At 44.3% G+C, this 71,788-nt stretch overlaps 2 protein-coding genes across 4 annotated transcripts; one reads left to right on the top strand and one right to left on the bottom strand.

Annotated features, from left to right (window-relative positions):
- Positions 1-14,897: 14,897 nt before the first annotated feature.
- UBE2D2 (ubiquitin conjugating enzyme E2 D2) lies at positions 14,898-40,438 on the bottom strand. 2 transcript variants are annotated; one of them, XM_082234710.1, is made up of 7 exons: positions 40,177-40,438; positions 23,494-23,557; positions 22,506-22,537; positions 22,348-22,425; positions 22,153-22,258; positions 17,582-17,633; positions 14,898-16,257 (listed from the first exon to the last, which is right to left on the bottom strand). In XM_082234710.1, the coding sequence occupies exons 1-7, from the start codon at positions 40,198-40,200 to the stop codon at positions 16,212-16,214; spliced, it is 402 nt and encodes a 133-aa protein (XP_082090836.1). In that variant the 5' UTR covers positions 40,201-40,438; the 3' UTR covers positions 14,898-16,211. The 2 variants fall into 2 exon arrangements, with proteins under 2 accessions (XP_082090836.1, XP_082090835.1); XM_082234709.1 differs by having other exon boundaries at positions 17,582-17,675; positions 40,177-40,431.
- Positions 40,439-47,622: 7,184 nt separating this feature from the next.
- On the top strand, positions 47,623-71,197 carry STING1 (stimulator of interferon response cGAMP interactor 1). 2 transcript variants are annotated; one of them, XM_082234586.1, is made up of 8 exons: positions 50,193-51,039; positions 51,822-53,213; positions 55,656-55,905; positions 65,073-65,256; positions 65,729-65,837; positions 67,002-67,240; positions 68,157-68,343; positions 70,774-71,197. In XM_082234586.1, exons 3-8 carry the CDS (start codon positions 55,661-55,663, stop codon positions 70,959-70,961), a joined length of 1,152 nt encoding a protein of 383 aa, XP_082090712.1. In that variant the 5' UTR covers positions 50,193-51,039; positions 51,822-53,213; positions 55,656-55,660; the 3' UTR covers positions 70,962-71,197. The 2 variants fall into 2 exon arrangements, with proteins under 2 accessions (XP_082090711.1, XP_082090712.1); XM_082234585.1 differs by lacking the exons at positions 50,193-51,039; positions 51,822-53,213 and adding an exon at positions 47,623-47,844.
- The last annotated feature ends 591 nt before the right edge of the window (positions 71,198-71,788 follow it).

Here is a 71,788-nt window from a genome sequence, read left to right as displayed (position 1 = left end):
TGTAGCCAATATTTCAGGTATCCAAGTCCTATATTGTATAAGGCTTTGGGGCCGGCCCACCCATGAGGCAAGGTGAGGCAACTGCCTCAAGTGGCAGGATCCGCAGGGGCAGCAGTTCTGGTCTCCAATGAATGAAGCACCCACTGCTGCTGCTACCACAGTGGCAGCAACAGCAGTGGCACGTTCCTTGGAGGCCGGATCCGGACACCTCCTTGACAGACCCCGGATGATGCCGCCTCTACATTCTCCCCTGTGTTTAGCTGGATTCTTCACTTGACTTCCAGCCATTTCACTCACCGCTTCATTGCTCCTAAGGGGATGAACAGTCTCTGCTCCGAGGGAGAGGACATTTAGAAGTGATTATGTCAGCTGCCTGAGTCATGCCTGCGTCCCGCAGTGTGACTGGGGCTCTGTCAGAAATGCTCACCATGCCAACAGGAAGCTGTTTGAGAGCGCAGAAATCGCTTAGATCCCACCAGTCTCTGGGGTGGACCATTCAAATACATCCCCCCACCCTGGTGGAGGGAAGGAGCCAGTGCATTAAGTGGGGTTAATGTGACCCAAAATGGCCCCCACCCCCATTTTGTACAATCAATTGGAACAAGATGGTGATCTGGGTGGTTTTTGGTGGTGGCGTGGCAATACAGTGGTGAAAAGGGGAACTTTTCAGTGGTGTTCTACCTGGGAACCAACATGAGTTCCCCTCCCCACTTCAAAAAAACAATGTTATTTTGAGGGGCATTCAAGTGGGGAGGGGTGAGATCAGCCGGCCACTGCAGTGGCAAGGGCCACTGCCACAAAACAGGGGGTGGCACTAAAAAAAAAATCAAACAGTTTTGATCCCCAAAATATTGAACCAAAGTTTTCCTTGGAAAAACTTTTGGCTCAGAACACATTATTTCCATCAGCACCTGCAGGCTGTCAGGAGAGGAGAGGACTTCTTACAAGCAGGCAGGCACAAGGAGACCCTTAAGTAAGGAGTGCCATTCCCAGTTTTGCAAATTTCGGACTCTTCAGGGCAACACCCTTGTTTGACACATTGCCCTGCTTCGCATCCAGACAGTCTCTTTTCGAAGGCATCGTGGCTGCACCAGATTGCTATCGTTGCTTTAGATTCTCTCAGTCTTAGAGAATTTAAGGTGAGAGATAAAAACCCTTCTGGGGTTTGCGCCAGACCCCACCCCCACGTGCTTGCAAAACTAACAATGCCTTGCAGAGGCGAAACCTCGTTGCTGCAGCCTGCGAAGGCCAAGGCTTGCATGCAGCAACAGCGCCACCTGGTGATTCTGTTTGGATCACAACAACACGCGGAGCGAGATGATGGTGATGATCATTACATAACACGGTGTGTATTTTTGTGTTCTTCTATTGGGAACCGCCCTGATGAAGGGCAGTGTAGAAATTTAATAAATATATACATTTTTTATTATTTATCCAAAGATTGTTCACAACATAAAAACACAAAATTAGAACACAAAATACATAATAGAACAAGGAACAAACCAATAGCCCCCCCGCCCAGAAACACATTTAAAAGGCTATGTGTTCAATCGGCCAAAGGCTTGGTTGTAGAAAAACGTTTTTACCTGGTATCTAAAGACATGGAATTAAGGCGCCAGATGAAGAATAAGAATAAGAATAAGAATATCTTTATTGTCATTGCCCCATTCGGGGACAATGAAATTACTTGACTGCTCCATAAAAACACTAATTAAACAATACAATATAATACAGCAAGGGAGATTAGATGACTTTCAAAGTCCAGGCTTCCCATTCAGGGCCGAGATCGCTCTGGAGAAGAAGCTGTTCTTAAGACGGCTCGTTCTTGTCTTCATCGACCTGTATCTCCGTCCCGACGGAGACAGTGACCAGGATGCGATGGATCTTTTACTATGTCCAGTGCCTTCCTATGGCACCTTGTGGCATAAATCTGCTCTAAGGTGGAGAGTGGGCAGCCAACAATGCTCTCTGCTGCCTTAACAACCCTGCACAACCCCATCCTGTCCTGGGCAGTACAGCTTCCGTACCACACACATAAGCCATAAGTGAGCACGCTCTCAATGGCACAGTGATAGAAGGCAAGCAGCAGTTTCTGCGGAAGATGGTTTTTCCTTAGTATTCTCAAAAAGTACAGTCTCTGCTGCGCCTTCTTCACAAGCCCCCTTGTGTTGACACTCCAGGACAGATCCTCTTGTAATTCAATGCCCAGAAATCTGAACGTTGTTACCTGAGGAGAGCCTTCCACAGATGGGGAACCACTGCATCCAAGATCCATTCTTGTGTTAACATCCTCTGGACCTCTCATGGAGGCGGCACATGAAGGCGGCTTCAGATGATGAATGCAAGGTCTGGGTCAGTTCTTATGAGGAGAGGCAGTCCTTGAGGTATTGCGGTCCTGAGCTGCTTAAGGCTTTATAGGTCAAAACCAGCACTCTGAATTGGGCCCAGAAGCTAATTGGCAGCCAGTGCAGTCCGGCCAGGATCAGTATATGCTCAAACTGTCTTGCCCCGGTGAGCAACCTGACCACTGAAATCTGCACCAGCGGAGGTTTCTGAGCCGTCTTTGAGGCAGCCCCATGTATAGCATGTTGCAGTAATCTAACCTAGGGGACAGATGACAGAAGTGAGGTTATCCCTGTCTAGGCAGGGGCACAGCAGGGCCACCATAAGACTGTCACCAGCACCATGGAACCTCTGCTTAGGGCCTTAGTCCTTCTGCCAGCCCCACACCCTAACTGCATTTCTGATATTTTTACATGGATGTCCAGTTGAGGTCTCAAATTTAGCGTGACCAAGAAAGAACAGCTCTTTTTTCTTTTCAGAGCCTTATCTCCTTGACTGTTCCCCCTGTCTATTGACTATGTCACCATCTGCTATATTGACCAGGCATCAAAACCAGCTGCTCCTTTGCTTTCCCCATTCAAACTCTGCGAAAAGAATATATGTCTATTTCTCTGCATCCACTTGGCTAAGACTCTGGCTCATGCTCTGATCACCTCTTGTCTCGGCTGCAACGCCCTTTCTCCCTTGGCCTTCCATTGTCGTTGCCTACTCTCTTCACCTTCCAGAATTATTCACCACTTCCCTTGTTTGTACCTGCCGTGAGATCCTTCTTTGGCCTGGTGGGCCAGATCTCTATCTTCCCCACCAACTGTGGGCCAACTTGGGCAGGTGGGTGGGACTGGGTGACTGACACCTGTCAAAGTTCAAAAGAGATCACTAGAGCAACTGCTTCAAAGATACACCAAAGAGGCTCCCTTTAACCAAATATCAGCTGCTGGTCAGTTAGAAAGAGCCCCTTTGAAGTCTCTGGAGAGAGTAAAATGTTTGTGAAACTAGAAGTAAAAAGTCTGCATTCAAAGCACCTCCCCCAACACTTTGAATACAAATTGCTTCTTTTAGGAAGAAAAAGAAAAGTCCTTTTAAGTTCAGAGCATTTTTCCCCCACCAAAGGAATCTGCAAATAAACCTTTGGAAGTGCCTGGTACTTGGCATTTGGGAAGCTCTGAACACAGTGCTCTCCAAATGCCCATTGATCAGCTGGTACTTAGGGGCTTGGGAAGTAGGGGCAAAGTCCCCTTCAGCCAAGCTCTGCCCTTACCTGCCCCACACCTGGATTAGAATGGCTCTTTGAGACCAGGCTGTCCTATTAATTTATTGATTTAAACAATTTGCATAACGCTTAATCACAGTCTTCTCTAAGCTGTGTTCAAGAGAGCCAGTACAAGAAGACTACAAAAATGAGTTTAAACTATAAAATCAGAATTCAGTTGAAAAGCCTCCTTCAATAAGAAAGTCTTCAGTAAGAGATGGAAGTTCAACGGGGGGGGGGGCTGTCTTGACCTCAGCTGGAAGGAGATCCTCAAAATCGGGCCCACAATAGGGAACACACAATGCTTTCTGGATACAAGCCGTGGCGCTCCCCTGAAGATCTCAGTGATTGAGCATGAATACCATCATTGGGGCAGGGCTCATGAACTGTAAAAAGTGTTTTCTTAGCCCAAAATAGGAGCATCTCTGGGCAAAGTGTATTTTGATAAATTCATTTTATAAATACACCATGTTGAGCTATAAAAAATATCATCAATGTCATTTATTACTGATACAGTTGCAACATTGCACATATAAAAGATGTATTACTACAAAATAAAAGCCTTGTGCTCGTTTTTGAAAAACCCAAAACTAAGGGATTAAAAGACTTATCTGCCAGCCAAAAAATCTAGAAAAGATCACCTTCACACCTAACCATTTATCCCCAATCAATCAATCAATCAATCAGTCAATCTGTTTCATTTATACCCCACCAGTCCTCCAAGGAGCTCCAGGCTCTCTCCCCCCCCCCCCATATTTTATCTTCACCACAACTCTGTGATGCAGGTTAATGAAGAAAGGCCATGACTGGGCCCAAGGTGAGCTCCGTGGCGGAGTGGGGATTTGAACCCTGGTCCATTGCACCACACTGGCTCTCCTACAGCACACCGGCTCCAATTTGCCAGCTTCCTTACCCCAAAGATGGGGTGTGTTTTTGCCAGCTCAGTCACCAAGCCTGCCCCGTGTCTCCCTCTCGCCGCACGCACACATGCTCCTCCTGAATGTCAGCATGAATGCTGCATAGCAGCGCTGCTTGACTGCACTCGGCTGAACTCCCCGTCCTGGAGGGCAGACTGAGCTATTATTAGCCATGGCTTACAAGACCCTGTTAATGCAACTGCAGAGGTGAGGCTTGGCAGCAGGCAGCTCCAACCGTCTAGGGTCAAATCCTGCTGTGTGCTCTTCTGCAGAGGAAGGGAGTTGTCAGTCCTGCCCACAGGGACACCGCAGCTGTCCACACCGATCAATAGTCAAGAGAAGCGAGAACATACTCAGCCAGATTTTTTACAAAAATGGGGATCCTCACAGGCGGACCAGCAACTTTTCTGAGATGTCTGTACATTGCTGTCTGCCTGGCATGAAAGACAAACATACCTGAAAGCAAAAAATGAAGACTTAACATGAAGAATCTTTTCTACACAGGCACTTTTGTGCAATGAGTGTGCACTTCTTTCACACCTGTTACCAAGGATCCAAATACATTTCCTTGTGGTTACACTTCTATTAAGGGGGTCTTGCGTTGTCTTAATACTAACAGAACAGTTCACCGGTGCTGCGATAATGAAAGTTCTCCCTCTAGATCAGTGGTTCCCAATTAGGGGTCCAGGGGACACCTGGGGTCTACAGAACACACCCAGGAGGTTCGCGGCCCCATCCCTTGCCTCCTCCCCAAATAATTTTTTGTCATTTTTGCATGGTAATAGCACAAATTTATGATCTGTTCTAGCGCTGTGTGGTTTTTCCATGTATTGGCCCAAACCGGTTTTGAAATCACACCGCAATAACAATTTTGACCTGGCGATACACAGCAATATATCGCTCCTCACGTGAGGGAGAGCAGAGCAGCCAGTTTCAAGGTGTCGTCAATATCGCATGATGATCACAGCCGATAACACTGCTGATCTGAACTGCCTTCCCTCACGCGGATGGAGAACAGGGCAGCTGATCACCCTCACTTCAAGGAACTGTGGCACTACCATCCCCTGGCACTGAGGCAGAGCGGCTTTTCTCAGTCAGCAGGGCATCTTCCCTGGCTGCCCCGCTGATCATGACTTGATGCACCCTCCATCCCTATCTTCTCCCACTCAAACCATGCAGTGGAAGTGACTCCCCTTCCTCGCCTCCAACCCCCATCTGATCTCCATGGCTGCTCCTTCCCTCATCCCCACGCTTGATCTACAATTTCAGACATTGTGATATATTGGAATATTGTAATGTTTAGCTGCTGATGTATCACAATGTTGAAAATGAAGGCTGCTAAGAGGGAGATGCTGTGGCTTGGCTTTTGAAAAATAGGGGGTCCTCAGTAATTAGCTAATTGGGAACCACTTCTCTAGATAACAAAAATCAGCCCATATACATGCGTATGTTGATGTATGGCATTTAGGTGTACGGTTTTCCTGTGTATTTCACAGGCATATTTATATGTGCAGTAACTACTGATTATTTTATTAGCATGAATATAAGTATTATATGCCCCAGTAACGCTGAGCATAGTGATTACAGTGTCAGACTAGGACCTGGGAGACCCGAGTTCGAATCCCCACTAGGCCATGAAGCTCACTGGGTAATCCTGGGCCCCTCGCTGCCTTTCAGCCTTGTTGTGGGGCATTAAATGGGGAAGGGGAGGACCATGTATGCCACTTTGAACTCATTGAAGCAAAAGGTGGGATACAAATGCAAAATAAAATAATAATAATACATTGTTCTAAAACATTGCCCTGCTTTTAGCCACTGCAGTTATCCAATATTACGGTACTTCATTGATTTTTCAATGAATATGCTGCCATGTGCCTTTAAAATATCAGTGCAAGGAACAAGAATGGAACAGTCTAAGGGCTTTTAAACTGGTGGGGGGTAACTCTTTTTGTTTGTTAGTATGGCATGTATTTTTGTGCTTCTATATTACAAACCGCCCTGTGATCCTTGCATGAAGGATATAGAAATTTTATTATTTTTAATAATAATAATAATAGTAATAATAATATCTACAAGATCCATTTTTCTTTTCTGTTGAGAATTTTAAAGGCATATGTTTTTCTGTGCCTTTCCTGTTGTGATCACTTTAGCATCGTCTTTCTACCAACTTTGAAAAATTTAGCCATGTTAATGTGTTGTAACAAAAGCAATAGTCTTGTGAAGCCTTAAGGACATTTTGCGGCATGAGCTTACATGCAGCAGCCCACATGTCCTTGGAGGAGTGACACATACCCTAAACTGGCAGATATACTGTAATACTCTCTGTGACCAAATGTAGCAGTAGCTAATGTAGGTGCCTTTCCCTCCATTGCTTGGGTAGGTGATGGGGATGGGGGACGGACGGACGGACAGACATGCCTGCAACATATTTTTACCTTGCCTCTCATTCTGCTATTTTAGATGTGGCAGCCATTTTGTGTTATGTCACACATGCTCCATGGCAGCCATTTTGTGACTGGCACTCATGGTACTTCCTCAAAATGCCAGATGTGCAACCACTGCAGCACAGCTGAGGTCAACCTTTCACTACCCCAATGACTGGGGTCCTGAGCTTCAGTGTTGCACTGAGCCACCGCATAAGAGGATTGGGGATGAAAGGCAAAGCTCATGGAAGCCAAAGGCTACAGAACTCACAAAATACCGTTTGTGGCATTTCTATGCAAGCCAAAATCTACATAAAATGAAGTATATTGATCATACACAGCAGCAGTAATCAGCAACTTTTCTGTATTTTCTGTGATGTTGAGCCCCAGCAACGGAAGATTGCTGTACTTTGTTCCTATTGCAGCCATTCTTCAGCCTGCCCAGCCTTCAAAGAGCGCTGGAAACACCCCTGCAAGGTTTATTGATTTATTTAGAAAGCCCTGAACAACCTGAGTCCAGGATACTTCAGGTCACAGGCATCGGGTTCTGCCCAACTTTAGGGGTGCACGGCACACACACGTGTGACATCATGCGGCATGTCGCGGGGGAGCAACGGACCCCATCGCAGGGAGACCTAACCTGAGCCCCAACCGAGACCTTAACCCCAACACTAAACCAAATCCTAACCTTCACCCTAACCCTGACCCTAATATTCCAACTCAACCGCTGAGATCAACTGCACGAACATTTATGGTCATTCCCCAAGTTGGTTTGACAATGACATTGTTGATATTGTTTTGACAACAATGAGAAATTGAGCTTTCAGTGTCATTGGCCCAGTCTTGTGGAACACCCTGCCAACAGTGGGCACCTTCTGTGCCAATTTTTAAATGCCTACTGAAGTTTTCTATTGAGCCAGGCCTATGTAGGCAATTAGGAGTACACCCCCCACAATGGAATACTGGTGCTTTTATCTTGTTTTTAACATTTTATGATTTTATTGCCTGGTTTTATGCGCGGGTGGCACTGTGGGTAAAACCTCAGTGCCTAGGACTTGCCGATCGTATGGTCGGCGGTTCGAATCCCCGTGGCGGGGTGAGCTCCCGTCATTCGGTCCCAGCTCCTGCCCACCTAGCAGTTCGAAAGCACTCTTAAGTGCAAGTAGATAAATAGGTACCGCTTTATAGCGGGAAGGTAAACGGCGTTTCCGTGTGCTGCGCTGGTACTGGCTCGCCAGCTGCAGCTTCGTCACGCTGGCCACGTGACCCGGAAGTGTCTTCGGACAGCGCTGGCCCCCGGCCTCTAGAACGAGATGAGCATGCAACCCTAGAGTCGGACATGACTGGCCTGTACGGGCAGGGGTACCTTTACCTTTATGTTTTTATATTGTTGTAAACCGCTGTGATGCATTTTTATGATAAAGGTAAAGGGACCCCTGACATAAGGTCGAGTCATGGACGACTCTGGGGTTGCGGCGCTCATCTCACTTTACAGGCCGAGGGAGCTGACATTTGTTCACAGACAGCTTCCAAGTCATGTGGCCAGCATGACTAAGCTGCTTCTGTTGAACCACAGCAGTGCACAGAATCACCATTTACCTTCCCACCTATTTATCTATTTGCACTTTGATGTGCTTTTGAACTGCTAGGTTGGCAGGAGCTGGGACCGAGCAACGGGAGCTCACTCCACCACGGGGATTCGAACCACCAACATTCTGATCGCCAAGCCCTAGGCTCTGTGGTTTAGACCACAGCGCCACCCATGTCCCTTCCATTTTTATGATTCAGCAGTATATATTTTCATAAATAAAATAAATACACCAGTGATGAACCTAGTAACTGGACTGCCAGGCAAAGGTAACTCAGATACTGAGGATATACACAGAGGTTGCACGGTTTGGACTTTCTGTGGCAACCAGTGAAGCAGAGAAGGGCAGGACAACTCAGGGCATGATGATGCCACATCATAGGTTTTCCTTGGCCAAGGAAAGGAACCGAGGACACAGGACTCCTGTTGAACATTCAGTTCCAGCCCTGCTTGTTTTTCAAATATACTCACCTAAAACACGAGGGGATTTAGGAAGCAGCATGTATTGCAGGGGTGGACTAGATGACCCTTGGGGTCCCTTCCAACTCTGCACTTCTATTATTCTATGCTTCTATACTGTGAATAGCACTTTGATGCCCTGGAAACATCTAAGATCCATGGAGTTGCTATAGCCCTTGCTACACATTTGCCAGGGAGCGACGGGAGAAATGGAAGCGAAATTGTCTTCTTTTGAAAAAGTGATACAATGTTCCAAATTAAAATAGATGGAGAATGTTGAGGATATTTTCCATTGATTTAATCTTTTAGAGAAGGTGGTTTAAACAAGACTTGGGGCCATTGAATAGCCCAGGAGCATCTTACACTGCCGGATTCCTCAAACTAAATGAGTGTGGACCTGAACCAGAAGATACATATTTTAAAATATGACACCTGCATTTTTTGATACTGTTAAATATGCCCAACCTAATAAGAAACAGACATTGAAAAACTGCTTAACTGGAGTTTTTCTTGGGAATTGAAATGGAAGGGAGGCAGGAGGAAGGGCTGAGACTCCTTGCCCTGGGCAGAAATGGGGTGGGGGGTGAGACTTGAAAGTAATTTTTAAAAAATCACAACCATTATAATTTTTTTAAAGATTTAACTTATATTTGAATGTAATCACACAAACAGCTGCATCTATATTGCTTCGTTTCTTGAACTTGTCCAAGACATATTCAAAACTGTTTTGATTAGACAATGGAAAGCATCAACACAGAGAGGGCCGGCAACAGTGGCGTAGCGTGGGGGTGCAGGGGGGGCCGGCCGCACCGGGCGCAACATCTGGGGGTTAGGCTTAGGGGGCGCAAATCCACTGGTTAGGGGGCGCAAATCCACGGGTTAGGGGGCACAAATTACTTGCCTTGCCCAAAGCAGGCTGAACGCTATTCCCAGACTAGCTGCTTTCTTAACAAGGAGCACCCTTTGTCTTGCCTGGATTAAGCTTCACATTTTTTAACCCTCATCTTGCCCATTGTCACCTCCAAGCCCTGATTCAGAACTCCGGCAACTTTATTAGAATCAGACAGAAAGGAGAAAGAGCAATGTGTCAGCCACATATTGATAACAATAGACTCCAAATCCCCATGACTAAAAAGCAAGGGGCACAAGATGGAACCTTAAGGGCACCATATACAGCGGTACCTCTGGTTACATACTTAATTCGTTCCAGAAATCGTGCTCCGGCAGCAGCAGGAGGCCCCATTAGCTAAAGTGGTACTTCAGGTTAAGAACAGTTTCAGGTTAAGAATGGACCCCTGGAACTAATTAAGTATGGAACCTGAGGTACCACTGTAAGTCAAAAAAAAAAAAAAGATTCTGTCACCTCCTTTGGGAAGGAACCCACCAAGAAGTACTAGAACTGTTGCAAAAGAGTGCCTCCAAAACCCACTCTGGACAGGTGATCGACAAGGGTGACAAAGTCAAGCCACAAAGAGAGCCAGAAGAGTAACAGTGACGCAGTTCTCAGTGTAGACCATCAAACAAAGTTGTCCGTCTCAAAATGAGGCCTGAAATAGGTCCAAGAAAAATTGCTTCATCTAAGAACCCCTGAAGCTGTGTCATCACCTTGGAGGAAAGGAACTAAATGGAAGCTGCTCACAGCCCAGCTGATTGGAGAGGGCCTTGCTGTCTCAACCTCTTCCTCCGATGCAGCCAGGTGAAATGTTGCAGATGGAGGCAGCTCTGGAAGCAGACAGTCCTTCAGTTGATATTAGTTCATCATGATCAGACGGAAGGCACAAAGTTCTGCTTTTTTCCATGAAAGATGCCACATTTTTGTTTGTTTGGCAATGTGCCCTTTCACTTCAAACCCCACCCCCAGCCAAAACTCATTCCATCTAGGAGGGTCCACCAACCCTCAGGAGAAGTTGGGGGGTTGCTGGGCAGGAAAGTCACTTGTGACCAACCCCCTTCTGCTAGTACTCAGGATCTAAACCATGTTCTTCTCAATTAAGGTTTCAACATGGATGTTTTCATTTGTCAATTTCTAGACTGAAGTTCCTGCTTCTTCTATTACATTTTCAATTGATATCGTTCCAATTGATCCAAGTGTAGCGTCTATGGCTAGACAAAGATTGACTATTGTAAGAGATGGCTGAATGGCATTTTATTACTCAAGTGGCTTCCATAGTAGGCTTAAAAGGTAAAGGGACCCTTGACCGTTAGGTATAGTCGCAGACGACTGTGGGGTTGCAGCACTCATCTCGCTTTATTGGCCAAGGGAGCCAGCGTACAGCTTCCGGCTCATGTGGCCAGCAGGACTAAGCCACTTCTGGCAAACCAGAGCAGTGCATGGAAACGCCGTTTACCTTCCCGCCAGAGTGGTACCTATTTATCTACTTGCACTTTGATGTGCTTTCGAACTGCTACATGGGCAGGAGCTGGGACCGAGCAATGGGAGCTCACCCCGTTGCGGGGATTTTAACCGCCGACCTTCTGATTGGCAAGCCCTAGGCTCTGTGGTTTAGACCACAGCGCCACCTGCGTCTCCATAGTAGGCTTACAAGAGAAAAAAGACAATTATTCTCTGAATATTGTAATAGAAGTAATACACCAGCCTGATCTGGGTAGCTACTTTTCCAAGCCAGTAAAAACAACTTTGCACTGCTTATGAGAAAGCTAGGTTACAGATATTTTAAACTTCAGGGCACTATGTTGTTTTAGACTCTCACTAGAAAAAATAAAGAATTAATTTTAAAATGTCTTTTGACAATGGGAGGGGGGGATCTGTTGTGAATACTTCCCTTTCAATAAGCAACCAGTTCACAAAGCTTGGTGATTTGTCTCTTGGGGAAGGCACTTCAGTAAAATTGTGGCTCTTCAAATGCTCAGGAATATAAAAGGAAATAAAGGAATTTAGCCTGGCTGCCCCAAGTGATGGGCTAGGGTTGAAAGGTATGACTCCAAGCCCCTAACAGCATGATCCAACAGACAACCACCCCTCTTCTCTTGATATGTAGAAAAGGACGGTGCAGCGTAGCAAAGACACATTGGATGGGGACTGTGTAGTTTTATGGATATCTTGAACCAAAGCCAATGCAAGTTCTTTCTTGAGGCAGTCTGAATTATGTTTCTCCTTTCTGAAAGCAGAAATGGCCGCTACGCTGGACCTATGTCCTAATGTCACAATTAAAACACATATTGCATCCTCTTAATTAAGAGTTGGGACCAGGGCCAGCCCAAGACATTTTGGCACCGGAACTGAGCCACAAAATGGTGCCCACCCTCCCTGCCAGGGAAGGCGGCCTGAGGCAGTCGCCTCACTTTGCCACATGGGTGGGCTGGCCCTGGTTGGGACCTGATTCCAAAACTAGGCTGACCTGTAGCTGCATTTCAGGACTAATAAGGGTGGACCAGAGAACAAGACCTGCCTAATCTGTCTGCATCCCTATCAGATTAGCGTTAGAGAAGGGAGAGGGGGAGATAAAAGGCGGGGAAGAGGATACACTGGCTACAGCCAGGTGGCCGAGCTCATTGCAACAGAGTCTGATGAAGGGAGCAAGGCGAGGGAAGCCCTGCCTGCAGGCACCCCATTCCCTCAAGAAGAGCAGCAAAAAAGGCTGGTGGTGGTGGCAGGGCTGCCACATCGCAACTCTGCAACGCAACAAAACACAATGCCTGCTTTGGCATGTGCACTGGATAAATTCAGGCTTCAGAACTTTTCAGAGTATTGCTTTCTTCCCAGGAGTGTTTTATAAGGTTAGCTGCTTAACTGTTCGTGAAATGGAGCAGAAAAATACATGGGAGTTCAAATAATTTATTCCTTTAAAAACATTTCGGAGTGTGAAATAGTCTAAGGCGCAACTATCAAATACTTGGTAGTATATAAACATGTTCTGTTTCCTAGAAGTGCTGAACTTTAGTTTACCTTTGTTTTTAAATACTTTACACCACAAACCTGATCAGAAGGTTGCATTTGTGTCAAATTCTGAAACACAGAAAATGTGCAGTTTGGTTTCTTTAGCATGTGGCATTTGGTTGTCTTTTGCACAACTCTAAAGCTTTTGTGACTGCAAAAACATGCTTGAAAATGTGTGTGCAGGAATCTCAGAAACCAGAGTGATCATAGGAAAAGTCAAAATAAGGTTTAGTGTATGTTTACCATCCAGGAAATAAGTAAGATGAAGAGATTCAAAAGGTTCACACATAAGGCAGTATTTCTCCCCCACTTCATATACCCATTTTTCCTCATTCCTAAATGCTAGATCTGCAAGCTGAGCCAACAGCCTAGTTCATATTTCCTCTTCCTCCACCTTTTCCATATCCAAGTTTACTTGCATAAAGTGCCATTAATAATAATGTTGCTAGTGGCACTTTATGGGCAAGAATGGCATACTGCTGCAAAAGCAAGCAGGCTCTTGCAATCCACAGGGCCACTTACCAGCGTTCTACGATTTGCAGCCCCTACTCACCACTGTTGACTGGCACAAGTCGGAAACTTGGTAACAGGAAAATATTAGCATTGCTAATTAGCACTGTCCATATACCCTATGCAACTATACCTAAGTGAGCAACTCAAATACAGTTGTACCTTGGAAGCTCCTGCAGCCAATCAGAAGCTGTGGAAGCCCCGTCGAGCGTTTGGCTTCCAAAAATAGTTTGCAAACCAGAACAGTCACTTCCGGGTTTGTGGCGTTCGGGAGCCAAAATGGACGAGTTCCAGGGCATTCGACAACCAAGGTATGCATGTAATTGTTTCCCCACTATTTCAGTCTTTCTTCTGCAGTTAGGTCCCTTTGGTCTGTTTTAGATTTTTAAGGGGCCCAGCTACTCCTTGTTTCAAAAGTGCCATGTACATAGATTGGTTGTTTCTATGTAAAATATTTAATCCTGTTTAGACCAATTCTCCTGAGTAGCCAAGCCTTCCACCACTCCTCCCTTTCTCTCCCCTTGTTCCCCTGTCACTCTGAACTGCAGTCTGAAGGGCTTTGTCCTTGCACTGTCTTTGCCTCTCAACCATAGCACTTTTTCTTTTTACCACATTCAGCCTTCCATTCATTCTACTTTTCAAGCTAAGTATTTGTAAGTTGTTTCCTGTTCTCACTGAAGCTGAAGAGCAGCTTGGATAAAAATTCAACCATAATAATGTAGGCTGAATAAACACACAACCTAATCTCCAATAGGCCAGAAAAACAAACAAATTAGTTCTGCCCATATAGCACATAAGTAGTCATGTGGAGAAATGTTTAGGCACTGTTCTGTCTTACTCATAGACGAGGTTATACTACTATCCAAATCTACAGCTACTCATTATGACCAGAAACCTGTACACAGAAGGATTCAGTAGGCCATTAGTTGTATTGTGACTGAAGAGAATTAGTTGCAAGTCCAGAGCTCTTATTTGAGTCTCAGTCCAACCATCAGCTCATTGGGTGTCCCTCATCAAGCAACCTTCTTCAACAGCAATTTGATATAATGCTGGATTCTCTAGCTGGGCTGCTGAGAGGATTGAGATAATTTTATGAAACTCCAAGCATTTTAAATGTAAACTTTAAATATTTGCTATACAAGTATAAAGAATCCCTGGTGGGTCTGAAAGGCAAGATATAAAAATTGTAATATTATCACAAAGTTGTAGACTGCCTGACTTGTTCTTGGAAATTGAAAATTTAACGACACACATTTTTTCCCAAAGAACGGGTAGGAACCTCTTAACAGAATGTCAGATCCACAAACAAGGAACATTAAGAGAGAACCCATGGAAAAAATATATAACAAGTAGTGGACATTTATTCCTTAACTGTGCAAGGGTATTTGAAAATAGACAAGGAAGAGCACTGTGGCTGAATGAGATAGAGCCCAGCACCTTTCCACTGCAGATTATACTTATTCACATTTAAGGTTGGGGTGGGGGGAGAGAGAGACACTCGTTTAACAAGTAAACTTTAAACTACATTTTTACTATTTTTCAAATGAATGCCATCCAAAGATATTTCATGTACAGTGAACATTTCCAAGTGATTTAGTGCAACAGTCTTTAAAAGCTATAGTTTGTGTTAGTCTGTGCTGATGCCTCTGTAAAAAAAATCCCACCTTGCCCTTTTACACCCATTCTTAAAAATTACACAAGGAATCCCTTCGCTACAGCACACAGGCCCAGGTTTAGTCCCATGCTAAACAGAACTTTGTGAAATGTTGTTCAATCAGCAAGTTGCTTATCTGGCTTAACAGTCAAGCTCTGACATACAGGCATTCAGGTTTCCAGATTCCAGTTTATCATGGACATTGGTGTTTTCACACCCTACTTGAAGTTTGTCTCACTGACTTGCTTAGTCTATGATGAAGCTTAAAGACTGATTATTCTCAAATGCAACTTCCTAAAAAACAAGAACTATAGACTTTAAATCTTAGCCCATAAAAAAATTAAGCCTATTCACACAGTTATATGTAATGACTGTAGTAATCAGTTTATTACACAGATTAATCATTCTTGAACGTACAAGCTCCAAAGGAGCATTTGGGTCTTTAAATATACACAAGTCTGTCAAATGAATTTTTACCCTTACATCCAGAAAGACCTAAGCAGTTAAAAACTTAAGAAAATAAGAGCTATTAGCTATGTTAACTGAGAAAACACATACAAACCAAAATTATGAAGGGAAGGGGGGAGGGGGAGAGGAGCTGAAACAAAATCAACGTCACTTGATGCACTAATAGCTCCAATGCATTTAAATGCTGACCAGTTAAACTTAGACCTTTAAACACAGGATGTGGGTACAGTTTGATCTTGTTGGTCATACATTTACCTAAGTAGGTCCTTCAGAATAAAAATACAGAAACAGCTTCAAGTTCTTCACATACGTTTTTCATAACTGTTATGAGTTTAAAAGGATTCCACTTAAACAAAATTCTCCTTTTCAATCACTGAAAGCCTTTTACTCTATGCCCCCTCCCCCTACCTTTGGTTTATGCCCAATTTAAATATTTTAGGAATGCTTTTATGCTCACAACTAGACTTTGAAGAACTGGCTTTTCACACACATTTCTTTGCTAGGAGTCAATGTTGGTATGGAATACAGTATTTCATTGTTCCAAGTATGTACAACACGCAGCACTGCTGTATCAGGTAAACATGTGCACAGGGGAAGATGAGGCGTGGGCTCATAGAAAGCAGTCAAATGGAAATCAAAAGGACTTTCTCTTTCAGAGTTCCCCTATCTTTATTTGTAGAGGTTATCCAATAATTTCTTTAATTACATCGCATACTTCTGAGTCCATTCTCGAGCTATTCTGTTGTACCTGCATGTATAAAAAGAGGATGGTTACTGAAGTGCAAACTGCACCAAGCAGAAGCCCTTTGCTAAGATCATATTAACCATAATTTATTTCTAGCACCCAATCAAGCTGAAGCACTAGGCAAAGTAACTTTAAAAGTCTCCATAACATTGCAATCAGAGTACTGTTAATAATACAGTTAGCAATAATAATAATAATAATAATAATAATAATAATAATAATAATAATTCTATACTGCCCTTTATCTGAGGATCAAAGGATAGTTTACAATGTAAAGAGACATACCATACATAGTAACAAACAAAAACAGTAGCCGCATACACATACCACACAGAGTTTAAAAGGCATTTGAAATGTTTGAGTTCTTAAGCGGTACAAAATATTCAAGAAAAACTTCAGAAAGCCTTGCAGTTCATTAATGAAAACCATTAAAACAAGAACATAGGCAACAGTCTTGCAATATCTTCTAAATTTTGAATGTTTGTTTCCACTTGCTCTTGCCATCTGAACAAATCAGTAGATTTTCAGTTTAATATCAGCAACTATAACTGGAAAAATTTAAGAAACATTTTACGCAGCAATCACCTGTTATTCAAGTTTGCACTTTTAGATGCTCAAATGTTAAGAACCAATTCCAGGTTCTTGTTTTTAGTTCTGACTTGTCACTTTTACAATTATCGTGATGTCGGGTGTTGAAAGATGCTGCATTTCAGAGTGTGCACTTTCATTGTGCTCAAGCTTCACTAAATGCTTTTTACACTGTTAAAGGAAGTTTTAGTTCAATGTTGTAATAGAATTGCCTCAAGCTGAACTATTCATAGTAGTAATTGACTGGAAAAATATAGAATGAAAACGAATCAATTGAACCTCAAGAATTTTTCACTACAATTAGCAATATCTGTCCATTATTATCCCTGCAGCTACTCATGAAGCCACTCATCTATTTCTTTTTCACCTACCACCACCAGAATCAGGTTGTCTTGTGGCAGAAGTTTAAGTTGTTTCCTCCTCTGTAGCCTAAAAGCAGAAACTGTAAGGACGAAGAGAGGCAACTGCAAAACAGTCATGTATAAAGGTTGCAGAGGACACTAACTGAAATTTTATTGGATTAAGCAGCCCAATTGAAAAAAATAACCCTAATTACTGACTGAGATCAAATACTTTAAAGCTGGAAATAAAAATACAAGGCAGCTGACAGAAGCAAATGACACCCTGTAAAAAGAAATAATAGTGCCAATGGCACAGAGTTAGTCAAAGAGTTAGTTGACAAAGTCTTCAAACTGTCCATTCTCAGGTTTTCAGCTATAAAAAAACCTTCCATACTCACTTTTCTCTATCTGTTTTGTAGATCCGTGCAATCTCAGGCACTAAGGGATCATCTGGATTGGGATCACACAACAGAGAACAGATGGACAAAAGTACTGGAGGGAAGAACACACTACATTAGAATTTTTCAGTACAGCTGAATACAGGTAAGAAGCAAGTTCATTCTATTCTTCATTTAGCCTCCATCCCTCTTTCTGTAATTTTATAATCTAGCACTGAGGTTGAAACTGCTCTCCTTCCACATGGCTTAAAAACACGGGTTCAAGCACCTTCCCATCTGACACATCTTCCCTACTCTACACATTGGGGCTGGTCGCAGAATTAGAAACTATGCCTTTCCTCACTAATGTAGGGAAACAGCAGCCACATTGCCAGAGTTTAAATACTGGAGCCTGGGAAGCATGAGAACAGAATTGGCACAAGAGTCCAATTTAAGGCACGGGGGATGTATGTTCCTTCCTACATCACCTGCAATCCTAAAGGACTTTTTTTATTTTTAAGGAAAACAAAGACTCCTTTATACTAAAAATACAAAAAGAATAACAAAAACTAGAAACATGATGGTCCCTGCTGGTTTAGATGTTCCATAGTTTGTGTATAAAGCTAAAAATCCCAGATTTCCTGGGATTTTCTTTCAAATACATTGATACTTCCTCTACGAGGTTGACATTTACTTGACACTTCTGGTACTATTTATGGCTGATAAAACAAGGTCCATCATGGAACAGCACTCACTTGTACAGAATTCATATACATTGAAAGCTACTTACTGCAATGGGAAAAACTATAGCCAAGGAATAACACTCAACATCTTATGTGGCAATGAAACCAAAAAGGCTTCAAACACAACAATTTGCTGTAATACTGGATAATTGTATTAACTGCAACAAGCCTTTCCAGCTGTTCCCATCAGCTCCAGCTATGCTGCCTGGGGCACAGTTGAAAACTACCAGGTGGAGAAGGCTGCCCTGAACTGATCATAATTTGAAGTCCCTCCCCCCCAGCAATCAGAAATATTTGATTTGAACAGAGGGTTTGTTTAAAAAAACAAGAAGGGGCAAGGGGGGGTAAAAACAGCTTTGCTCAGTTGGGTTGTGATATGATAGCCATGTTCAAATATATAAAAGGATGTCACATAGAGGAGGGAGAAAGGTTGTTTTCTGCTGCTCCAGAGAAGCGGACACGGAGCAATGGATCCAAACTACAAGAAAGAAGATTCCACCTAAACATTAGGAAGAACTTCCTGACAGTAAGGGCTGTTCGACAGTGGAATTTGCTGCCAAGGAGTGTGGTGGAGTCTACTACTTTGGAGGTCTTTAAGCAGAGGCTTGACAACCATATGTCAGGAGTGCTCTGATGGTGTTTCCTGCTTGGCAGGGGGTTGGACTCGATGGCCCTTGTGGTCTCTTCCAACTCTATGATTCTATGATTCTATGGTTGGTGTTGGTTCTTTTTTTTTTTTAATGGAACAATATTTTTGGGGAAGTGGAAAGCTTCTTCTATGGATAGTTTCCCCATCTCACATCACTAGCTTGGTAAGTTTCAGCTCAAAGATGTGGAAAAAGTGCTTGGATCAGTCAGGCTGACTGCTCACAGTTTGGACCCTTGCCCCTCTTAGCTGATAAAAACTAGAAGGGAGAGGAAGGAAGGCTGGCTGGACCAGGGGTGTGATTAATGCCTCCCTGCAAGATCAGGGTGCTCCCTGCCTGCTTGAAAGAGGCAGTGGAAAAATCACTCCTCAAGAAGTGGAATGCAGAATGAGACACTCTTAGTGGTTGGGGTTCTGTAGACCAGATGGATGGGAGGTTGCCTGCTCTTGATGGGGCTACACGCCATCTGAAGAAGCAGGTACACAGCTTGGGGGAACTTCTAGATCCTTGGCTGATGCTTCAGACTCAGGTGGCCTCGGAGGTGCTATGTGCCTTCCATCAGCTTTGGCTGGTGGCCCAGCTATCTCGACAGGGAAAGCCACACTTCTGTCACCTATGCTTCAGCAACCTCTAGGTTAGATTACTGCAATGTGGGGCTGCCTCTGAAGACAGTTTGGAAACTTCAGCTTGTGCAGGAATTCGGCAGCCAGGCTGCTCACTGGGGCAAGATGCTTTGAACATATTACACTGATCCTGGCTTGATCGCACGGGCTGACAATTAGTTTCCTGGCCCAATTCAAAGTGCTGGCTTTGACCTATAAAGCCATAAACAGCTCAGGACAGCACCTCTCCCCATACAAACTAACCCATACCCTGTGATCATCCTCTGAGGCCCTTCTTCATGTGTCTCCTCCACAGGAGGTCTAGAAGATGGCAACACAAGAACAGGCCTTTTCTGCAGAGGCTCCCCATTTGGGGAACACTCTCCCTAGACACCCACACTGCATATCTTTAGGTCCCAAGCAAAACATTCTTCTTCTTCCAAGCCTTTAGCTAATTAAACAATCTTTGACCTATTAAACTTTGTGTGTGGCCAGTGTGTGTGTGGTTTGGCAGATCCCTCTTAAAACAACACTCTGCCTGTACAGAACAGTTACTGGGGATGGAGTGACAGCACACATGTACCACTAGTTAAAATGAAATAATTATTCACAAAGGGACTTAAAATTGTGACTGACAGGGCTATCTTCCTTGCCACCACTATGCAACATACCTGCTGTTGCCTCACCCCCTTCCAAATACTTTTTAACTAGCATCTTCCAAAGATCTAGATACTTAACATCAGGTGTTAGGTGCCGAACAGAACACATCATGTGTCACCTATTCAATTAGTTTACATGTAAAATGAGACTGACAAAACAGGGTCAAAATGAGGTCAGGGGCTGCTTACATGAAGTGGAAACCAGATTCTCAAACAGAATCACAGATCAGAATCGGGAGGGACCCATAGGATCATCATCTAGGCTTCCTCAACCTCAGCCCTCCAGATGTTTTTGGCCTACAACTCCCATGATCCCTAGCTAGCAGGACCAGTGGTCAGGGATGCTGGGAATTGTAATCTCAAAACAACTGGAAGGCTGAGGTGGAGGAAGCCTGATCTAGTCCATTCTCCTGCAATGCAGGAATATGCAGCTGTCCCTTCTGGGGATCAAATGTACAACCTTGGTGTTATCAGCACCATGTTCTAAGGGGAGGCTAGCAGAGCAGATAGCCTTTGGGGAGGGGGGAAACTAGTTTGGATGAAATCTGAATAGAATGTCAAATTTAACTCCATCTAATTTAAACTGATTTCAATGGCAGATTTAAAGACATACTTGTATCTCACCACTCAGCTGAAGTGTTCCAAGCCTAGCATATGCCTACAAAGGCTGCAAACACACTCAGTGGAATATACGGTAAGACCAGGCAGCAGGAGATTGGCAGTGGTGTTTGGGTGTGTGATTGGTTGCTGCGGCAAGGCCTGCTGACGACTGGCTGCGGCAATTTGGTGGGCTATTTACAGCAGTGGTGTATCCACAAGATAATTGGGAGTTTGTGTGCACAGGCTCATCAAGCAAGAAAAACAGAAAAGGGGTGGGGGGGGGGGGCAAAGGCTCCAGGTATCAGATGCATGTAGCAGCCATGGTAAAAGGGGAAAGCTGCCTGGGCATGCTCAATGTCCCTCTCATTACTCAATGCATTACTCAATGTACCTAAAAGCATATTCTGACTATGCAGCTAGTTTCATGTTTTCAATAATAGCCCTCAAGTTGTAGAATACTCTCCCCAAGGAGGCTCACATAACAATTATCTGTTCTACCTCAGCTTATGTGAAACAGTGCTAAACCACAAAAACCGTATTGAGTTTCTGTATGCTGCTTATAGATGTTTATTTCATTTCAACAATTTATATACTACTTAATTACAAACAAACAAACAAACAAACAAACACACAAACCAAAATGGAGACAAGTTTTGGTAACTAGCTAGTAAGGAAGCTACACTATGAATTCGCATAATAACCTCTTTTAGAACCATTTAGGCTAATGACCACCACACAATACCTATTTTCACACGTGTGTGTGTGTGTGTGTGTTGTGCTTACTAAATACAAATCAAACAAGCCGAATCAGATCCCAATCTACCTGGAGCATCAGAAAATTTTCAGCTTCAAAATTTTCCAGAAACCGTCACCTCTGGTTGTCATATCTTTTGCTTGACTGCTAGTTTCCAGACGCTGTTTTGTCCCTTATTTTATATATCCCTTCAGTACTCCACACTGACCTTTGTTATGCTTAGAAAACAGCAAGTATCTCCTTCATCTGTGATACAGGCAGCTTCTGGCGAATGTTGCACACATGTCAAGATGCTACTTCGCCCTCTCAACCATAGTACATGCTTGAAACAGGTTCTTCCTAACTGTTAAGTATTGGCAGACTAGCCAGCTCAAATTCAGTAACCTAGCTGGGCAAAGGAAGCTTTTGTAAAATGCACCATGCATAGCCTTAAATACTTAATTAGGTATAATCAAGAAACTGGGCAGTAAGGGTGTGTGCCATTTAAAGAGATGCATCATAAATCACCTTGGGAAATATGCAATACATTTTACATTAACATTAGAAATCACTTACCATTCATTTAGGCTCAGAGCCACAATGCTTACCTTTTGAAATAGTTAATGCGGGAGACCACTGTGACCGTAGAATATCAAGACAAATACTGCCATTACTGTTGATATTTGGATGGTAAATTCTTGTTGTAAATGCAACCTGTAAGATAAGGACATTCTTTCATATAGCTTTTATTTGCTAAAACAGATACTACACCAGCACTGTTAGGATGTAAACAAGAAACCCACCTTAGGTGGTTTGAAGGGATAATCTGTTGGGAAGTGAATCGTCAAGAAGAACACCCCACCCTGATAAGGACTGTCATTCTGAAAAGAAAAGAAAAACTATTAGAAGAAAGTTTAAAGTTAAGTTTATAAATGCTATTTCAGGTTTGAAAGATACTTACTGGTCCCATTATTGTCGCTTGCCAATGGAACACTGGAAGAGGAAGGAAAACGAGATATGACCTTACTTGCAGCGATCAGTGCAAATAGAATGCCTTGAATATGGTGCAGCAAAAGTAGATCCCTGTCACCCATATTTCACTCTTAGCTCAGCTAGGGAGTCAGTATTTCAAGCTTACTGTCTGGCTTACACGCTCAACTTCGCCAAATGTCGTGACATAAGCAGGGTATGGGCAACATGCAGGAAACCCAACAAAACATGCCATGTACAGAATGACTCCTGCAACAACAGTCAAGGCCTCAAATGAAGTTAATTGTTCAGGGGAAGTAGATGTGTGTTCTATTCACCCCTTCATGTTTCACACCAATCTATTTGGAAGAAAGGCATTTTTCGTATTGAGTATTTTAATACAGATAACTACTTAGAAAGGTGCAAGAGTTGCCTCTTTACCACAACACACAACTTACTTCTTGTAACAGACCTATCAAAGTTTGTTCAAATTAGTCACTAAATGCTTCATTTAACACATATCTTTTTTCCATTAAGTAATTTACTGGAGAGACAGCCTTACAAGTAAATTTAAAAGCTTAGTTTATTGAATGCATAAATAATTCAACAAAAAGTTATAAAGAAATTAACAACAAAAATTTGTTCAAGAAAAACATTAAAGATTCTATCATATGGTCAAGTAAACAAAAGCTACTTTTAAAAAGAGTGAGACCATCACCAATTTATTTTAAGTTGAAATAAAGGGCATGTTGCCTTTGGAGAAGTTTGGGCAGGTAGTCTCCAGTGTGAAATTTGTTTAACCAATTTAGTCACTGTTTAATTATATACCCTAAAAGAAGATTAAGATTATGTAATTCTCATTCTAAATTGCCTATGCCTGTTTAAAGATTTTAAAAACATAACCTCAATTGTATATGTGCAGGTCAGTTTTCTTCTCTGCCTGAGGAAGTGAAGGCTTTTTCTCAATTATAGGTACTTACTATCATCTCCAACAGGCCCTGCTGAACACTGTGCCGGAGGATCACGTGCCAGATCATTCAATTCCTAAAAACAAACACACAATTGACTCAAAATACAGTAATTTTATTTCCACACAACAGTCATAGCAAACAGCACACTACTATAGCTTTTTATTATTATTAAATGCTCATTAAAAACTTACAGAAAAACTGAGAAAATATCAACATTAATACCTGTATTTAAGTTCTGTTATAAAACAAAATGCTAATATATGAAGCAACCTGATTTTGGGGAAGCACAGCAACTTTCTTTCAGTGCTTCAAATGAACGTTGTTAACATTAAGGAGGCATAGTTCTATAACTTGCTAGATCATTTGCTTCTAATTTAGTTTTATCTTGTTTCCAGCATTAGATATATGTTTCACACAATCATGTATGGCAGAGGTTTTCAACCTTTTTGGGTCCACGGCTCCCTTGACCAACTACATTCTCTCTGTGGCACCCAGTGGGGCTCAAGGCCCAGTTAGGTCAGCCCTTGCCTGCAGAGCCAGCAGAAATGCAAGAGGACATCAGAGGGAGGGAGGGAGGGAAGGAAGGAAAGAGGGACAGAGGCCAGTGCTGCTCACGGCACCCCTGGCCATCATTCAAGGCACCCCAGGGTGCCATGGCCACTGATGTATGGAATTAACACCTTATGCTGAATTCTAGCTTCAGGCAAGAAAAATAGAAGAATATTAGTTGGATTCCCTATCCCATATTTTCTCCAAGACCCATTTGCTAACTCCATCATAAATGAAGTTAAGTGTACCAATGTGCAATGTACACTTCCAACATAATGGATGGCTATTTCACTTACTTTTCTTTAGATTATTAAGAGTCACACACACAATTCATGTGATTTTCCTTTCAAATATATTTCCAATGATCTTTTACATTTGTGATAATGAAAAAGATATTTAATTTAATCTGATATTATCAATACTCATAACATACATTGTGGAAAACCTTTGGGTCATTCCATATAAATTGGTCCAATTTTTAATGAATCTTTTACCTCATGTCGTCCAATTTTCTTAAAATTTTGTACACTTGTTGAATGATCAGAACTAAGCTTAAATCTAAAAAAAATATTCTTATCTCATCCTGTTTCTGAGTTATGAGGGTTTGAAATTTCAAAAAATTGACAACCTTAAAACCTCAGCCCAGAATCGAGATATTTCAAAACTAAAAAAAAAAACCAATCCCTTCAGAACTTCATGGGCTTTAATATGATATGGTACATGATGTACTTATTTTAAATTTTAAAGTTAAGTTACATAATTTATTTTTTTAAGCAATTAAACAATGATTTAAAAATTCACCCCAAATTGTATTAATTATTTCATATTTCTAAGAGCTTCCAGCAAAATTTCATCCTAGTACCTCAATGGGATCACATTAAAAAACATATTTTGTGCATACATGTTGGGCTTATTGGGTTCTATTTAGGATAAATGAGACTTATTGGAGTAAAGTATAACAGAATAAACAAGACTTCAAAGAATAATATCAGTTACTTCAGGCATTTCTTCAAAAAGTTATTCAATTAAACAGTATCTGAAAAGCTAGTCAGGCTTTCCTTTTAATAAGTGTTCCAAAGCAGAGTGGTAACTTGCTGTTGCAAGACAGAATTAATGCTTTGAAAGAATTCTTGTTAGCGGTGGATGAAGAATGGAAAAAAATTAAAGAGTATCTACAGAAATACTGTAAAATTAATGAATGTTAAAGGGATGTTGGATTGAAAACAAGCAGTGTTGGTTAAAAGATTAACAAGAATATGTAAATATGGATTGACAATGGTGGAAAATATATATTTATTATAGGTTAAGATGTTGAGTAAGGATAAATGATAGAGGGTAAGGATTTGCTGAACTAAATATCTGAACTGGAATACAAAAAGGGAGGTGTGAGGAGGTCAAGAAACTAGTGAATGAAGTATAAGATATGAAAATACTAATCTTTTTTCTGTTTTGTTTTTTGGTGTTTTTCCTTTTTTTCTCTATTCTGTTAACTGTTCTCTATTGTGTACCTCTATGTGTTTTGTTTTGTATTTTCTCATTTTTGTAGTTTTTTTGGTTTTTGTATTCTATGTTTAAACTTTGAAGTTTTTGATTGTTTATGAAATGTTAATAAATATTAATTTTAAAAAAAGAAAGAATTCTTGTTAGTACTTCATTTCATGATTATTACAACAAAATCTGTATCAAACAAAATTCTGAAAAAAATAAACTTACACATTAAACAAGCCTGAAAACACTGTTGCACATGACGTTTCATTTTTGTGAACCGCCCTAAAAATATAATATTTGCCGATATGCAAGTTTGGCCAGTTGCAGGCCTTGGTTCAGTCCTTGTTAGAACTAGTGCTCACCCTACCTTACGTATATCCCAACTAGATGGGTCAAGAAATGATGATGCTAGTGACCAATTTTACTAAAAAGATTACAGCAATATAGCACATTTTACATGCCCTTTTTTTCCTTTTCAGTCGTAAGTGGAAATATATTTGTACATGTCAGATTCACCAAAAAATTAGTAAAATAGTTAACTTGTGTATTCTCATCAATATGACAATAAAATAACTGGAGAAGCGTTCGAAACTCCCATTGTTCTAGGCTCATTTTGCAACAGGGAATTTCATTAGCACAAGCAGTTTCTGAGCACCTAAGATTTCAGATTAAAATTGCAGAGTGGAAGGAAAGAAGGACCTTTTTCTGCCTCCCTACTTCCAGCTACTTTCTGAAGACTGGAGAAGAGACCCTTTTAAGAACATTAGGGGGGCAGGGGAAGGACTAGACCATGTGAAAATTGAACGTAATATTTTAGCTGCGGTTCATTCATTTTCAGCTTTGTATTCTTGTTATTAAAAAAGCATGCCTAGACATTCCGTTGTTGCACCCATAACCTAGGTTTAAGGTGCCATCTAGCTCCCAACCTTCATATCTCAGTTTCTAACACTAAACTGGAGCACAACAATACAAACTGATCAACACAAGAGCGTAGGTAAGGCTGAGTCTCAACTCACCACTGAACCCTGTACAACAAGCCACAGCTTGTCCATACAAAGCAAAGCCAGTCAATGCTGGTTCAGACAAGCTGAAACCACTTGGTTTGAAGTCTTGTTTATTCTGTTATATTTTACTCCAGGAAGATGCATTTATACATGTACGTAGGGCTGGGTGATATCTGGTTTTCAATATCGCAATATATCACCAGCTAAACATAATGATATTTCAATATGTCATAATGTCTGAGAGCATCCTTCCCTGTGGCTGCAGAAGGCCCCCTTTCGTCTCCCCAGGGCAGTGGAGGGCCACATTGGGTTTACCCATGGTGGCAGAAGCCCTCCCTGGGCCCCGCAACCTCCTCCCAACAAGCGTGTTGCGTGTGTGATGTCATGCACATGCGATGAGCCACCCCAATGCTGTGCGGAACTCAGCGCCTCTGCTTCAACTAAACCATTAAAGATTTCTGGGGAATATATTACTCTTCTATGGAGTTTTGTGGGCATATTTAAAATTTAAGGAAGTAGTAGATTTGCAGTCTGATTATAAAAGCTACATTGAACAGAAACCTAGATCTACACCCTATATGTCAAGGGTCTACAAATTATGGCTGGGCCTGGTAACTAAGCAGAAGCTTTTAGTAAGCAGCTATGAAGTCCAGTTCCACAACAATACCATACGAATTCATCAACACTGATGCTGAATTTGGGTTTTATGTACGTTTGTTTAATTCTTCCATTTTATTCTTCCAATAAATTTTATTACGAGAACACAGAAGAGATAATGAAAACCAGATTTTAGGCATTAAGCTCCTTCATTTAAGACCCTCACAATTATGGATTGCTTAACCATTTCCATAACAAATGATCTGAGCCAATCACAATCATATGCCACTAAGGAAATGTCACCTAGAGAGAAAATCCAAAACCTGAGAAGATTTAGCACTTAACAAACGAACAATGCATGTAAATTCAACCTAATAATACTATAACAAGTTATTTCAACAATACGTTAGAGGGTAAAAGGCAGATGGATAGAAGAGTTCTTTTGTATTCTAATTATGAAACACGCCATATCAACTGCCCCATCACATACCGATTCCTAAGCACACTTAACTGGAAGCACGCAGCCAAGCATTCACTGGTACTTTCGAGTAAACCTGTAAAGATTCAACTTGTAAAGCACACTGAGCATTTGTTTAACGGTTCTTTCTCTGCCAGTTTAAATGCGACCTTTAGCTTTTAATTAGAAAGGCAAACAATCTCACAAAGAAGTGTTCCTACATCAAGCGTCTAAATAGGAAGGCCAAAGAAAACAACAGAAGTATCCACCTGGATTCTTCTCTCAAAGATTTTACTTTTATTTTTTGAGATTTAAAAAGATTCAGGTTCTGAAGAGTCCAGTGGTGTCAGAGAACGCTCTCTAGGAGCTCCCAACCTTCTTTCCTTCCTGTAGTCTCCCATGGGTGTAGCCAAGGGGGGCGGGGGACAGATGCCAACAATAAGTGCCGTATTTTCCCATAAGATCTCAAAATTTAGAAAATAGGGGGATTAAACTTTTGGGGAGGATTATTGGGGGAGGGGAATGCCGAAAATCACTCACCCACCAGAACGCAGCACACAACCGCTCCCGCCCCTGACAATCTTGGGCTCAAGTGAGCAATTTTCGGCATTCCTCCCCCCATCAAGCGGCCATTTGCCACTTAAAAACTCAGGCCCGCGCTTCATTCTGGTGGATAAGCGATTTTTGGCATTGGCAGATCAATTTTTTGGGGCGGTGGGGGGCAATCCTGAAAATCACTCACCCAACAGAACATATCACACATCCGCTCGCGCTGCAGCTGCCTGATCGCCGCCATGAATCACGCTGGCGGAGATCAGGCGGGGATATGATAGGTGGTTTCTACGACATGGGGAAACAAAAGGTTGTGTTGGGGAGAGATTCATTGACTGGTTCTCTGCGTCCACCGACAGAGACCCTCGGCGATTTGCAAGTGCTCCCTGCAGAGGCAGAAGTTTGGAAGGAAGGCACAAGCCTGAACGGTACAGCGGCTGTAAGCAGGCTCCTTTGCCCTGCCCAGGACAGGCGGGGCACTGTCCCTTTAAGGAGGAATCATAGAATTGGAAGAGACCACAAGGGCCATCGAGTCCAACCCCCTGCCAAGCAGGAAACACCATCAGAGCACTCCTGACATATGGTTGTCAAGCCTCTGCTTAAAGACCTCCAAAGTAGGAGACTCTACCACACTCCTTGGCAGCAAATTCCACTGTCGAACAGCTCTTACTGTCAGGAAGTTCTTCCTAATGTTTAGGTGGAATCTTCTTTCTTGTAGTTTGGATCCATTGCTCCGTGTCCGCTTCTCTGGAGCAGCAGAAAACAACCTTTCTCCCTCCTCTATGTGACATCCTTTTATATATTTGAACATGGCTGTCATATCACCCCTTAACCTCCTCTTCTCCAGGCTAAACATGCCCAGCTCCCTTAGCCGTTCCTCATAAGGCATCGTTTCCAGGCCTTTGACCATTTTGGTTGCCCTCCTCTGGACACGTTCCAGTTTGTCAGTGTCCTTCTTGAATTGTGGTGCCCAGAACTGGACACAGTACTCCAGGTGAGGTCTGACCAGAGCAGAATACAGTGGCACTATTACTATTCCCAGGCACTATTCCCAGAGTGCCTGGGAAGGTGGTGTCTGGCTGCTTTGCGCTCTCTCTCCGGGCCTGACTCCCTTCGCTTGGATCCGTCGGCCGGCTGTGGGAAGCCGGTGCAGCCCCTCTGTGGCTATGCTCCAGCTAGAGTGGTCACGCGCTCTGCCCCGACGGTCTGCTGCAGGTCTCCAGCAGTTGTGCCATCTCCAGGGAAGCGGCTACCTGCAGCAGCCCGTTGGGGCAGAGCGCGTGGCCACTCTAGCCGGAGCACAGCCCCCAATAGCACTACCTGTGTATAAGACGAGCCTCAATTTTGAACCTCATTTTGGGGTCAATAAAGCTTGTTTTATACACAGAAAAATACGGTAATAATCAATACAAACCTGAGGTTCTGCCCCCCTCCTAACAAAAGCCTGCCCCCCCTAACAAAAGTCCTGGCTACACCCATCCCCCCATCCTACTGGTAGAACGGTAGCTATTTAAATGTTTTATTTGTATATAGAACATGCTTCTTTATAATTTTTATAATTTATACAATATATAATTACATAAAATGATAGGAACATGATGAAATATTGTTGAAGCAGAAAAAACATGAAATCATGGAGCTGGAAGAGACCCCAAGGGTTCTTTCTAGTGCACCCCCCTGCAATGAAACTCAGCTAAAGCAGCCATGCCAGGTGGCCATCCCACCTTTGCTTAGAAACCTCAAAGGAAGGAGAGTCCAGAACCTCCCGAGGGAGATCCACCTCCCATGTGTTACAAAAAGTAAGCAACACTTATTTGACCCAAGTTAATTGACACAGAGAGGGAAACCTACAGATACAGTCCAAAAGGCGCACAGAGGGTTCTGGTATATATGGGAGAATTTTAAAAAGCAAGTGGTCCTCACTGACCTGGTACAAAAAGATTTTGTTATCTGGAGGAGCCCTGTCTACAAAGCACTATAGCCATGCATACCTGGGAGTAAGGCCCACTGAAGCTAGTGCAGCTTTCTTCTGAGTAGACACTCAGTTATTTACTAGATGCAAGTCAGCAACACCAGACGACCCCTCAGCAACATCCAAAGGGCCTGATCTGCTAGGTGCTGGGGTGGATTGCATCCTGTGCCTTGCCCAGCAGCCCTACCCACTGCTACCCCACCACCGCACTTACCTGACCTGGGGGTCTGGATCGCAGGCTCTACTGGTCAAAATCGGAGCCTCAACAATCACCCTCTCCTGCCAGAAACAAGGAAACACTCCAAGGAAACACACATGGGAAAAAGGAGCACCCCCTTACCCACTTGTGATTGGCCAAGCAGTTAGCCAGCCAATCAGGATTTTTTAAATTTTTAAAAATTATCTCTTCTCTTCACCTCTTACTTCCTCTGTGGCCCCCTAGCCTTGTGCTATGGCCCATTTACACATTTTTCACCTGTGGTCCTCTTGGAATATCTGAGGGGGGGGATATGACCCCCGGTTGGGAAATACTGATCCAGGGAGCTACTCACTATCATTGTCTCTGTCTTATACTGACTGAGCTTCAGTTTATTGGCTCTCATCCAGCTCATTACCAAGCCAAGACACTGGTCCAGCACATCCACTGCCACACCTGCAGAGTTTAGTAAAGGCGAAAACAGAGCTTTGTGTCTTCAGCATACAGTGGTACCTCGGGTTAAAAACGCTTCAGGTTACAAACGCTTCAAGTTACAGATTCCGCTAACCCGGAAGTAGTACCTCAGGTTAAGAACTTTGCTTCAGGATGAGAACATAAATTGTGCGACGGTGGTGTGGCGGCAGCAGGAGACCCCATTAGCTAAAGTGGTACCTCAGGTTAAGAACAGTTTCAGGTTAAGAACAGACCTCCGGAACGAATTAAGTTCTTAACCAGAGGTACCACTGTACCGCTGCCAATGCATGCCAAAATTCTGGATGGGTCCACTCAGAGGCTTCATATAGATATTAAACAACATGGGGTATATAATTGAGCCCTGAGGGACACCATATTGAAGGCTTCATGATGCTGAAAAACAGTCCCCAAGCATCAACAACGGAAAAGGACCATCCAAGCAGGACAGGAACCACTGCAGAGCAGTGCCACCCACCCTCAACTTAGATAGCTTCCAGGAGGATACAGTGGTCAGTGATATCAAAACACAGATTATCATATAAGGCAACCAAGGTAGTTTCTGTGCCAAGGCCAGGCTGAAACCACAATTGAAATGGATCTAGAAAACCAGACTCCTCCAAGAGCATCTGGATCTGGTCAGTGACCACCTGCTCAAGAACCTAGCTCAAGAAAGGAAAGGTTGGCAAATGGCTGGTAAATACTGAGGTTCTCAGGATCTAGGAATGGCTTCTTATGAAGCAGTCTTATCTCTGCCTCCTTCAAACAAGCAGGAACCACCCCCTTTCGTAAAGAGGCACTGGCCACCTCTCTAGCCCATGCAGCTAGTCGCATCCCTGCTGGATTTTATCAGCCAAGAGGGGCAAGGGTCCAGAGTGCAGGTAGTCACTCACACCGATCCATGCACCTTGTCAAAATCCTCAAGCCGAAACATCTGAAATTCATTTAACAAAACAGGATTAGACAGTGCTCTGGACATCTCTCAATGTTTAACCGCTATAACACTAGAGTCAAGGTCCCGATGGATACAAGTGATTTTATCCTCAAAATGCTTAGCAAAAAAGTCACAGCGAGCTACCATTGGTTCTGCAAGGCTCCACACTACCCGGAAAAGCTCTGCCGGACGGCACAGTAAGGATGCAATGGAGGCTGCAAAGTACAGGAGTTTAATTTTACACCAATCACAATGAACAATAAATAAATTATCAATAAACAAACCAGTAAAATAATAAACCCATGTAAACTAACCAATAAAACAACAATGGAGTTGTAATGGAGGATCAGGGGGCATCCTCTAAACTCATTTGTATAGCCCAAATTATGGATTAGCACAATATCTGATCAGTCTTTATCGACCCACAGAGCTGTACAAGTACTCGCACTAGGACTCTGAATGGACAAGCCTCAAGACAGAAGCCCATTAAATACACAATTGCACTGAATGAGCAAACCTTTTGTATTACTCTCACAGGGAGCAAAAAACCTGTTAACTAATACGATTGTATTTGTGTCTAACAGTTTTAGCCAACTGTGCATGCAGAACAACTTCCTCAAGAGCAACATAATATTCTCTCTCTCCTCCTACTCCCAAACCTGATAGGGGAACAAAGGAGGAGGAAGACAAGTTAAGTTGCTTTCATCAGCACTGCAATGCATTTTTCCAATATTATTTTATAGGGGAAGTATTTTTCTTTAAATGCAATTTTGACTAATAATAAACCAATTGATTAATTTCAGTTAAGGCTTGAGTCTGTGGTCTTTGCCACTGGTTATTTTACCAGCTGATCCACTGGGTTCTAATGAGAAAATCTGAATACAGAGCATGCTGCTGGGTGTCCTTTTCAGCAGTGGGAAGACACAGGCACTGCCTTAGGCAATGGATTTCTGACACCTACACTTATGCAAACAGGCAGGACATCTTATGAGAAGCATTCCTTGTTATTTAAATTTTTCTCTCTTACAGTTTGAGACAACTTTTTCCAAGGCTTGTTTTGTCAATTAGCAGTAATGACAAGGAAACAATTCAGATGGACAGCTAGCTTACAAACTATCTTCTGTACTGCTCATTCCTGAGAAGAAGAGGAGTCTGGATTTGATATCCCGCTTTATCACTACCTGAAGGAGTCTCAAAGCGGCTAACATTCTCCTTTCCCTTCCTCCCCCACAACAAACACTCTGTGAGGTGAGTGGGGCTGAGAGACTTCAAAGAAGTGTGACTGGCCCAAAGTCACCCAGCAGCTGCAGGTGGAGGAGCGGAGACCACACTGGCTCTCAGAGAAGCATTTATTGCAAATTAATGCCAAAACTAGTATCATTTAAAGCACAAACAGAGGTATCACCATATACTCCAGGTAAGAGTTTACATAAAAATTAGAGCAGCATTAATTGTTAAAGCTAAGGTTAGTACATGACTACTCTAGATCAGGCTTCCTAACCTCAGCCCTCCAGATGTTTTTGGCCTACAACTCCCATGACCCCTAGCTAGCAGTACCAGTGGTCAGGGATGATGGGAATTGTAGTCTCAAAACATCTGGAGGGCCAAGTTTGAGGAAGCCTGCTTTAGATGAACTTTGTCAACCAACAGGAATTCATAGCAACGTCCTCTTGAATTGCCAAGAAAAATTATTACATTTTGGTAATATGGTCTTCCCACTCCAGAAAGGATGCCAAAAGCAAATTCCTTGTCAGATTTGTCCCATAGTATCCTGTCTGAATTTGGTATCACTTGCAAATCGCAGTAGGAAAAAGAGACTTTTTCCTGCAGCAATGGAATTTGACAACATGCCATTTTGAAATTAAATAAACTAGGCTTTGGCCCTCACCTCCCATCTATCTAACCTAAGAATTGTTGCTAAGAATATGCGATTTACTTGGTAACTCAACCAGAAAGCTATCTTGCACGGTTGTTTACCATTTGTTAGCAAGGCAAGGCATAAACACACAGAGGGAACTTCAACATTCAGAAACTATGTTGAAGCTTCTTTTTAAACTATCTCCTGGGCAGGCAAGTTGGTTGGCAACTCCAGCAACTGAACCTCACACTCCACTAGTCTAATACAGTGGTACCTCGGGTTACAGACGCTTCAAGTTACATACGCTTCAGAATGAGAATAGAAATCGTGTGTCGGCAGCTGGAGGCCCCATTAGCACTAAAGTGGTGCTTCAGGTTAAGAACAGTTGCAGGTTAAGAACAGACCTCCGGAATGAATTAAGTACTTAACCCGAGGTACCACTGTTGTGGGATTCTGTCCTGATCCTGTTGTCATTCAATGTCTTCATAAACGTCTTGGATGAAGCAATTGTGAGGACGCGCATCAAATTTGCAGGTGACACCAAACTGGTAGGGATAGCTAATGCTGCAGAAGACAGAATCAGAATTCAAAATTATCTTAACAGATTGGAGAACTGGGCCCAAGCTCACAAAATGAATGTCAACAGGGATAAATGTAAGGTTCTGCTCTTAGGCAGGAATAACCAGATGCACAAATAAAAGATAGCAGAAACCTGGCTTACTAGCAGTACATGCGAAAGGGATCTAGGGGTAGACCACAAGCTTAACATGAGTCAACAGTGTGATGCAGCAGCAAAAAAGCTAATGTTATTCTAGGCTGCATCAACAGAAGTATCGTGTCCAGAACCCCTCTATTCTGCCTGTGTCCAATTCTGGGCACCACAATTTAAGATGTATGTTGTCAGGCTGGAACGTGTGCAGAGGAGGGCAATCAAGATGATAAAGGGTCTGGAGGAGCACTTGAAGGAGCTGGGTATGTTAGCCTGGAAAAGACGAGATTGAAAGGAGATACGATAGCCATATTGAAATATCTTAAGGGCTGTCACATGGCAAAGGGAACAAGCTTGTTGTCTCCTGCTTTGGAGGGTAAGGACTCAAATCAATGGCTTCTAGATACAAGAAACAAGATTCCGACTAAACATCAGGAAAAACTTTCTGACAGTAAGAGCAGTAAGAACTTTCTGACAGTAAGACCCTCGGGAGGTTGTGGACTCTACTTCCTGGGAGGTTTATAAGCAGAGGTTGAATGGCCATCAGTCATGGATGGTTTAGTTGAGATTCCTGCATTGCAGGGGGTTGAACTAGATGACCCTCAGGGTCCCTTTCAACTCTACAATTCTATGAATATACTACAGGCAACAACCATTTTACGCTAGTTCAATGCACGTGCGATCATGGCACACATGCATTGCTGCAACCCAGAAGTGGCCAGAAAAGGGGGCTTAGCAGGGCATAAACATCAGACTTACATGTAAATCGGGGTTGCCTGTACATGATATTTTCGTATTCAGTATGGGAAAAGATGGGCAGGAGTAATTTGGCCCAGTTCATGGAGGCTTTGAAAGTTCATATGGAAGGTGATGTCTGAAAACTGCTTCTTAGGCCATGCTTTGAATCTGACTGGCCCGAGGTACAATACAGATATAAAATATTTATGAATCTGACAAGTGGCAGATACAGGCGGCAAACATTTGGTTCTGTTCCTGACCCCCCTGTGCATCAGTGGAACATGCATAAGCCCATCCCATTTCCGGACCACTTCCAGGTCAGCAGTAACAAGCATGTGTGTGATCAACGTGTCAACTGGACGCATGTAAAGTGGTTGCTGCCTGTAAACTGTTATGTTTTTAGTGGTCCCTGATTTTATCTATAAGCTGCCTTGAGTCTGGACCGAGGAAAAGGTACAGTATAAATAAATATAATGATGATGATAGGGCATCTGCATGTATAATCACCTATTTAACCTTTTAAATGTATGTAAACAGTGAGTGAGAAAGGGTGGAGCAGCCCTGCTTGGGTGTATTTTAAGGGGACAGTGACTTTCAGACTTGTTTTCTACATCTCTAAGAGCCAAAGTTTTCGAAGTTCTTGCTAGCAAAGCCAAACAATAGTGCTGTGACCACCATCCCTTTTCTTGCTGGGAAGATTGTACTGCTGGGTGTCAGAGTCTAAAGGCACTCCATGTTGCAGGCAATGGTGACAACACTTGCCAGTTCCACCATCCAAAAGAGAAAGGAAGTCGTTTCCAGTAGCCTCATGTGGTCAAAGCTCTGCAGAAGTTTTGTCAACACAGCTGCCAAACAATCTCAGCAACAGCCTACACCCACTTCAAAGTTCTTCAAACCTGGGAGGAAAGCTGCTCCACCAGTCTTCAGAGGCTTTGGCAACTGAATTTGCTGGAACCTGTATATATCTGATGGAATGCACATGCATTTTTGCACCATCATGATATTTGAAGGGAGCTTGAAAGCAAACATATGAGAGATTTGCAAAATGAGTGAAGAGAAAGACTAGAATAACTCAGGATTTCATGTATGGCTTTTACTTTATTACATGTATATGTAATAGATGCATTACATACTCATGGTTCATTCTGTCCAGCCATTTTACTTTCAAAACAGCCCTGCAACATAGATTAGGCTGAGCACACACAACTGGCCCAAAAACATCCAATTGGGGCTGACCCAGCCCGCTTTGCCATCTGAGGCAAAACAGAAAGGTGCTACCCTGCGCATGTGCCCTTCCCCTTGCTGCCCCCATCAAAGCTTCACCTTCCAGGGTTGCACAGCTGCAGTTTCCTGAAAGATCTTGTGATGTTCCTATGATATAGCACAGTGGCCTTGCATGACCATACCAAGATCCTGGCAAGCAAAGCAGGGAAGCAAAGTCTCGGGAAGGTCATGTTAAGAGCTTTGGAGGCCTGCATGCCATCTTGCAGGGTTCTGGTGAGATTTTGCTGGAATCCAGAAGCCGCGGCAGCTACTTCTCTTTGCTTCTCTGCTGGTGGTGACAGAGGGGGGGGGAGTGCCTGCAGAGGCACCCCCCCTGGATTCTGCTGTGTAAAGCAACCGCTTCAGTCTGCCTCATAAACAGGCCAGCTCTGCAGCCAGTTAACTTCATGGGTATCTAGGCTTTTCTTAGCCTTAGTAACAGGTTTTTAAAAACAACGCACATCAAAACACACACACACATTGAAAGTCAGCAGTTAAGCTTGTGTACTTTCTTATGCTGAAAATGTATCTGCCAGTTTTGAGCTTTATCTAGTGGGTTTTTTGCAGTCACAATTTGAATGTGTGACTAAAACTGAATAATAATAGGTTGTGAGCCTGCTCCACCCTACCCCCTTTTCTAGCCACTTCTGGAGTGGGTGCAATGCACACATGCATGATTGCATGTCACTTGGACATGCCTAAAACGGTTGTTGTCCATATTCAGAAATGTATGTATCAACAGACACTCTGTCATTATTGGCTGCTGCTTCATGTCAAACACAATGGCAAATCTTAGTTGGCTGCCAAATACTAAGTGGCATGGCCCTACAGTGACTACTTATGTGCATAATTCATGTCTCCTCCTGACCTCTCTCCCAGTTCAGAGATGACTGCAGTTAGAAGCACATGGCCAACAGGAGAAACCAAACCATGTGGGCTTAACTGGGATGGGAGATGGCAAAAGAGAGTTGCAAAACAGAGGTGCAGATTCCTAAATGAGTGTGCATGTCCACAGTTACTGTAAAGGTGGTGAGCAAGGTGCCTTTGGTGCATGAGGATATTAATTTTCATTAATTTTAATTATTAAATTTAGATCCCACCCTTGCAATTTTCACAATACAGTTAATATACATCCTTACAGTCTCATTTTTAATTTCTCATTCAAGAATCAGTCAGCAGCCAATGTCAGACTGATTCACCAGATGATGACCCAACCCCAAGTACTATACAAAACCTAAATGCACATTAAAAATGATGTCCTGCATCCCCAGCTGAATTCAGCAAACTTCCAAAGGACCGATATTGCAGCTCGTCTACTGTAATCTATTTATATGCAAGAGATTCTTCACCTCTACCAATACAGTGAATTAGTAAAGTTCATAAAAGAGAAAAAAGAAGCATAGGCACCTGCAGGAATTTTTCAGGGAGGCAATGGCAAAGACAGACACTGAAAGCAGAATCTGCAAGCTAGTTTCTCACAAGAAAATGAGAAGAATAATGCCTGAACATTTTGTCTCATATCTTAGGTGCTACAAATACTAGAAGCTTTTAAAAAAATGAAAGCTGGGGATCTGGACATCATGAATGATTGGGGAGAGGGGTAACCACACACACATCTCCCATGGTACAATGTTCAAAATTAGCCAGGCGCATTTTGGACCTGGCATTTGATCACTTGTGACCAAGATGCCTGGGAGCCAGGATGGCACCTGACATCTCCACCATCTGGGGATCATTGGAGCTGGACTGTTTTCACACACTAATACCCCATCCTGTCAAATTCTATCAGTTATATTTTATCTGTACAATTGAAATGAATTTCTGGAACCCAAATGCTTTTTCTGTTGCAGCCTGAGCAGGTGCACTCTCCATTAAGAAAAAGAAGTTGGAACAGGAGAATATATATGTGGTCTGTCCCTGGATCAAGTGACTTTTCTTCTTTTAAGTTCTCAAACCTCAAGGTTGTCATCTGAACTAGCCAGATCTTTAACTGAGAATCAATCAGTCAGTGCATCATTTAAAGCAGTCTTGCCCCAAAATGGCAACTAGAAATTCCATTTTGGCGACTGTAACCTTGATTTAAGGATCCATTTGGCGCCTGGCTTATAGATCTTGTGTTTCTAACACTGCATACGGCACCTTACCAAGAAGCTGAATACTCATATATACTGCTAACATTTTTGAATTCTGTAACTGAACAACTCAAAACATTTAGAGTATATACTGTATATACTGTACTGTATATAAAACATGACAACACACAACAGACAAATTCCATTTTCATAAATCTTAAAGTTACTGTTTGATGCAAAAGGCATACTGTTACAAAGTCTATACCATAGTCACGTATGTTACTATAAAAGACAGCATAATTTATGCTACTGCTAAATCACCTGGGACTATTACCTGTCAACCATAGCAACCAAAAAGCCCCAGGAATCTCCTATGGGAGGATTTTAAGTGGAGGCAAATGAAGCCACCACCTATACTCTTGCTGCAGGCATTAGCTGGAAGCTAACCCTTCCCTTATATGTGCATGTGCATACACACGTGATATTAGGTACCACCAGCCAGCAATGTTTGACCTCATGATCAATATTGTCAGGCAAGACCAGCAAGTTTCCCGTATTATTCACATCTCCTGATACCAAACAAATAATATGAAATGTCAGAACTATGCCTTAGCCCTAATAACAACTGAAACACAAGAGCCCTTACATAATGTCCATGTTTTTAGGACTAATGACTTCAGTAGGCCTGGAGAAAAGGAATTTATCCACAAAGGTTTCCGGTCTTTTTAAAAGCTATGTGCACAAGAGGGAGATTTTCATATTGACTTCCTCACCTTTGTCTTTGACTGGTTTTACTCCCAAATAGAATGCTGGCTAATGTTAACCAGTTGAAAAATAAGGGTCCAAAAAGTAACATAAGTCCTACTCATGTTTACTTGGCAGTAAATCCAACCCAGTTCAATGCAGCCTGAACTGCAGCTTGAATGTTCCTTCCAGAAACAAGATGAACCTTTAAGCCACGTTTCTGAAGGTGAAGCAAAGAATTCTGTAGCCCCTGAGACATAGGCACTAGGAGTTGTTACTGAGGATATAGGTGTAGCTGTAGCAGCAGGAGTGAGCAGCATGGCCCTGGGAATGAAGACGGCCAAAGCCAGGGTGCGACGCCGCCACCGGCTCAGCTCACTGCAGGCAGACGTTTCCTCGCCGTCCACATAGGAGCAACTCACTCCACGGATTTTGAAAGGAAAGAAATTAGGCTTTGGCCCCCACCTCCATTACCTACTTTGGTACAGGATTTCTACGGAGCACCTGCAGCCCAGGGAGCTACTTGGGAGGAGGGGGCGCACACACCTGTAGCCACATGCTAGTCTAAGCGGGGTTCGCACGCTTGTTCCCCTCAAGGGCCAGGATCCTGCTTCGAGGCGCCTCTCCCAGGGATGGCCACCAGACTGGTGTTTGTTTTGCCAGAGTAGCATCAAAGCTGCATCGCAGGAGGAAGGCAGGGAAAGCTATGGATGGCGCTGCGTCGCCTCCGGGGAGGCCGCAAGGACGGCAGAGGCTCGGGGAAAGGCAGGAGGGGAGGATCGGGGCGCCTCCGAACAAAGAAAGGCTCGCTCGAGAGGCGAGCGAAGGCACCGATCCCGGCCGGCGCTGGGAACGGAGCGCCCCCTCCCCGGAGGCCGGCCTGGATGCCGCGGCCCGAAGGCGGCGGGAAGCTGCCCCGAGAGCGCGGGAGGCCGGCCGGCCCCGAGGAGCGGAGAGAGCGGAGCCCCTCACAGCCGCCCAGGCCTCCCGGCCCAGCCTCGCGCGGCCCTGCCGAGGGCGGGAGGGAAGCCGGGCCCGGGGAGGAGCGGAGTCTTCCGGGCCGCCTCCCGGCCGCGCTGGCGCCTTACCTTGTGGATTCTCTTCAGCGCCATCGCGGCGGCGGAGCCTGTGGAGGGCGGCGCGCGAGGAGGGAGGAGGGAGGGAGGGAGGAAGGAGGGGGACTACTTTCCGGCCGCGGAGGGAGCGCGGAGGGCGGTTCGGCGGAAGCGGGCCAGGCGGGGGCGCGCGAGGGGGCCGCGTCCAAGGCCGGCCGCTCTGTCCTCCTTCCTGGCAGCCCTGCCGGCCTCGTCGCTCCTCTGGCGGCGCTGTTCGCCCGCTCCCCTGCGAAGGCGGCGGCGGCGGCGGCCTCGGCCTTCCCCCGCCCCCCGCGCGCGTGCGCGCCCCGACTCCCGCCCCTTCAGGCAAGCGGCTGCCCCGGCCGCATCACCCGCACGGAGCTCTTTTATGACGCCGGCAGCGTCGGAGGTCAACGGGATTCCTCCGCTGTGCGGAGCCCAGCGGCGCATGCGCCCTTTGACTCGGGTGGGCTAGGAGTAACGCGGGCGGGAAACGGCCTGACAGGCTGGCCGGGAGGAGGCGGTGGATCGGGCAGCTGGGCGGCGCGGGGAGGAGAGACAGGGAGCAGGTCGGCAGGCGGGGATTCCTCCCTTGGGAGGCGCTCAGCGGGCGAAGGTTCACGCTGTTATCGCGAGAAGAGGTTCCCGGAAGTGGGCTGCCGGAAGGACGTGGAGGAGGAGGCGGGGGAAGAGCATCCGGTGTCGCCGCCTGGAACGGCCTTCCTCTCTGTTTTGGCTGGCGCCTGTGGGACGCCCCCGCCCCCCTGAAATCCCTGAGGGCGCGGGTGTCCAAGCTTTTTCCAAAGAGGGCCAGATTTGATGAAGTGGCGGGCCAACCAAAGTTGTTGAGGTTTTTTAGGATTTTGCCTCAGGAAATAAACTGCCACAGGGGCCGGATTAGGCCCCCGAAACAGACTCTGGACACGCCTGACTTAGGGGAAACCTCTTTGTTTAAAAATAAAAGGAGTGGAGCGGACGGTGAACCGGATTAACTACACACAATTGTATTATTAGGAGGAAAGCGCTATTGCAAGGGTATTTCAGCCTCTCCACCTGCTCACGTATCATTGGCACTTGGAAAGCTGCGCTTTCTTTTGCTTCATTGAAAACGGATATGATGATGATAAGTAGTGGTTTTTGAACTTTAAGTTATTGTCTTGTGTAATCTGAGCTGTCTTCAAGAGTTTTCCAAGAAAGAAGATGCCAGACACCATTTTTAAGCATCGCTTTGTTCAGCCAGTTCAGCACAGCCAATGTACACACTGGGCTTATATTTAGTGATTTGTTGACATTCAAGGCAGTTAATGCATTGCAATATGCTTCACAGCTTTTTTGATCCCCTTATGAATAGATATGAGTGTCAAGTTCTCCTCAGACTTGAAATCTCTGTGCACATGCCAGCTCTTCTTAAGGTATCTCAGTGCAGAAGATGAGCTGGTATTTAAAGTTGAAACAAACATTCAAAATTAGAATTCTAACCATTTCATTATATCTGATTCTTTAATGGTGATATTGTGCACTAACAGGACATATGTCAGGGTTGGACTATCAGCCTTTCTCAGCCTTGGGTCCCCAGATGTTTTTGGCCTACAACTCCCATGATCCCTAGCTCACAGGACCAGTGGTCAGGGATGATGGGAGTTGTAGGCCAAAAACATCTGGGGACCCAAGGTTGAGAAAGGCTGGTCCCTTCCAGCTCTACAGTTCTGTGATACAGCACTGCAATCCATAGAACCTTTTCTTTAGAGTGAGAGCAGTTCCTGAAGAAAAAAAAAAGTACCTGGAAGTAAAGGACTCTTGAGAGCGAGACAGTTTTTAAAAAGCTAAATAAAAAATCCTCATGAATGTGTTTCATAGGTTGCTGAATCCTAGGATCTAGTTAAGGTAGTTGCCATTGCACTGGCACAAGCAGCATTACTGGTACTTTCATTATCAGAGCTGATATGCCTCTGAAGTTGAACACCACTTATGTTGTATGAACACAACAGCCCCACTGTTGGCCACTATAGAAGATAGGACGCTAAGCTAGATAAGCATTTGGTCTAATCCTGCGTGGCTCATTTTATGTTTTCATTGTATGTTCAGTTAGAAGCAACACAGGTAGACCTGGTAGATAATTCTCTCAAGCTCTGAGAGATAGATGCTCAATCTTGGAATGTCAGAATCAGAGGAGCTCTAAGAGTACTTTATTAGTATGGTATAACATAGATTATCCTTGATGCAAAGATGGCATCTAAAGCAGATACATATTGGCTGTCAACCAGGCTTAGTAATCATTGACCTATACACAAAGGACTCGAGACTGGTGAGCATTTTGGGCTAATGGTAGGGGGACTGTTGTTATTATTTTTTATTATTTGGTTGTCTATTACTTTGCTTTGTTTTATGTTTTTATTATTATGCTCCATAAAATGTTTTTAATCTTGTATACCTCCCTAAGATCTTTTGATAAAGGGTTGTACAGTGGTACCTCAGTTTAAGAACAGTCCGGTTTAAGAACAATTCAGTTTACAAACTCCGCAAAACCGGAAATAGTGTCCCAGTTTGAGAACTTTACCTCGGTCTAAGAATGGAATCTGAATGGTGGAAGGGCACCAGCAGCGGGAGGCCTCATTAGGGAAAGCATGCCTCGGTTTAAGAATGCTTTTGGTTTAAGAACAGACTTCCGGAACGGATTAAGTTCATAAACCAAAGTTGTTGTTGTTGTTGTTTAGTCGTTTAGTCGTGTCCGACTCTTCGTGACCCCATGGACCAGAGCACGCCAGGCACTTCTGTCCTCCACTGCCTCCCGCAGTTTGATCAAACTCATGCTAGTAGCTTCAAGAACACCATCCAACCATCTCATTCTCTGTCGTCCCCTTCTCCTTGTGCCCTCCATCTTTCCCAACATCAGGGTCTTTTCCAGGGAGTCCTCTCTTCTCATGAGGTGGCCAAAGTATTGGAGCCTCAGCTTCACGATCTGTCCTTCCAGTGAGCACTCAGGGCTGATTTCCTTCAGAATGGAGAGGTTTGATCTTCTTGCAGTCCATGGGACTCTCAAGAGTCTCCTCCAGCACCATAATTCAAAAGCATCAATTCTTCGGCGATCAGCCTTCTTTATGGTCCAGCTCTCACTTCCATACATCACTACTGGGAAAACCATGGCTTTTACTATACGGACCTTTGTTGGCAAGGTGATGTCTCTGCTTTTTAAGATGTTGTCTAGGTTTGCCATCGCCTTTCTCCCAAGGAGCAGGCGTCTTTTAATTTCGTGACTGCTGTCACCATCTGCAGTGATCATGGAGCCCAAGAAAGTAAAATCTCTCACTGCCTCCATTTCTTCCCCATCTATTTGCCAGGAGGTGATGGGCCCAGTGGCCATGATCTTCGTTTTTTTGATGTTGAGCTTCAGACCATATTTTGCGCTCTCCTCTTTCACCCTCATTAAAAGGTTCTTTAATTCCTCTTCACTTTCTGCCATCAAGGTTGTGTCATCTGCATATCTGAGGTTGTTGATATTTCTTCCGGCAATCTTAATTCCGGCTTGGGATTCATCCAGCCCAGCCTTTCGCATGATGAATTCTGCATATAAGTTAAATAAGCAGGGAGACAATATACAGCCTTGCCGTACTCCTTTCCCAATTTGGAACCAATCAGTTGTTCCATATCCAGTTCTAACTGTAGCTTCTTGTCCCACATAGAGATTTCGCAGGAGACAGATGAGGTGATCAGGCATTCCCATTTCTTTAAGAACTTGCCATAGTTTGCTGTGGTCAACACAGTCAAAGGCTTTTGCATAGTCAATGAAGCAGAAGTAGATGTCTTTCTGGAACTCTCTGGCTTTCTCCATAATCCAGCGCATGTTTGCAATTTGGTCTCTGGTTCCTCTGCCTCTTCTAAATCCAGCTTGCACTTCTCGGTCCACATACTGCTTGAGCCTTCCTTGTAGAATTTTAAGCATAACCTTGCTAGCATGTGAAATGAGTGAAATTGTGCGGTAGTTGGAGCATTCTTTGGCACTGCCTTTCTTTGGGATTGGAATGTAGACTGATCTTCTCCAATCCTCTGGCCACTGCTGAGTTTTCCAAACTTGCTGGCATATTGAGTGTAGCACCTTAACAGCATCATCTTTTAAAATTTTAAACAGTTCAGCTGGAATACCATCACTTCCACTGGCCTTGTTATTTAATGAGGAAAGAATATAGAGGTGCTTTCAGCACTGTATGAAGCCAACCAGTGGTATGGCAGCATAAAATGTCAGAGACATTCATATCCAAGAATACATCATCATGACATCCTCCTTTAGTGACTGGCTGCAAGGCTGAGTATTCCTAGAATCCCTAATACAGGTTTCCAGTCATTCCCTCCTTTGCAAGTTTGTGAAGGTAATGTTCTTCTGGTTCTAGCCTGAATGGGTAAGTTGGGCACCTGCTCCAAACAGTCTGGGCTGAACCCAACTGTCCTAGCCTCCACTGTGCAGCACTGAATGCCTGGCAGTGATAGTGTTAGAAGGAGTGGGTGTCTCTCTGTAAGCCATCAGGGATCTAATTCCATGGTAAAAATTAATAATAAATAATACTCTCCTGAAACAGGTTCTAAGGTGGACATTTGTGGAGGGAAGGCAAAATGTCCCTGTGGTCAACAGGTACTGCATAGTTTGGCAGGTCAGAGCTTCAGGTGTCACAGGTTGTGTTGATGGGCTACACATATCTTTACTAAATGTGTCCTGTTGCTTCTAAAGCAAAGGCTACAGAAGCCAGTGTTAATCCTCTAGGAATCCTGAATTCTGGCCACTGCAGACTACTTCTGCTAAATGAGAAAGGGCATGTAATACCTGCAAATTGGCTCTTGGTAGTACTGGGGAATTGAGAACAGATACAGTTACAAAGATCTTCAAGCACCTTAGACAGCTGCAGTCTAGACAAGGCCAGCTATAGATTAGATTGTTCCAGGGGCACCTGAATCGACCAACTGAGGATGAGTTATTCCATGGTGACCAGAGCTATATGATCCACATGAAGGAGAAACGTGCCTTTCTGCAATGGTCAACATGAGTGATATAAGCTCTGAAACCCAGCTGTAATTGCCTTACACAAAGACTGCCGTTCCTCCTTGCAAGCCACCTACTTGCTATACTTCTGACATCCTACCTTTGCTCCTGCACAGTTGTTCATCTTGTTCTTCACCTCTTTCAAGTTCATTACCTTCAGAGGCACTGCTACATTAAGGAGGGGCAGGCAAGGTACTTTCTGAAGGGCCCATGCCAGTTCACCCCACTGCTCTGCAGCAGTACTGCTGGCCCAAGGGTTTGGGGTTTTGCTTTGTTTTTAACTTTGCTGGGTGGTTGTACTGTTTTTCTCTCATCTGCCCATCATGGCCTTTCAGGGTCAAGGCACCTGAATGCCTATCTGGAAGGAGGAGTGGACATTGGGGCGCTGATATCTGCCCTATGAAGCAAAGCGTTGTGCCCACAGTGGCAGCTGCAGCCAGCTGCTGCCATTTTAATTTAATTTATGTACTTTGGAATTATATACACATTTTCTCAAAATCCATGAGATGGCAGTATAAACTAAGAAAAGGTTGTTCTGCTCAGACGCTGCTTTTTCATTTTCAGCTATATATCACCATAGAGAAAGACAGCAATAGTTGAAAGGGGGCTAAGTATTCTCCTTCAGTATCTTTAAAATTTTAACAGTTGGATAGATCTGCCTCAGCTGTTGAAAGAAAGCACACACCAAAGGAGTAGGCAATGAAAGTGTAGGAGGATGTGATAGTCAAACAGGCCAAAGAGCCATAAGGAAAAAGAACACATTGGAGACCTTTGGAGAGACATAAGCTATTCTATTTTATAGGTTTTTATATGTTAATCCTAGAAGTCTGTGCCAAGCTGGATGAGCTGGTGTTCTTGTTTTTTTAATAAAAAGAGAGCACTGTAATATTGTAGAAATAACCAAAACCTGGTGGGGAGCACCATTTTTTGATATAAGCTCTATATAAACCTGGTGCTCCACTGATTCCAATTCCCCTCTTCCCTGATCATTGGCTATTCTTCCTGAAGCTGAAGGAAGTTACAGTCAAACAATTGGAGGACCACAGGTTCTCATCCCTGCTCTATAGGAAGGGCATTGTCAGGGACTGGCCAGATGAGGTGGAGTGGTGGAGACCTCTACCCCAGGAGGCTTCTAGGCAGGAGGCAAATGGAGATAGCATGGACCCAGGATCATGGTGGTTTGAGACAGAACACACCCTTGAAGATGAAGAAAAGATCTGGGAAATAATGGAGGGTGAGGAACAGGAGCAAGATGAAAGATGAACACCCACAGGGAGAATGCATAGTTCTGATTGACTTGGTGTGGGCTGATTGATTTACATTAGGTGGCTGGGATCCCACCCCTCCCCCACCTTATAGAATCATAGAACTGTGGAGTTGGGACCATGAGTGTCATCCAGTCCAAACCCCCTGCAATGCGGGAATCTCAACTAAAGCATCCATGAGAGATGGCCATCCAACGTCTGTTAAAAAACTTCCAAGGAAGAAGAGTCCACCATCTGCTGAGGGAGTCCATTCCACAGTTGAACAGCTCTTACTGTCAGAAAGTTCTAAACTTTATCTTGGCTTGGAGGAAAGCCAGACTTTAAATTCAAGGTGTTGCATAAATACGGTATATAGAATATCCTTACAGGAAAGAGAACATTTAGAAATGCCTTATGCAGATAGAAACTCGTTTTGTTTTTCAATTTAAAACTTTAGAACCTACAGGTCTCAACACTGAATTTGATCTATCACCGTTTCTGTAAAGAATCAATGTTTAGAATGTGAGGGGTTAATTGCCCTGAGCTTGTAAAGTATTTAAATGTAAGAGACCACCCATGGTTGTTTTCCTCTAGAAGCTTGCCTGATTGCAGGAAACTCCCCACGAAGAGCATAGTTCACTGTCAATTTGGAAAGATTTATATGTGCAATTATTCAATGGAAATATATGATTATACTTTTGGAAAGCTTCATGGTAGTTTAAACAGTATGCGATTTCATTTGTAGAATTACAAAAGCCATTATTGAAGCTGTGAGCCGGAAAGGGACAGGATAAAGAGATAGAACAAATGAACACTTTAAAGTATTTTGAACTTTATTTAAAGCATTTAAATACATGCAACTCATAACAAGACAAGATAGAAATGTGTGTGTGTGTGTAATTGTTAGAGACAACTGCTTGTGAAGAAGTATTGAAACAAGTTATAGGTCTGGGGAACTTGTGACAGAGCAAGGGGAAGTCGTAACACACTGCACACCTGCAAATAAACAAGCCAAGACTTTACCATGTTTTTTGAATGCAGTTTTGGATTATGTTCTATAGTGAATACTGCATTTAACCCCTTTTTGTATACAGTGGTACCTCTGATTACAAAAGCTTCTGGTTCCGAACACTTCAGGTTACGAGCTCTGCTAACCCAGAAGTAGATGCTCCTGCTTGCGAATTTTGCCCCAGGATGAGAATGGAAATTGCGCGCCAAGTTTCAGGATAAGAACGGTTTCAGGTTAAGTACGAACCTCTGGAACGAATCAAGTTCATAAACAGAGGCACCACTGTAATTGCTTTCTTACAGAGAGAAAACATGAGGGGAATGAGCAAAATAATCCACTGCCCCAACAAGGCCATTTCTATGGAAGAGAGATGCTGGAGGCAGAAGTGGGGCCTACTGGTAATGATTATTTTGATTGGCTAATCAGATGAGATGGGCAGAAGCATCTAGGAGCCACTCAGAAGAAAGGTAGTGTTAGTTTTTGGGTAATGTGGTTAGTCTGAATGCCTGTGCCCCCTTCTAATTCTTGGAATCGCCAAACTAGCTCCTAGGTGAGATGATGGGCTATTAAGGGGAACAAAGGAAGTGTATTTGTGTGGGATGGCAAAGGGGTGGGACGCCTTCCTCAACCCACTGGTAGTTAGAAAGACAAAAGGCCAGAGTTGAGGGTGGGTGGGTGTGTAAGTTAGAAACTGGAGAAGAAGCAAAAGCCGGGGGGGGGGGGCTTGATTTTTGTTTGAATCCAAGGCTGTGACCATGGGCCTAGCCAGGGGACAGCGGGACAGCTGCCCTCTCTAAATCAAGTAAATAAATAAAAATACTTAACTAACTGACCAATTGCATCACAGATAACTCAGTTATGCCCTCCCAAAAATAATGCCCCCCAATAAATCCTGGCTACACCCATGACTGTGGCTATGGGAGGAGCAGACCCTCTTGGGGTCTTAATGTCGTGGATGCCTCCATCATAGTGTCAGGATGTATATATTGTAAGTAAACCATATATCATAAAGACCCCACAGTCTCCATTGTGCCTCATTCCAAAAGGAAACACGAACCGTGGGTAAGTGCCGGGAACCTTTGACTTTTCACACTGCTCAGAGATTGGGATGGCATGCAACAATATTGATAATGACTGTTGGTGACAGGAGAAAGACTTTGGAGGTTTGTGGGGGCTCAGAATCTTGGGAGTGCTACCCTTGACATTGCCCAGGAATGGAACCTGCACTAACGCAACTTGACATGAATGAACAGATTAGGTTTGATCTAAACCGGTTTAAGGAACTGAATCTTTCCTCGTCAGCATGTGGTCAGCATGTTGCTTCCATGCAAAAAGTGAGATTCTGTTCTAAAGCCCTATTTTGGTTTTCTACTTTTTGTTAGTTGCTCAATCCATACAGCATCTACAGAAATTAGTCATGGGTTTTATCGTAGGAAGAGGAAAAGGAAGGGTAAACTTGCAAAACTATGCCAATGACAGAAACAACACATTTCTATAACACTTCAAGTTCTCTTCTTGTAAGCTTTGAAAAAACACTGTAAGGTGAGACTTATTACTGCAGAAGAATGAGACTGAGCACTACCAAATATTTTATTCAATTATATTGTCACACCAGTCAAGAATTCCACACACACACAGCAATCCTATGTCCAAGAGGTTGGTATAAAGTAAGCCCAAGCCCATGTAAATTAAGCTGGTGTAAAGTTACACCAGATCCAAACCCTGATCAGCAGTGGGGCAGAGGGAAAACAACCCTTTAAAATAGTGTTCTATGCCAGGCTGCCTGGCTACATGCCTGAGCTGAACAAGCTTACGATCCAGCCAAAGTCCCTCTCTGGTCCTCCCCCCAGAACACCACTTTTGGGAGCCTTATACAGTGGTGCCCCGCAAGACGAATGCCTCGCAAGACAAAAAACTCTCTAGACGAAAGGGTTTTCCGTTTTTGCGTTGATTCGCTAGACGAATTTCCCTATGGGTTTGCTTCGCAAGACGAAAACGTCTTGCGCTTTTTTTAAAAAAAGCGTATCTGAAGAAGTGTGCATGCACACGAAAGCTCATACCAAGAACTAACTTAGTTGGTCTTTAAGGTGCTACTGGAAGGAATTTTTAAAAAAAATTTTTAAAGCCGCTTGAAGAGGCGCAGTTGCGACGGACCGTGCTTCGCAAGACGAAAAACATCGCAAGACGAAAAGACTCGCGGAACGAATTCTTTTCGTCTTGCGAGGCACCACTGTAGTGGTCTCAACTCAGCAGGCTGGCTCATGAAAGAATATATTTTGCAGTAAATATATTTATTGAATAGTAAACAAACAATAAACAGGAAACTAAGCGTATGTAAGAAAATAAGATTAGGATGAGAGTATCATGTCAAAATATTGCAATTAATGATGACTTAAACAATAATCAAATAACAATATTAATGTTGCATACAGAAAATCTGTTAATGGACCAAGTACTAAATACACCCCTATTTGAACACACTGGGTCTTGCTTCTGAGTAACCATTAATTGGATTGCAATTCTATACCCACTTTTCTGGGAGTAACTCCCAATCAACTCAGTTACACTTACTGCTGAGTAGACATATATAGGACTGCACTGCACACCTCATGCTGGTAATTTTCCATTTTTATTTATTTTGTTCCTTCTGTTTTATTGCAGCACATCCACTACAGTACTTAGCGATAATCATGGTGAGAACAGTAAGCTTTGAAACAGAGTCATATGATACTGCGCCTCCTCCAGCGACAATATAAATCTACAAAATGCTAGATTGTGTAGTTGTCTTATATGGATTTGAGACTGAAGGTTTCTGTACTAGTGCAACAGAAACCAGGCGGCATAACAGAGGTTTATACATTTCTGAATGATGTGGGCAGAGATATCTTTTTCTCTCTCACTCTTTCCATAAACTAGATTTGACATTCACTCAATTAAATTGATTGGCAGGGGATCAAAGACCAGCAAATGAAAATCCTTGTTTTCGTGACACAATGGCCTCTGGTGCCTTCTCTCACACAATACCTTCCTTCTGAGGTACAGGTGACACTTTCTCTCTACATTCCAGCACCAAGCAAAACCTGTATATTTGCTCAGGCATTTGTATGAGGCTGGCTGTTGATTCTAAGATGTGGGATATAATGGTTTTAGTAGTTTTAAAAGGTAGTCTCATTGTGCCTTTATAGGTTCTTATAATACTGTGCTGACAGATGTTATTTTTAAATTATTGCACCGATGGACATTATTTTCAAACTGAGTTATTGTTACCCACCCTGGGATCCCTTGCCATGAAGGGCGGGTTAACTTCCCCAGAAGCTGAGAAGGAGAGAGGACTAGACGTGAGTCCACACTGTACATTGAAAGCACTCAAAGAATCCTAGAACTATAGTTTACCCCTCACTGAGCTACAATTTTCAGCACCTTTAACAAACCACTTCCCAGGATTCTTTGGGGAAATACTCCGCTTTCAATGTGCTTTACATGCATCGTGTACATGTAACCTAGGCAACATATACCTGCCTCAGAATTTCTTTTTTACTACTTTAAAGTTGGCCTATCAATGGAATAAACATTTTAAAAATAGCTATGAACTAGTCAATAGCAGTTGGTTTCTTTTTTCTTTTTTTAAAAAAGATATTTATTAAAATTTTCAAGATATTACAAAATGAAAAAATAAAAAATAAAAAACAATTAAAAACAACTCAATCTTTCCATTACTTATTTTTCATTAGCTTGTTTCCCAGACCTCCTCGCGCCTCCCTTTTTTGTATTCCAGTTCAGTTTGTTAGTTCAGCAAATCCTTCCCCTCTTTATTTATCCTAATCTTTAATCTTAAAATATTGTATCATTAAATTTTTACCTATTAGTAATCCATTTTTCATATTCCCTTATAGTATTACAGCTAAAAACCACTTAACTTCTATCCAACATCATTCTAACATTCATTAATTTTACAATATTTCTGTAGATAGTCTTTAAACTTTTTCCAATCTTCTTCCACCGACTCTTCTCCCTGGTCTCGGATTCTGCTAGTCATTTCCGCCAATTCCATATAGTCCATCACCTTCATCTGCCATTCTTCCAGAGTGGGTAGATCTTGTGTCTTCCAATACTTTGCAATAAGTATTCTTGCTGCTGTTGTGGCGTACATAAAAAAAGTTCTATCCTTCTTTAACACCAATTGGCCGACTATGCCCAGGAGAAAGGCCTCTGGTTTCTTCAGGAAGGTATATTTAAATACCTTTTTCATTTCATTATAAATCATCTCCCAGAAAGCCTTAATCCTTGGGCACGTCCACCAAAGGTGAAAGAATGTACCTTCAGTTTCTTTACATTTCCAACATTTCTTGTCGGGCAAGTGATAAATTTTTGCAAGCTTGACTGGGGTTGGTTTCTGCACTAAGTATACTGGAGAACTCATGGTGAGGTAGAATGTAACTTATGACTCTATTGACAAAGTATTTTCCCAAGGGAACCCTGCTGTACAGTTCTAGGCACTCCAAGATGGCGGACTGGCCTTCCAGGTGGTGGGACTGCAGCTGTGCTTCCCCACTCTATCCTGCAGGTCTAAAAGAGCACAGGGTGTTGGGACCTCGCTCCGTTTCCATTTTGGGGCTAACAAAACACAGGCTGCAGTTGTTGCATGCATAAATATGCAATCCTCCCAACAAAAGAGGATTGACAGCTTAAGTTGACAATATGCAGAACTTGCGGATTTAACACATAGAATAAGAGAGCAAGAAGAACCAATATTTAAAGAAGAGTAGAAAACATTTATTGAATATATGGGAAACAGCTGTACTGTATACAGCTGAAAACACTACCAGCACTAAGATAAATTCAACAGAGTAAATAATTTTTGATTAATGTAAAAGTGGAAAACTGATTTGAATGGTTATATTGAAAACTTGTAGGGACGCAGGTAGCACTGTGGTCTAAACAACTGAGCCTTGGGTTGCGTGATCAAAAGGTCGGTGGTTCGAATCCCTGTGACAGGGTGAGCTCCCGGTGCTCGGTTCCTACTCCTGCCAACCTAGCAGTTTGAAAGCACGCCCAAAAATTGCAAGTAGATAAATAGGTACTGCTCCAGTGGGAAGGTAAACGGCGTTTCCATGCACTGCTCTGGTTGCATCAGAAGCAGCTTAGTCATGCTGGCCACATGACCCAGAAAAACTGTCTGCGGACAAACATCGGCTCCCTCAGTCAGTAAAGCAAGATGAGTGCTGTAACCCCACAGTCGTCTGTGACTAGACTTAACAGTCAGGGGTCCTTTACCTTTTTATTGAAAACTTAATAAAAATTATTTAAATAAATAAATGAGCACAGTGTAGGGTGTACTGAACAGGCCTTGCTGTGTTGTACAGCTCCCTATGGGGAAATCTTTGTTCCCTAGCTAGTACATCTAGTCTTTTTAAGGAGTGATGAGGGAGCACAATGCAGTTAGCTAGACCTCTCATTTCTGGAGTTCTTATGATGAGGCACTGGGATTGGACAGGTTCCATTTGCTAGTTTTACTTTCATTATCATCGAAACCATTTCCTTCAAATAAAATTATTCATTACAACAAACCCCACCCTTCCTCATTTTTGTGTCTTACTGATTCGTACATTTCTCAGCTGATGAATCAGAGCTCTTTTTCTACCTCAAATTGCCTAAGCTGCAATTTTGTAAAAAAACAAAGCCCAGTGACCACCCACAGCCGCAGAACAGAAGCAGACTGAAACATCAGGAAGTGAGACCCTCTTCACAACGCTGCTTCAACAGACTGGTGAGTGTGGCTGAATGGAGTTCCCACCTCTTCTGGGCAGGGGAGAATGGCTACTGATTATTTGCTAGTGTTGGTTCTGGGCTGCAAAATGAGCTGAACATTTCTCCTGAGTGAAACTAATGAAACCAAAAGCTGCTTTCAGGTTCCAGCCTAGAAGCATGGGCTGATGGAGCCCAGCCTTTCAAGCAGATCTGTTTACAGGGAGGCTGCCAGTTAACTTGCTGCTGAAATGGCAACCTGGACGAGTTATTTGTGAGGGGCTCTATTTAGGAGTAGCTGGGTTTGGAGAAAGGCCAATGCCACCAATATTATTCGGCTGTATCAGATGCTGCAGGGATGGATTTCTGCTTGTGCAGCAAGACTTCTGCCTCTTTTCCTCATCATCTATGTTCCCAAAATCTGCTCTGGAGGATCCCCCAAACCCCTAGAGCAGATTTTGAGGTGGGGGGGGGCTGCAGGGAGAGGAAAGGTCCAGTGTGAATGAAATAGCAGTGCAGGAGGCAAGTCATTACTGTATTATTGTTATTATTATGGATTATTATTATTATGCTAAAAACATTCCTGTTTAGACCAACCTATCCAGATGCTTAGAAAGTTGAGGTGATTTTAATCTATTTTAGTATTTTAACTTTTGTATGTTTTAAAGTAGGGCTGTGAATATTTCTGGTTTTAATGTTTTATCTTTTGTAAACTGCTTTGACTTTTTTACAATCAAGCAGTGTATACTTTTAAACAAACAAACAAACAAACTTATTATCACATTTATTTATCTATCTATCATCTATCTATTTGCTTTTCTGGTGGCACTTTGTTGTATTTTATTTTTAATAATGCTTTTATTAACAATTCCTTGGGTAACAATAGAACATACAGGACCTCTGCTTTCAAGTCAATGAATCATTCAAACAAAACAGTCCTATTTGGGGCGAGACTTTACTGTTAGAGGCAATCACACTTGTTTATGAATGTCATCATAATATTTATTGCACTTATATTGCATCCTTAAATTACATGATCCCAGGGCAGGCTACAGAAACAGTAAAAAAAACCAAAAAACAACAACAGTAAAATATAATCAGAACAATTAAAATGTAGCAAAATGCACATTTACAGCAAGCCGTCTCCAACCATACGTTCATTAATCCACAGCAGGCAATCTACCAACTCAGCATCAGAGCAAGGCCCTACATAAGGGGAAAGCCTTATCAAGGAAAACAGATACCAAATTCTATGCCAAATGAGCTCAGGTGGGCCAGGGAGGAAACATCAGATACACCCGAAACATCAGTGGAAACAAGCCACAACCAGTGCTTCTTTGTGGGGGTACTGAAGGGTACTTCCCCCGCAAAATATTAAAAGTGTGGCATTGAAAATACTCAATTAACAGGTTCTGCCACCACCACCACCCAGCAGAAGCCGGTCCCCCAAACAAAAGCTGGCCTCCCATAATGTCTTCGGGGGGGGGGGTTACCTATGATCTCCCAAATCTTGCCTATACTGTACACTTATAAGTAAATTCTATTGGACCTTCAAATTCAACATTAGATTCACACCTGAAGTCCACTTTATGCAGTACTTCTGGTGGCGGTTTCAGCTGTCCCTAATAAGCAGGAGCAGGAGGGTTTCCAAAGGATAAGGAACTAAGAAGCAGAGCTGGGGAAAAGACAGCAGGATGAAGAGAACCAACCCCAAGAGCAGATGGGCCCTGGCTAGCCCATTATTGCCCTCCTAGCCCTTCTGCATTGTTAAGAAAGGGAAGGGGAACGACTTGTGATTCTTCCACTGAGTGTTACTCCAGCGTTTGAGGAACATATTTCTGGCTCAGAATCTCTTGGCCAGAGGTTTTCAACCTTTTTGGGTCCACGGCTCCCTTGACAAACTGCATTCTGTCTGTGGCACCCCTGCGGGGCTCAGGGCCCCAGTTACGTCATCCCTTACTTGCAGAGCTGGCAGCCTCTCACCTTTTTTCAAAGACCCTCCCTTGTGAAGTGTTCCCTCAGCCTCCTCTCCCCTCTCCGTGGGAGTCCTCTGGGCAGCCGCAGCTGCTGCTCCTGGTCTCTGAGCTGCTCCCCCTGCCCCAAAGAAAGGTGCCTCCTCACACTGCCCCACAGGGGCCTGGGAAGCACCCCCTGGCCAGCCCCAGAGGCACCATTCAGCTGCCAGGGCAGCTGCTGCAACAAACAGTCGTGCAAGCCTTTGGGAGGAAGAGAAGTGAGAGGGCACCAGAGAAGGGAGGGAAGGAAAGAGGGACAGAGGCCAGTGTTGCCCACAGCACCCCTGACCATCATTCAAGGCACCCCAGGGTGCCACAACACACTGGTTGAGAACCACAGCTCTAGGCTATTTACTTGGTTATCTCACTTTGAGGAGCTAGAGATGGGAGCTGTCCGCTGAGCATCCACTTGATAAGAAGGCCAATTTGTGCTTTTGTATGTGTTGCAGGTGTGATGCCTTATAAGGAGGAACAACCTAGCGACATATCTGCCTCTCTTATCCCCAGACCTCGGGGAAATCGAGCTCGCCATGTGAGCTACCTCTTCCTTGCCCTGTGTGTCTGTTTCCTGTGCCTCACTGAGCAGAGCCTAGACCTTGTCTTCCATTGCATTGTCATCCATTTCACAGCCCTGCAGGTTGGAGCACTGTGTCAGGGGGCCTGCAACTTTGCAGAAGAGCTGCGTCATGTGACATCCAGGTGATAAAGCTGCGGAAATAATGGGACATACTGATGGTTGTTTGCATGATGGTGTGGGGATGACAGTTGTTGTTCAAGCACACCAAAAGCCAGCTGATTGGCAGTAGCAGGACAGACAAAAGAGAAATGGAGGCATGATAAGCCTTGAGGTGAAGACTCACCCAATGAGGCTTGGTCCTTGCCCCCAAGCGTTGCAGCTTACCAGATTCCTCCTCTCCTCCCCTTGTGGGCTTGTTTGGGGGGGGGTCCTCCTGATTTTAGACGCACCAGGCGGCCCAGGGAAGGAGGGAGAGCCCAGTTGTGCAAGTGGAAGTACTCATTGCACTGAGGGTACTCCGAAGGTGAATCCTGCCTTCTCACGCTAAAGTATTTTCTCTCTGGTAGTTTGAACCACATCAGACCCATGAGAACTTGGATACCTAGTAGACTATGGTGTGGGATTACCAGCCTCATATAACCAACATGCTTAATGAAGGGGTTAAAGCCATAGAGTAAGCTGTCTTGCCAGGCTTAGCTATGTCCACTTCCCATACCTTGGGAGGATATAGGTAGCCAAGCCTGTTGTTCACCTCCCAGTCTACATGAGACGCTCAGCCCCAAATCAGCATGGCCCAGGGCTCAGCTCCCAGCGCGCTGGGCGGCTGCATTCCCCAGCCTCCGGCTGCCTGAGGGCGGCTGGAAGGGGTGCAACTACCCTGCCTGCAGCACACCCAAGCCTCGGGTCTCTCCTGGGAGTGATGTGGTGGATGGGGCACCTGCAGGTGAAGGCAGCATGGGGCTGACGTCTGACCGCCGCCTTCTCAGCCACCAGCTGCAAGCTGCCCTGCAGGAACCTGGCGGTTCAGGCCCTGGCCCTGTGCTGCTTTTGTGGACAACGCTGGGCCAGCCAAGCACACTGCGCTCTGCTCTGTGGCCCTCCAACTGGAGGGCGCTGGGAGGGATAGTTCCAGCAGTGCGCCCTGCCCTGGCTCACCCCGCCCCATGCCTGCCCCAGGTGCCTGAGCTGCTTGCTACGGCTGCTCCATCCCTCCCTTGCTCTTTCCAACTGCAGCAGACGCAGGAGAGGAGGAAGCAGCACAGGACAGAGAAGGAGTGTTGGAAGGCAGCAGCTGTACTCCAGATTGTGCAAGGAGGCATTTCTCTTCCTGCACCCACCGTGCCAGGCAGCTGACCCGTGCAAGCTGCAGCAGTGCGCTTGTTAGAGACTTCAGAATACAGACCAGAATGGAAAAAAATCCAGGCAGCAATATTTTAATTACAAAAGTTTTATTGACTTTGGTTTATTTGTCAGACAAGCAAAGCAAAGGGGTGCATTCAGCTGCCAAAATGAGAGAAAATGCCCCCGAACACCAGGGGCAAACAGTTTTTATCCCCTTAGGCAAAACAATGGTTCAACCCTTGACCCAGCCCTCAAACATTCCCCTTTATGCATATTCATTGAAGCTCAACCAATTAAATAATTGATGTTGGTCTTTCGGTTCCAGACTGCATTATACACTAGGTGGCGCTGCGAGTTTAAAATCTTTCTGACCCCTTTTACTGGTTCCAGTAAATGCTCCTTGACCCCCTCCTCTTTTGTGGTTTTAACAGGTTGCTCGGCTTAGAACCTTGTGGTGGGCTAGATATCCTGGGCAAACGAACAGTTTCTCAGAACAGCTCCAAAATCCCCTGACCGCATCCTCTTGCAAACTCGCTGTGTTGCAAAAATATTGTTTATGCAAGCAGGGGCAAGCAGGGGAGAGAGAAATGTCTTTTTTAGATTTTGGCTCCAGCCTGGCTCTCCAAAGTGGACCCAGGTGGACCCCTGGTCCTCACTCCTTCATTTTCCCCCCTTTCCATCATGAAAATGCCGACCGATTATGGTTCTGCATTTTCATTTTGATGGACCTATAGGTACCACATCATAGAGAGCCAGGACATGCGTACATGTAGCTGCATTGACCAATGGCGGAACGGTTAAGTGGCAGTGGGAGGAGTGGTAGTCCACTCGTGGCATCTGTTGGGGTGACTTATTGGCAGAATGGGTTACCACTTCAGCCACTTGTAAACACCTCGTGTAGGGGTTATGGATGCCCCACTCAGTCATTAGACGGGAAAAGTTGGCAGGGGAGACCAGGGAACTCTTTCCTGCTTTGGCCAATGCCAGCAAAAATACAGGAGTATCCAGAGAAGTAGGGCAGTACATACCACGCCTACCCACCAACCCCAATATTTCCATAGTTCCTCCCACCAATACTCGGGGGCCATTCCTAATGTTCTTTTGCTGCTGAAGGGCCCACTGATATTCGTATTCAATTATTCGCTGGGCCTCAGGGGTGACTCTCCACCTTTTTGCTGAGGCACCCACTATATGGAGCAATTTCCCTAGAATCCCTTGTGGGTGGACTGGGCCCTCGTGTTGTCTCCTCAAGAGATTATACCCAAAAGGGGCTTCCCCCTCTTCATATATCACCATGCACCCACAAGAATACCCTGCCACATTCAAGGGTATTAGGTGTGGAGTTACCAGGCCCAGTAGTTCAGGTAGTATTCTGGGATTTTGGGAGGCTTGAGCCACCACGACAACCACAGGTGGGGCTGCAGAACTTACAGGCACCTGTTCAGTAATTTTAATGTGCACCTGATTATCAAATGGGGTTGGTACAGTGCTCTACCCTGCAACCAGCAGGCTATTCTCCCACAACTACAAGAGCGGTCTAGAACTCGATAGATTTCGACCAATCCTGCAGCTCCCCGGAGGAGCCACATCCAAGTGCGCTGGGCAATGCAGTGAATAAAGAGCCACAGTGGGAGAGTGGGATGCTGTACTGCGGCCTCCCTATTGAACCCTCGTTCCCAAGAGCCTACGAGTATGCCGTCTCCTACCACCGGCAAGACAAACCAGTCATAGCAGAGGTCAGCAGGCCAATAGGGTTGGTATGGTTCGGTAGGGTCAGGGCAATAAGACATTAGCAAGTCAATAAAGAAAATAAGAGAGAAAAGAGAAAGTCTTTGTAACTGTCCTTGTGATGATTAGTCGCAGGATCTCGTTGCCCGTGGCCTAACGCTTTTTCCCTGGTAGCGTCAGACACAAGGTGATGATCAACTTCAGAGGGTCAGCAGGATTTCTCTTGCAAGTCCAGACACCCTTCTTCAGATGCGTGTGATGTACCCAGGGGATCACCTCGACTACTTTCACTGCAGTTGGGGATGAGGGGGTCGCCAGACGCTGTCACCCAGAGGAACTGGTGAACCGGCTCAGCGAGACTGCCGCGGGACTGCAGGTGTACGCTCGAGGGAATACCTGGAAAGGAAGCAAACACACACACACAACAAACACAGGGATTGCACTTGTTCTTGGGTGATGTGATCTCCCATCTGCCCCAAACTGGCGGGGATGTCTCGGACGAAAGGGGTTGGCCTGCCATATAGAAGTTCAAAGGGTGATAGTCTCAGTCTCTTGGTTGGCGCACAGGGCACAGTTTTGGGATATAGCAGCAGTTAGTTATAGCAGCAGTTAGTTGAGATAGAATATTCTCCCAAGGTGTGCTTTAGCAGCTGGGCCTCCCAAATGGGTGGACTCGTGGTAATTCTTTATAATTGTGCTGGCCAGATGTTGGGGCACAAAAACACGGCTGTCTGGTCCTTCCTGGAGCGTTGCTCCTTCTTGGCTGGTCCACTGCTGTTCATCAAGGGTGTAACGTGGTTCCACATCGTCTGGAGTGAGTTCTGGGATTATTCTTTTGGCATAGCAGGCATTTCCTGGAAATCTGGGCCGCCAGTTGATAAAGGTTGGCTATATAGACATACTTCTCCAGCTGCTTGGTTGTGGCATCTGGCCTCATGTGGGTGGATACATAGTATCTGGTTTGTCAGCAGTGCTCAAGATCCCTTCTGGGACCACTGTTCCAATAACTGAGGCGGGGCCGGTTCCCGGGCTGCTTCCTTGGCCACTCTGTCTGCCAATCGATTTCCTCTGGCCACTTCTCCTGGTCCAGTCTTGTGTCCATAACCTCAATGCAATCGTGCGTCTGCTCCTCACCTTCTCCTACCAGCAACAGGGTAGCTGGGTTGAGGGCGGTGGTGACCACTGGTGGAGGTTTCAGGGCTGCCTCACAAGCTGCATTATCTGCTTTCCGGTTGCCTCTGGTGACCATGTCCCAACCTCTATCATGGCCTTTGCAGTGCATTACAGCAATCTCTTTGGGGGCCCATACAGTTTCTAGTAACGTCTCAACTTCTGGAACGTATTTCAGAGCTTTCCCGTGGGCTCCACTCAAGCCCCGCTCTTTCCATAGGGCGCCATGCGCATGCAGGGTTAAGAAGGCATATTTAGAATCAATATAGATGTTAGCCTTGCATCCAGCTGCCAATTGCATGGCAATGCCTTTCGCTGTTGGACTTCACCTCAGAGGACAAATAACTCTTGGAGACTTTGGCCTCCTCAGAACTCTTGGAATGGCTTGCCTGGCCTGCACCCCCACTTTTGGGTGCTCCATTGCCTGAGGAACAGCTTGCAACTGCCTTTTCAGCCTTTCTCCAACACACAGTGCATCACACAGATGCGTTGAACCGTAGAAACAACTTCCCAAAGCAGCCTCAGCCCCCTCTGGGCTTGGTACTCAGCCCCCTCTGGGCTTGGTACTCTTTCTGCAGCCTGACATGCCGTCTTCAATCCCTGCCACGCAACCCAGGGCTTCTCTAGAGCATCAGCCACGTCTCCTTCACAAGCCTCCACTGCTCCTGTAAACTTCTTAATGGGCTGGGCAAAGCCTGTTTCAGCCTGTGTACTTTCCCATAGTTGCTTTTCTGCCAGCCAGTAATACATGCGTTTTGACCAGGCTTCCCAATTGGCTCCATGCAGCCTTTCACAGGGGTAATTCTTATGGCCTTACTGTTGCTGAACAGGCATCTTCCTCCCCCTTGGCCGCGGGTCTCTGAATGGCTACGGCGGACCCCTCGGGTCTCTGGCCTGTGAGCCATTACTGTGCCTAACACTGCTGCCTTTTCTTTCCTCCACTGCTTTTTCTCCCTCTTCTCAGCCTCTCCTCTTTGTTCAAACACCTTCTGGGCGATGGCCATGATCTGAAATCTGGACATGCCCTGGAACCCAGGCTGTTTTTGGATTTTGGTTCTAATGTCCTTTGCACATTGTCCTATGAGGGAGGCATTTACCATTAACTCATGTGCAGGGAGTTCAAAGTCAAAGGGGGTCCAAATTCTGTATGCCTCCATCAGGCGTTCCAACAAATTCTAAAGCCTGTGTATTAATTCTCCTCCTTTCCTCTGAGGTAAAGAGAGTGCTCAGCAATTGCTGACAATCTGCCCAGGTAGCCTCATGCGCTGCAAATATAGAGGACCGCAAGTCCACAACTGCCTGGGATGGTGGTGAAGGGGACATATTGAAGGGTGAACGGAGGCGCAGGGAGTGGCTTGTCCCAAACTACACGAAGGGGGGGTCAGGACTTCTGCTTCTCCTGCCTCTGCGGTGGACCTGGACCGCTTTATGTGCTCCCCCAATGCTTTGCCTCAAATATTGCAATAAGCTTCTGCACCTTCTCGATACATAGTGGTCAAACTTCTGTATTTGTTCATCCTTTCCCTCAATTCTTTAAGGTTGGGGTATATTTTGTTCAGGATCTGGTCACTAGGCTCTGCCTCGTCTACTTCTGGGGTGTCTGGCAGCCCCCCTTTCCTGCTTCGGCTCCTGGGGGCCACATATCGGGGCGGCGGTGGAGCTTTGGGGATATGGGGCTGTCCCTGTCCTCCCAAGGGGGCCACCACGGCACTTGGATCATATGGGGGTGGGGCCAGGACTTTTGCCTCGGATCCCTGGTAAATGGGCTTCTTGAGGCGTTTTCCTGCCTGTGCTCCTTAATTTTGAATTGATCAGTCTTATATTTCTTCAGCCAGGGGGGTGGGGGGTTTCTCTATTATCACGTGAACCTCTAGAACTTCATCCATGTTCACAAACTCATGCAAGTTAAATGGAGAAAGTTCTTCTTCCTCTTTTAGTTTTATGCAGTTTTTTGTGTTTTTTTTTTTTTTTTTTTTTCATCTGTTCCCTCATCCTTTTTCTGTGGCAACTAACTTGTCAACTGTGGTGGCCACAAAGATGCAGGTCTTCTCTTGAGGTTTCTCTGCCTGAGTCTCAAACCAGGGGTCTGCTGCAGTGTTCTCTGAGACACACCTGAGCACTGAGCCATCCAGCTGGTGCCTGGTTAAGGACAGCAATTAAATTGACCTCCCTGTCTCAGCTATAACTGCTATAGGTCTAAAACCATTTCTTATTCCCTAACCATAGACCACCTCTCACTGGTCATCAGAGAAACTAGGGCACTACTGGTGGTTTCCCTGATGTGTTCCAAACTGCCGCTGGTCACATAGATACCCAGCTCTTCCCTAGCTAAGTTCTGGGATTTAGCTTGCCCTCCCTGGTCAAGCTGTACTTACTATAGGGATCAAAACTGTTGGAGGTCTGCAAGGCTCATGTGCTTCCCAGTTCAGTGATGGGCTTTGGAGAAACTAGGAGGCTTGCCTTACTATCAAACTTACAGCTCAGCAGAGAACCCTCCAGCTCTGCCTGGCTGAACTCTTGCCTTCATTGAGGTCCAGAGATCTGAAAGCTTTGTATGCACTCTGGTTCTGTATACTAACTTGGATAACCTAAGGGATCTCTGGAGCGATCCCCTCCATCGCTCCCAAATCTGAATCTGAGTCTGAAACTCTTCTCTAAGTAACTACTCAGCCTCAAAAGATACTCCTTGTTGCCCTGTCCCAGCTAGGGCCTCTATGTTTTTTCCCAGTTCAATGCTGTGTCCAGTCCAGTTCACACATAGTGTGTAAGCGTTCTGGCGTCATCACAACGCCATAGTTTCCGCTGAATCCTTTTTTGAAATTGTTCAGCATGTACTTTAGGGGAGTTATTAGACCTTTTGAGCCACTCCCTCCCATATTTAATATGGCCCTTGTGCAGCGTCCCCAAACACCAAACAAACACACATAAACTTCCCAATTTTCCTCGCCCAGTCAAACTCGCGCTGCTGGGAAGCGCAATACTTATTGGTTCTACCCCAGGGGAATACCCTGGGGTTACACATACACACGCACCAAGTGCCTCTTTCACTGGACGCTGCACCACACAAACTAGCCTCCCGGTTCCCCCTCTTTTTTTCCTTTTTGCCTTCCTTTAAATCCTTAAGCGTGGGTGGGTATCAGGGGCCAATCCTTCCCTTACTGCCACCAAACACGCTTGGGCATGTGATCAGGATGCCCCTTCCCCTTTTTAATTACAAGGGGGTCTCTGTCTTCCTCTGTCCCCAGGGCCCTTTGTCATGTACTCACCAGCCGGCTGGACTCTGCCCTGTCCTGTCAAGCTCGGTCCTTCAATCCATTGCCTTCTCTTCCAGGATCCAGCAGAAGGGTCAAATTGGCTTCGCCCTCCTCCGAAGAAAAGCCTCGGTGGCGCCAGGATAAGCGGCCTATTGGCCCTTCCCCTGTGTCCTGCCTAGAAAAGGACAAGGGAGCTGCCTTCTGGTCTTTTTGAGGACTTAAGGTCCCCATCCGAGTCACGCAAGCACCAGAAATGTTAGAGACTTCAGAATACAGACCAGAATGGAAAAAAATCCAGGCAGCAATATTTTAATTACAAAAGTTTTATTGACTTTGGTTTATTTGTCAGACAAGCAAAGCAAAGGGGTGCATTCAGCTGCCAAAATGAGAGAAAATGCCCCCGAACACCAGGGGCAAACAGTTTTTATCCCCTTAGGCAAAACAATGGTTCAACCCTTGACCCAGCCCTCAAACATTCCCCTTTATGCATATTCATTGAAGCTCAACCAATTAAATAATTGATGTTGGTCTTTCGGTTCCAGACTGCATTATACACTAGGTGGCGCTGCGAGTTTAAAATCTTTCTGACCCCTTTTACTGGTTCCAGTAAATGCTCCTTGACCCCCTCCTCTTTTGTGGTTTTAACAGGTTGCTCGGCTTAGAACCTTGTGGTGGGCTAGATATCCTGGGCAAACGAACAGTTTCTCAGAACAGCTCCAAAATCCCCTGACCGCATCCTCTTGCAAACTCGCTGTGTTGCAAAAATATTGTTTATGCAAGCAGGGGCAAGCAGGGGAGAGAGAAATGTCTTTTTTTAGATTTTGGCTCCAGCCTGGCTCTCCAAAGTGGACCCAGGTGGACCCCTGGTCCTCACTCCTTCACGCTCAGGCACCAGGCGGCATTTTGAATCTCGAGCAAAAGGAGCACTGGGCAGGAAGGAAGAGTGGGTGGGATTTCCTTCACAGAATCACAGGAAAGGGACTCCAATGGTGATTGGGCAGATCAATCAGTCTGGGGACTTCCTTTACTGGGTAAGCAGAAGGGGGGGGGGATAATTAATTTTAAAAGGTGCTGGAACGACGCCCCCCCGTCTTCTGACTGAAATCTCTCCCCACCCCCACGACTTTCACCACTTTGCAACTAAGCCAAGTTTTCTTTGACGCACATCAACCTGACCTTTGAAGAGTTTGTAAGTAAACCATTTTTTAACTTACCAAATGTCTGGTCTTTTCCTATGCTGGGGAAAGAGGGAAACCTTTTAAGGAACTTTTAAGGGGACATTTTAGAACTCACTTGGAAGGGCACATATTTTGAAAAAGTCTAATAGCCTATAATCCCACACTTTAAATCTCTGCTGGGGTTCTCTCACCAAAAAGTACTTATCCCAAACTTGGCATCCAGGAATTCTCCCTCCCTCCCCCCTTCTATATATGCACCAAACACCTGGAGCGATAAAACTGGGTTGCAACAGAGTTCCAAGGAAGAGACCATTTTTATCACTCGGCGCAGTTCTGACAGATCATCACTTTCACCTCTGAAGCCGCATTGTTTTCACTTCAGCGCTGTCCTTGGGTCTACATCTCCATGGATGAGGACTGGTTTTCTGGTCCATTCCATTAGGTACCCCACACTCTGACACCAGATGTGGTAGCATGCCTGCCTGCCGTTTGCAAGGATTTGTAGACCTTTTCAGTTGTGAATGCTTATTGTGTGGAGAGTAATCACACAGAATACTGAAATACTTGGGGTCAAGGGAGGTTGTAATAGGATGTTTGGCTCATCCGTGCAAAAGAGTGGTCTCAGGAAGGAGGGCACTTTGTGGTGTTCCGTCACATTATATCACCTCTTTCCCATAGGTACCATGGGAGCTACTTAAGGGCCCTGAATGCTTGCCTAGAGCTACGCAAACGTTCTTTCCTGTTTCTCCTGCTGTGTGGAGTAGCCTATCTGCATCTCCTCAAAGAATCTGGCCTTCCAGTGTGTCGGAACCTGATCATTGTGTGCTTCTGCCAACTTTTAAACTTTGTCTTTGACCTTCAGGTAGCAGTCATGGGTCATTAAGCAATCTTTTAATTCATTTAATAGTTGATTCCCTGCTGTTTCATGTAAGCTGCTTTGTGGGAAAGCTGTATTAAATGTATCTAAATAAATGAATCAAGTTACACTTCTCAGGAAGCCTATAATATGTGGGCCCTGTCCTAGGTGCAAGTCTTAGCCTATCAATCTTTGCAAGGCCTCCAAACCTTAAAGGTGGTCCATCTCAATATGAGTCCACTCTACAACTGAGTAGTCACGTGACTAGAGTGGCAGAATGTTGGGAAGTGGCTTTTTAACATGTATTTCTATGGCCTGCTGCATCTTATCATGCCTCATACTTGTGCAGCAAGTTGTTGTCCCAGATCTGGGTTCTGCTTTTCCCTGAGCTTTATAACAGAAGTCAATTGAGGTGGGATGAGAGCTGTGCTTTGCACGTGGTAACGTATGATTACAGCTTTTTCCTTTCTATCTGCAGCATCCATCAGCTGCCGAGATTTCTGAAATGTATGAGAGAAACAACTGCAATGTTGCACAAGGACTTGCCTGGTCATATTACGTTGGGTATTTAAAATTCATTTTGCCTGGTGAGTATCCATTGTGAGTGGTCTTCTCCATTAGCCAGTGATGTAAAATGAATTATAATGTCCAGAATTCTGCACCAAAGAAATTCAGATTCAATATGTATACACTAGTAGGTTATATCATGAATTTTTATTATTTATTTTGGTATTGTGGTGGATTCCCACCACAAAAGCAGTTAGTTACATTAGCTACTAAGTCTAAGGTAGCAGTTATTATATTTCCAAATCTCCATACAATGTCCTGTTCTGATCCGATGGAAGAGCAAAAAATAGAAAAAATGCGGAAAGGTTCAGTAGAATAAAATCACTCAGCAGTTACCATGGTGCTTTGTCCCTGGGATCAGCTGGGTCTCCCCTCTTGTACACAAAGAAGAGTGGAATATGAAGACAGATATGGGTAAATGGTGTGCATCATTGTATTTTGGAAAAGTGATATGTGGTTTGGAAGAAAGGGCATGTAGTCATAAAGAGTGCAGAAGCTTCATTCCAAAAGCACTGAAGCCTTTTGCAGATAATCAGTGCAATACACATGCTTTATTTATTTATTTAAAAACAGAAATTCAGAGGACTCCAAACACATAAAACATGGCGCAATCTTATGGGTGAAGGGAAGCTTTCCCAAGACAAACAACTGGTGGTTGTTGCTTCGCATAGGGCAGAGGGAAGAGTGATCCACAGCACAGAGGCAACAGCAGAATATGCCTGTTTTCTGTAGAGTGCAGTGTCTTGAGCAGTGCTTTTTTCTGGGGGTACGCATACCCCTAAACATTTTGTGAATCTTAGGTTTGGCCTCACTGAGGGGCAGTATTTCAATATGAGTAGGGAAATCAGAGTACCCCTAAACATTTTTTAAAGAAAAAAAGCACTGGTCATGAGTATATGACTGCTCAGGCAGATAGAACTCATACAGGGAACTTCTGCATACTTGTGCTTTCCCATTCACATCAGTGTAGGAATTCTGTACCATTTGTCAGAGTCTCCCATTTTTGTCTTTGTAGCAAAAAATTGGAGAATCTGACAAACAGTACAGAATTCCATTGCATGTGTACAGATGCTCTGCAAATTCCCGTCCCTGGCTATAGAGAAAGTGAGGAGCTTCTTAAAGTACTAATGTAATCTTACTGTCTCCATCCAGCTGTCTTTCCTTAATGCGGTTTTGTTTTGAAGGCCTCAAAGATCGGATTAGAGAGTTCAACCAAAGCAACAGCCATTTGCTGAATTGTGAGAAGACTTGGAAATTGCACATATTGATTCCCCTGAGCTGCGATGTGTGTGATGACCTGCAGACGGTTGACAGTCATATTCACTTCATAAAGAATCTCCCAGAATTGAACATGGATGTTGCTGGCATTAAAAAAAGAAACTACAAAAATAGTATCTATGGGATACTGGGTGAAAACAAAGAGGTATGCTTCTGTATTAAAAAAAGTCTTAGAGTGACAATAGGTGTTGAATTTATCATATTTTAAAAAGGAATTTGCCTGAAACTCAACAACTTCTGCCATTAGTTATATGCAGATTATAAATAACATGGGAGACAAGATGAAACTTTTCATGAATCCCTCAGAATAATTCTCTCTAGACATCACTTCTGTCCTCCAGCACCACCTTCTGGAGACATCTAGTCAGATAGGAGTGGGATTCCCCCAATAGAGTCCTCACTCTCAAGCCAACTAATCAGTTCAGAAGCAAAGCATAGTTGCTAGTATCAAAAACTACAAAGAAGTCTAGGAGAACTGACATGATCACATTCCCTATAGTTATCTTCCAGTGAAGGTTGACCAAGGCATCTTCACCTCCTATGTAGGTTTTTAGGTTCTGGTACAGATTATGAAGGGACACAGGTGGTGCTGTGGTCTAAACCACTGAGCCTAGGGCTTGCTGATCAGAAGGTCAGTGGTTCGAATCCCCGCGACGGGGTGAGCTCCCATTGCTCGATCCCTGCTCCTGCCAACCTAGCAGTTCGAAAGCACGTCAAAGTGCAAGTAGATCAATAGGTACCGCTCCAGCGGGAAGGTAAACAGCGTTTCCGTGCATTGCTCTGGTTCACCACAAGTGGCTTAGTCATGCTGGCCACATGACCCGGAAGCTGTCTGCGGGCAAACGCCGGCTCCCTTGGCCTATAGAGCAAGATGAGCGCCGCAACCCCAGAGTCGTCCGCGACTGGACCTAACCATCAGCGGTCCTTTACCTTTTTACAGATTATGAAGTAACACTTCTGAGAATGTTAGTGCTGATGTGAAAGCAACCAGCAATTCCTCAAGCAATAGTCTACATGCCACCCTGATAACACTGGGATTGCCCTTCTCCCCATTCCTCTAGAAACATTTTTGTGTTATGGAGTATGCCACTCCTCTGCGGTCCCTTTTTGCCATGTCCCAAGATGAAAGTGCTGCCTTCAGCTGTCAAGACCGTTTGGAACAAGCCAAGCTTTTCTGCAGAGCACTGGAAGAAATCTTACAGAGATCTAAATACTGTTCTGGCTGCTACCGGCTCATTGTATATGATGGTAAGAAATGGGATGACAGTCTGGCTATTTGTTTTGGAGTGGTGGGGGCAAGGAGGAGGCTACAAGCTTAGTTCCAGGAAGGGATCCTGTGGCAGGTAGAGCCTTTCTTTCTACACCAGAAAAGACCTGATCTCAGTGTGCTTTGGGAACTCAGAAAGAGCTTCCTCTCTGTTCTTATGTCTTCTGCCTGTGGTTTTAGAAGGTCATAGATTTATTATTCTCTTCTCATCTCAGGCTGGATTTCTGCCTAGATCCAGAGAGTTTAATGTGCAGCAGCAAGGCTATAGGAATACAAATGCACATAAAGATTTAGCACATTGGAAAGCATCTTAATCTAATTGATGTTTTTAGTGAACTACGGCCATGAGATCTTTGTCCTGGGTACCTGTAGCCAGTTGAACTCCCTCTGTCTTGCCTCACCTACTAAGGAAGATATGTAGGGATGGCTTGCACACAGAATGGATTCACCTTTGTTTTCTCAGCTGAATTCTGCAAAACATTTTTGTAATCAAAATTATGATTATTGAGTGAGAAAGCACACTTTCTATAAAGAGAATGTATAGTTTCTACCTTTGATATTGGAGTGGTATTTGTTATTTGGTTTTGGTTTTAATTAAGATTTTGTGTACCACATAGATACATTTTCATACAATCTTGTGCTTTACTGAGATACATGAATACTTTTGCAAATAAATGTACATTCCCTTAGAGCAGTTACTCAGTGAGTCATAAACAGTGCTGAAATCACTACACAATGATACTGCTTTCTGTGAATCTAGGGAGCGGGTGGCATTGTGGTCTAAACCACTGAGCCTCTTGGGCTTGCTGATCAGAAGGTCGGTCGTTCGAATCCCTGTGATGAGATGAGCTCCCATTGCTCTGTCCCAGCTCCTACCAACCTAGCAGTTTGAAAGCACACCACTGCAAGTAGATAAATAGGTACTGCTGCAGCAGGAAGGTAAACTGCGTTTCTGTGCGCTCTGGCTTCCGTCATGGTGTTCCGTCGCATCAGAAGTGATTTAGTCATGCTGGCCACATGATCCGGAAAGATGTCTGTAGACAAACGCTGGCTCCCTCAGCCTGAAAAGTGAGATGAGTGCCGCAACCCCATAGTCTCCTTTGACTGGACTTAACCATCCAGGGGTCTTTTATCTTTACCCCCCCCCCTGAATGTACCTACTGTATGTGATGAAAGGTTTTTTTAAATGTATATTCTGGCATATTTCATTTTTGCCTTTTGAATTTCTCTTAATAAGAACAAGACATATTTTTTATGAGATAACATATATCAAAAACTCAGACTTCCGGTCTACCACACAAAGAGATCACAGCTCGTTACGCTTGCTCTGAGTGAGATCAGGCTACTGCAGAGGGAGAGAGGAGTAAGGCGTGGGTTCCACACCTCCCCAAAAGCTCTGGAGATAAACCAGAGCCTCTAAAAGCACCCCACAGTGCTGCCTGGTCTCCCTACCAAACCCCTGACAATTTGGAAGGGGGCCGGAGAGGGTAGAAACCGAGCGCAAGGGGCCCAAACTCCTTCCGTGACAGAAAGCCCTGGACGTGACTCGAGTAGCAGCAGCAGCCCGGAAACAAAGACCCAGGTCGAAACTGAAGGGGGGGACTTGACAACTAAAGAAAATAATTGGATAAGAAAGGAAACGTAACCTAAAGTGACACAGAGCTGCATGAAGAGAATCTGTTAGTGATTTCCAAGAAAAACTAAGTGGAAGGATGGCAGGCTTACCTATATTATGACAAAACGAAAGTGCACAAGGGATTTCTCAACCATGTGATAAGAAATAACCTATACAGTGTTTGGGCAAGATAGAAAACCTCCTAGAAAGGAAGACCCCTCGTTGGATATCCTCCAACAAGGGGTCAGTGGCAGTTAAAAATTAAGCATGAATATAATGTGCCATTCTAGCACTTTGGTTTTTAACTTTGTAAAGGAGTGGAAAAGATTGCACTTGAAACACACAGACGGAAGTCAACATCATTGTTTTCTGGATTAGGGATTGTGTGCTGTGACAAAATTTTGAGACCACCTGCTGCAGAGTTAATGAGGCTTTTCTAACATGCGAGTTCTGTACTCCGGCTTCCTGCAAGCATATTGTGAGATCTTCATCATGCTATAGATCTACCTTAGAGATCTATGCAGCTCCTGGGAAATGATTGTTGGTGTAGTTGGCAATTCAAGGGCTGCAGCTCCACCAGGATGGTGCTGTTGATACATAGATCTTTACCACACACTCTACCTAAAGTTTCTGAGGCAAAATCAAATCAAATCAGGGTAGTAATAGATAGACTTGAAAAGATAACACAGCTATCTGTCTTGATGCAACTGAGAGTGCTCTTCTAGCAGTTAGCTGCAGGGCTTCACATTTTCCTATGAAAAGACCAGTGCAGTCACAACTGGTTTTGTTTTCCCAGATTCAGAAGAAAATGACAAGCACTTCCTGTCCAAGGCTATCCTAAGACACATGGAACAGGAGCTCCAGGAGGAGTACACCATGGATGAAAAGTATGAAGGCAGCATACATAATGCCGAATCATACGGGACTCAGCTCCTCATTAGTGGCTCTGATCATCCCATGTCTTTGCATAGTTCTGGCTACTGAAATAATGGCCCCCATCTCACAGCTCCATGTCCCTTCTTGTGGAAATCATGAGGATTGCTTCCAGATGAAACCTAATAGTACCAAATTTTAATACATGCAGACTGACCCCAACAAGACCTAAAACCCTTTTAGAAAGCATGAAGAGGTTGGTAAAAATTGAGGCAGGGCCACCTCTGAGACTTTGTGGGCATGGAGATATGTTGAAATAAGACAAACATTTATGGATTGTTCTTTCATATGAAGGTGTGGCTTCCTTTAATGCCTTTCTCCCTTCTGCCTCTTCAAAGTTGTTCCAAATATTATGGACAAAGGTGATGAGAGAAGAAAACAGCTCCCCCCCTGACTTAATATCAAGGCCTATTTTTCTAAGATACAGTGGTGCCCCGCAAGACGAATGCCTCGCAAGACGGAAAACTCGCTAGACGAAAGAGTTTTCTGTTTTGGAGGTGCTTCGCAAAACGAATCTCCTATGGGCTTGCTTCGCAAGACGACAATGTCTTGCGAGTTCCTGCTGTTTTTTTTTCCTTTCCCCCCTTTTTCTAAGCCGCTAATCTGCTTATCAGCTGATCCGATCAGCAGATAAGCCGCTAATAGCGCTAATCCGCTAATCCGTCAATGGGCTTGCTTTGCAAGACAAAAAAACCGCTAGATGAAGAGAATCACAGAACGGATTCTTTTCGTCTTGCGAGGCACCACTGTACCATGAAATCTGTGAGGACTTCATACCTAAAAGCTACTAAAAAGATATGTCCAGGTTTTGTTTGTTTGTTTCTCTCCTAGCAACCAATGATTGTTTTGAATCATTACCAAAAGAGTAATCCGGAGGA

The sequence above is a fragment of the Podarcis vaucheri genome (assembly GCF_965113315.1).
Source record: "Podarcis vaucheri genome assembly, chromosome: 8".
Classification (NCBI taxonomy): Eukaryota; Metazoa; Chordata; class Lepidosauria; order Squamata; family Lacertidae; genus Podarcis; species Podarcis vaucheri.
Note: the sequence above shows the minus strand (reverse complement) of the source record. Positions and strands in the feature narration are given on the sequence as shown.

Excerpts from the sequence above, each read along its gene's own strand:
- UBE2D2 (XM_082234709.1), bottom strand. The coding sequence starts at position 40,200 with ATGGCGCTGAAGAGAATCCACAAG. Across the intron at positions 23,558-40,176 it reads CGCTGAAGAGAATCCACAAG|GAATTGAATGATCTGGCACG; the intron begins GTAAGGCGCCAG and ends GTTTGTTTTTAG. Across the intron at positions 22,426-22,505 it reads AAGCGACAATAATGGGACCA|AATGACAGTCCTTATCAGGG; the intron begins GTAAGTATCTTT and ends TTTTCTTTTCAG.
- STING1 (XM_082234585.1), top strand. The coding sequence starts at position 47,817 with ATGCTGGAGGCAGAAGTGGGGCCTACTG. Across the intron at positions 55,906-65,072 it reads CTGCGTCATGTGACATCCAG|GTACCATGGGAGCTACTTAA; the intron begins GTGATAAAGCTG and ends TCTTTCCCATAG. Across the intron at positions 67,241-68,156 it reads TACTGGGTGAAAACAAAGAG|AAACATTTTTGTGTTATGGA; the intron begins GTATGCTTCTGT and ends CCATTCCTCTAG.